We start from the raw sequence: 72,089 nt of genomic DNA on the forward strand, positions 1-72,089 counted from the left end.
ATCAATGCAAAGAAACTAAGAACCTTGAAAAAAGATTTGAAAAAAGATTCGAGGAAATGATAACAGGAATGGATACCTTAGAGAGGAATATGAATGAATTAAAGGAGCTGAAAAAAACAAGACAAGAACTTTGCGAAGCATGCACAAGTTTCAACAGCCGAATTGACCAAACAGAAAAAAGAATATCAGAAGTCGAAGATCAGCTCAATGAAATAAAAGGAGAAACCAAGATTAGAGAAAAAACCGCAAAAAGGAATGAACAAAGTCTCCAAGAAATGTGGGACTATGTGAAGAGAACTAACCTACGTTTGATAGGTGTACCAGAAGGGGACGAAGAGAACGAATTCAAGCTGGAAAATATTCTTCAGGATATTATCCAGGAAAATTTCCCCAACCTAGCAAGGCAGGCCAACACTCAAATACAGGAAATACAGAGAACACCACAAAGATATTCCGAAAGAAGAGCAACCCCAAGGCACATAATCGTCAGATTCACCAGGGTTGAAATGAAGGAGAAAATACTAAGGGCAGCCAGAGGGAAAGGTCGGGTCTCCCACAAAGGGAAGCCCATCAGACTCACAGCAGATCTCTCAGCAGAAATCCTACAAGCAAGAAGAGAGTGAGGGCCAATATTCAACATTCTTAAAGAAAAGAACTTTCAACCCAGAATTACATATCCAGCCAAACGGAGCTTCATAAGTGAAGGAAAGATAAAATCCTTTGCGAACAAGCAAGTACTCAGAGATTTTGTCACCACCAGGCCTGCTTTACAAGAGCTCCTGAAAGAGGCACTACACATAGAAATGAACACCAAAGAGGGAATCCTTCCCAAATCATTTTATGAGAGCAACATCATCCTGATACCAAAACCCGGCAGAGACCCAACGAGAAAAGAAAACTTCAGGCCAATATCCATGATGAACATAGATGCAAAAATCTTCAATAAAATATTGGCAAGCCGGTTGCAACAGCAAATCAAAAAACTTATTCATCATGATCAAGTAGGATTCATCCCGGGGATGCAAGGCTGGTTCAACATACGCAAGTCTATCAACGTAATTCACCACATAAACAGAACCAAAAACAAAAACCACATGACTATCTCAATTGACGCAGAGAAGGCATTTGACAAAATTCAACAGCCCTTTATGCTAAAAACCCTCAATAAACTCGGTATCGATGGAACGTATCTCAAAGTAATAAAAGCTATTTATGAAAAACCAACAGCCAATATCATACTGAATGGGCAAAAACTGGAAGCATTCCCTTTAAAATCTGGCACTAGACAAGGATGCCCTCTCTCACCACTCCTATTCAATATAGTACTGGAAGTTCTAGCCAGAGCAATCAGGCAAGAAAAAGAAATAAAGGGTATTCAAATAGGAAAGGTGGAAGCCAAATTGTCTCTATTTGTAGACGACATGATAGCATACCTAAAAGACCCCATTGCCTCAGCCCAAAAACTCCTGAAACTGATAAGCAACTTCAGCAAAGTCTCAGGATATAAAATCAATGTGCAAAAATCACAAGCATTCGTCTACACCAACAACAGACTTAAAGAAAACCAAATCAAGAGCGAACTGCCATTCGCAATTGGTACAAAAAGAATAAAATACCTTGGAATACAACTCACAAGGAACGTAAGAGACCTCTTCAACGAGAACTACAAACCACTGCTCAACGAAATCAGAGAGGACACAAACAGATGGAGAAACATTCCATGTTCATGGTTAGGAAGAATTAATATCGTGAAAATGGCTATACTGCCTAAAGTAATTTACAGAATCAACGCCATCCCCATCAAGCTACCACTGACTTTCTTCACAGAACTGGAAAAAACCACCATGAACTTCATATGGAACCAAAAGAGAGCCCGCACAGCCAAGTCAATTCTAAGCAAAAAGAACACAGCGGGGGGCATCACACTACCGGATTTCAAACTATACTACAAGGCTACAGTAATCAAAACAGCATGGTACTGGTACCAAAACAGAGATATAGACCAATGGAACAAAACAGAGGCACCGGAGGCAACACAACATACATACAACTATACAATCTTTGATAAACCTGACAAAAACAAGCAATGGGGAAAGGATTCCATGTTTAACAAATGGTGTTGGGAAAACTGGCTAGCCATGTGCAGAAAGCAGAAACTGGACCCCTTCCTGACACCTTACACTAAAATTAACTCCGGATGGATTAAAGACTTAAACATAAGACCTGGCACCATAAAAACCCTAGAAGGAAATCTAGGCAAAACTATCCAGAACATAGGAGTAGGCAAGGACTTCATGAACACAACACCAAAAGCATTGGCAACAAAAGCCAAAATAGACAAATGGGACCTAATCAAACTCCACAGCTTCTGCACGGCAAAAGAAACAGTCACTAGAGTGGATCGGCAACCAACAGAATGGGAAAAAATTTTCCCAGTCTACCCATCTGACAAAGGGCTGATATCCAGAATTTATAAAGAACTCAAACAGATTTACAGGAAAAAAACAAACAAGCCCATTCAAAAGTGGGCAAAGGATATGAACAGACACTTTACGAAGGAAGACATATATGAGGCCAACAATCATATGAAAAAATGCTCATCGTCACTGGTCATCAGAGAGATGCAAATCAAAACCACATTGAGATACCATCTCACGCCAGTTAGAATGGCGATCATTAAAAAATCTGGAGACAACAGATGCTGGAGAGGATGTGGAGAAAAAGGAACACTTTTACACTGTTGGTGGGAGTGTAAATTAGTTCAACCATTGTGGAAGACAGTGTGGCGATTCCTCAAGGCCTTAGAAATAGAAATTCCATTTGACCCAGCAATCCCATTACTGGGTATATATCCAAAAGACTATAAATCGTTCTACTATAAGGACACGTGTACACGAATGTTCATTGCAGCACTGTTTACAATAGCAAAGACCTGGAATCAACCCAAATGCCCATTGATAATAGACTGGATTGGAAAAATGTGGCACATATACACCATGGAATATTATGCAGCAATCAGAAATGATGAGTTTGTTTCGTTTGTAGGGATATGGATGAATCTGGAGAACATCATCCTCAGCAAACTGACACAAGAACAGAAAATGAAAAACACCGCATATTCTCACTCATAGGCGGGTGATAAAAAATGAGAACACATGGACACAGAAAGGGGAGTACTAAACACAGGGGTCTATTGGGGGGGAAAGGGGAGGGCCAGTGGGAGGGGGAGGTGGGGAGGGATAGCCTGGGGAGAAATGCCAAATGTGGGTGAAGGGGAGAAGAAAAGCAAAGCACACTGCCATGTGTGTATCTACGCAACTGCCTTGCATGCTCTGCTCATGTACCCCAAAATCTAAAATCCAATAAAAAATTTAAAAAAAATCGCCTGCATTTCTGAGATGCTAGCTGTCGTTTCAGTGCTTCACAGGAAGATAAATGGGCTTTCTGTCTTCAGATGCCTGAATGGAGTGCTTTAAGCTCAGTGGTATGCAACCTCCCTCCATTCCCAGGGCCCTCTGTGAGTCTGGGCTCCCTGGTAGGCACTGGAACCTCCCTGGATGTTTCCTTTTGTGCCAGCACCACTGCAACATATAGACCCAAGTGTAATTTATCCTGGGTTGGTGTGTATGCTTTTCATTGTGTAAAATTGCTGTACTTTTGACAATTCAAGAGACTGTTTTGTTTACGATAACTTTGAAAACAAAAATTGTAATAACAACATTCTAATCACCGTGCTATGGTTCCAGACTTTATTACCAGCATATTTACACCTAATTTCCCCCTCATTTTCAGGAGCTGTTTGACTGCTCCTCCCCTAATAACTTGCAGTCTTTCCTATGTCATAACAAAGCTACGTTTTCTTCTGAAAATTGGCAGGTTCTCCCTTCCAAACACAGACTGAAAGAGAGGGTGGCAGGAGGGAGAAGAGCAGCCAGGACAGACCGGCCTGAATGGGGACATCCCTGGTCCAAGTCAGTGGCCAGAGCTGCAGCCCAGCTTTGTGCCCAAAGTCTTGCCTGGGTGTCAGGAAGGCCACACACTCACATCTTATCCTTCTCCGTGACTGGCTCACTATTCGTTGACCCTTGTTCCTTCTTTTTTGAGGAGGAAGGTGTCATCATCTAGGACTCTGTCCTTGGGTGTATGTGAAAGTCACCTGAGGCCCTTGACATGAAGGAATCCTTGCCAGGCTTGGATTGCAAGACCCAGGCTCTGGTATAGCAATGTGCGTTTGGTAGTGATTGGAGAGTCGCAAATGGAAAGAAATAGTATAATCAGTGGAGAGAAAATGTGCACAGCTATTCTAGTGCACGGTTCTGTGATAGATCACAAGGCCAGGGTGGACCTCTATGACAGCATCTCCCAGCCACCCCCATACTTCCCCTGCCCTCAATGGGTCACGATTCTCCTTCTTAACCTCATCTTTGACTCTGAAGCCTCTGAGTTCTGAATAGTTCTGCCCCCTCTTTTTTCAGATGCCTCTGTGGCAAACCTTTGTGGCAAGTTATTTGATTTTCTTCACATGGAAACACCAAGAACACCAGAGAGTGCCCCGGGTTTCAGACTTAGTCCAGTGTCTTCACATTAAATAGAACCATTGTTGTGTTCCCCTGGGGGAAGCTTCAGTCTGCCTGGGTCCTAAGGCCTTCCAACCAGCAAAGCTCTGTTTCTCCAGGACGGGAATAGGAAAACTTTGTGACTGAGAGATGAAGTGTAATACTGAACACTGTCCACTTTCACACGTTGACTCTCAGACCTGTACCTTCTGGCTGTGAGGGAGTCAGCACCATCTACTGGTTTCCAACAGAAAGGATAAAATTCAGCATAACTGAGTGATTGTAAGCCCACTTGCTTCCAGGCGGTGGGTGATGTAGTGAGAACAGTTAGTTCCTTGGTCTGGGGTTACTGCTGCATGTCCCTCACTGTGAATGAAATGACCTGGTCAAAAGCAATGCCATGTGGGCTGCCATCATGGTGACAGAAAGGATGGGCAAGGCAAGTCTGTATCCAGGTAGGGGCTCCCTGCAGTGAAGGCTGATCTCAGCCTCCTCCACAGTGTGGCATCCTACCCACAGGCGGCCAGCTGGTCCTCCTGGGAAATAGCGCCAGCCCAGGAATTGACATCAAGTCTCTCATCAGCAGATGGGGCACTTGGCAGTGGTGTTGGCCTGGCTAGCCTTGGTCAGGCCACATGCAGCATGCTGAGCCTCTCATGTCCCAAGCCTGCCTGATGGCCACTTTGTCCCCAACATAATGTGGTGGCCAGGGAAAGGAGCTGATTCCATCCACCTGGCATGCCATTTTGCCCACCTTTGATCAAGAGCATCCTCTGTAGGGAATCTCTTTGGTGGGAACAATGGAAATGTGGATGAAACTACCTTCCTGGTCTCGGCTGCTGAGGCACCTCTGCCCTCTGGGAAGCCCGGCTGGAAGGCGCTTGGCAGTGGTGCCTGCTGTGGCTGCAGCAGTGGCTAGGCTTCAGGACAATTCCCCTAGCATTCAGAAGGGGAATGCTGTGGCAGGCAGGGCCTCAAAGCTTCCAGGTGGCGTGTTGGCATAGCAGACCAGGGTACTCAGAGCACTGCTGAGCCAAGCTCTGGGGTGCAGAGTGCCCACATGGTAGTGATGGCATCAGGAAGAGGCAGCAGTGTTCACAGCTGTTGACCCCTGTGCCAGCCACCCATATCATCACTGCACAGGTGCAGCGTCTCTGGGCTGGCTTGCCCAGATTCTCTGATGTGAATCCTCGCAGCACCCAGGGCTCACAGTGCCCTGGTCCCCTGCGTGGTCACCTGGGGACCCGCTGTGCCCCTCTCGACCCAGGACCTGGGCTGAAGCCAGGTCCCTCTTGGCCTGAAACTTGGGCCCTGGGGGAGAGGCTCTGACCCACGGGTGGGGTCAGAGGTCCCAGGGCATGCTGCTGGCTGGCTGGGGCTGCGAGAACCCCACACTCAGCCTTCCCTCCAGAGGCCTTGATGGGGCCAGGTTCCTCACGGAGCGGTATTTCCCAAGGCCCAGAAGCCAAAAACATAAAATAAAAATAAAAGGGCAGTAGAAAACAAGGTCCAGCAGCCATCTGGGTCTTCGAGGCAGCTGGGCAGAGGAAAACTTTGGAGCTGGGCTCCTCCCATGCCATGTTGTTCTTCTACCGAGGGGAGTTGCAGGCAGGGGAAACCTTGTTGCTGGGGTTTCTCTTGAAGTGCCTCCTCTCTGTCAAGCCCAGGCAGGACCTGGTGTCAGGGTCCCACTGGGCTCGCTGGGCGGGGTCTGTCTTGTAGTTCCAGGGCTGTTCACAGAAGATTTAGAAGTGACAGAGTCCCAGGAGCCATGTTGGAAATGGCAGTGTAGGAAACACGGGTCCCCAGCAGGCAGGTCTGTGTGGAGAACTGCCCTCCTCTGTGGCATGGAGCTCCCAGATGAGTGTTTCTGTGGAATGCAAAGCCTGGCATCAGTGGGGGACAGGTGGCCCTCATCTTGAGCCTCTGGGCCCTTCAGAGTGCAGTGTGCAGCCCTAGGTCCTGGAGAAGCCCCCACAGAGTCCCTAAAGCAATGTTGGAAATAGCAGTGCAGAAAACATGGGTCCATGACTGGCAGTTGTGGGTGGAGCAGTGGCACGAAACTCCTGGACAGGCATTTCCATGGAATGCAAAGCCTGACCTCACCGGGGGACAGGGCCTCCGGCTCTGGGTTTTTGGGAAGCCCCCTTGTGCTGATGGGCCTCAACCTTGGCCTTAGGGACAGCCTTGTCTGGCCAGGCTGGGGGAGGACCAGGCTTTTGTTGCAGGTGGGCTGATGGCATGAGCTCCTGGAGCTGAGCTGGAGGGGTGGGCAGGGCCAGTCTGTCCCCCTCACAGAGAGTCCAAATGCCAGAGGATACTCTTGAGGACACTCGCTCGAGCTCAGCTGAAAAAAAGAAACAGACATGGTCAGCATCCTCACCACCGTCTGTTCTCCTCAGGGCTATGCCCCACAGGCCTGGTTCTCTGGAGTCCTCAAGGTCCCCATGTGGCCCCCTAGCCTGACACTGAGGAGGCCCCTGAAGTCAGCTGATCCCAGGGCAAGGGCTATGTGCAGTCTGGGGTGGGGGAGCTTTCAAGGAACCTCAGGTCACTCCTGGAATGGGGACCTGGAGCTGCAGCCCACCTGGGGGTGGCAGGTCCCAGTGTGTCCTTGTGAGTTCCTTCATGAAGGCTTGAAGGCTCCTGAGGATGGTGTTCCAGGAAATCTTCATGAGGTGTTCTAGGGACAGGGTGGGCATCAGGCCAGGAGGGTTCCCTGGGAGGGGTCGGTGCCCACACCCTGTTTCCACCAGGCCCACCTCCCACTGGGTAGTGCCGGGTCCTTTTTGGCCACCCCAGGTAGAGCTGTGCACAGGAGGCCACAGCTGGGGAAGTCCGTGCAGGGAAGTGCACCACACTCCTGACTTTTGTCTCGGTCACGTTGGGGGTGGACTCAGTGTCATCATACCTTGTCTAGCCCACCAGGCCAGATCCCCCGCCCCCCTGATGGAGCAGGCAGTGTAAGGACACTTCCCTCAGGCCAGCCAGGATCTGTCCCGTGTGTTCCGCCAGGCACCCTCAGGCATGTGTGACTTACTCCTGTGTATTTTGAATGATGCATGCACCATGGCCACCAGTACCCGCTCGCCCTCCAAGCTGAGCACATCCCACAGTCGCAGGGTGACCTTGTGGATCTCTGTAGGGACAGCAGGTGTGGGAGGACTTGGCCTTTCCAGGCTGGGGCTGGTGGCCTGAGTGGGGCCTACTGGGGTTTCAGTCTGCTGGAATGCTGGGGACCCCTCTCCATGGGATGAGACTCGCAATGAGGCTGGGTCAGACAAGGTCCTGCAGCTCCTCATGGGGGACTCATTTCATCAGCACTGTGGCTTCTGAGAAGGGGCTTCCTGAGGACTTGGGGCTTCCCTGGGCCCTCCCCAGCCAGGTCCTCACCCAGTCTGCCCACAAGGCTGGGCCTGAGCCCTGGCCTCTGTCATGAAATCTCCCCTCTCAGGCAGGGCCTGGCTTGTGTGCCCTGCAGGGACCTGCCTGTGCCTTCTGCAGGCTGGAAGTGAGCCGGGTCCTCCTGGGGGAGCCAGACCCCTGGGCTGAGGGAGCCAGACACTGCGGGGCAGGAGGGTCCCTGGGCTGGGGTCTCCCTGTGCCTCCTTACCCCGTCAACGAAACATGGGAGGAGCCTCGTCAGCATGGAACCCTCAATGCACAGCCCTTCCTTGCCATGAAGAAAGAAGCAGAGGTGCTCAGGGCCCCCTGGGTTTCCCTAAAATCCTCCCACTTCCAGACCCTTCCCCAAGGGACAGAACCCAGGGCAGTGGCCAGAGCTCCAACACCTGCCCCATGTATGGATGCCCAGTGGACACACTTCCCTCAGCCCTGCTCAGCTGTGGCTTGGCCCTGGTCCCAGTGCCTCTGCCTCCACCTGGGCAGAAAAAGGAAACCTAACTGAACCCATGGAGAATGCCCATCTCTGGTCAGGCCGTGGCTGGGACTTGGCCTCTTGCCAGCCCCATGTGGAGCTTGGGCCTCCCCTGGCCCAGGGACCCAGGGCCTCTGGAAAGGAGCGGAGGGCGTCATCCACTCACCAGGTGTCTCATGATCTTGGGGAAGGACTTGTGCAACACCTGCTCCTGGTGTGATAGGAGCTTCTGCAGTGGGGCTGTATTTGGGCTGTAGAATGCTGAGAAGCCCCCAGCCATTACTCCATCAGAGCCCACTCCCAAGATGTGGAGGCATCAGCTGGAAAAGCTGGGCAGGGCAGGGGACACTGGACCCTGAGGCCTCCCTCCTTCCCTTCTGGTGACCCCTCATGCGGCCTTAGCCCTAGGGAGATGGGTCCTGGCTGGAGGTGCTGCCCAGTGGCATCCTGGGTCCAGGTGCTAGGAGGGCAGGCCTGCCTTTGACACCATGAGGCAGATGCCAGCAGGGAGAACAGGGTGGGAGCTCAGGGCTATGTGGGCATCTCTTGGATGTGAGGTCAGGTTGGAGGACATGGGACAGGCAGACAGTGGCATCTTGGCTTTGTTGGCCCATCCATGGGGAGGGAAGGTGGCTGGGAGCACAGCCAGCTGGGAGGCAGGAGGACACTCAGGGAGGTGAGCAACACCTGCAAAAAGTTGGGGCTGGCTTTGGGTGACAGAGGGTGGCCACGGGGAGGTATTGATGTCCTCTACTGTTGGGGATGAAAGGCATCAGACTTGAGGTCAGAGGGTCCCTGTCTAGACCCAGGATGCTGCGGGACCTCAGCAGGGATGTCCTGGAGTCTGCAAATGAGCTGGCATGCAAGGAAGGTGCCTTGCCTGGAAGTCGGGCTCATTGGCCAGGGTGGTTGTCCCCTGGCATGGCCGTGTCCAGGGACAGATGTCCACCTACCTTGCAGGGAGTGCCCCTCACTGGCCAGCAGCTGGGTCAGCACCCAGAATGCATCCTCCTTGGGCAGATACAGGAGGAGGATTGCAGTGATGCGGCTCAGGTCCCTGTGGTAGCACATCTCCTGCAAGAGCCAGAGTCACTGTAGAAGGATGTCACCTGGGAGGGCTCGCGTCACCAGAGATGGCAGAGGTCCTCAGGGACACCTGCCTCAGGCCCCAGGGGATTTGAGGTGCAGCCTCTGCACCCCTTCCCCTGGCCCTGGGCATGAGGACAGAGCAGGTCAAACATAACTCGGTGGACAAGGAGCCTGGGGGAACTCCTGCTGTGAGCGTTCAAGCTCACATGGCCCAAAAGGGCACAGGCAGGGATTGTTCATGCCTCTCCCCTGGGCCAGGCTGGAGAGGCCACTGTACCAGACCTGGGGCAGCACCTATGAACTGCACCTGCCACGAGGGCAGGCGGCAGGGCGCTGACCACCCAACAAAGGTCCCACAACAACAGTCCAGGGGCTGCCTGCCAGGCACAGGAGGGTGGCTGGGTCCAGACCCTGTGTGGGCAGCCCGTGAAGTCAGCTCAGCTGCTCTCCCTGCCTGGAATGGTCTGGAAAGTGGGGGCCAAGCAGGTGTAACCACCTGGGTGACCCCCTCCCCTATCTGCTGTGCTCCTATGGGGTTTGGGCAAAAGGGAAATTGTATCCTTTCCAGGTTTCCAGTGAAGAAGAGCCTTCCTCAGGATGCAGACTCATTTCATGACAAGAGCCTGGCCCATCAGGCACCTCAGCAACTTGTCAAACCAGTCTCCTGTGAGGGCCATCCTGCGTGGGACCCTGCCAAGCTCCCAAGCTTTGGGGCAAGACCAGGAGGGGAAGGTCATTTCTTCATCTGAGACATGGTGGTTGGGTCCACATGACACCAGGAGTTTGGGCCTCAACCCTTTTCTGCCAGTAGTGAGCTTGAGTCCCGCCTACTACATTCTGGTGGGTCACAAACACTGAATTTTCAAGAAGTGCCGACACTCCCGAGAGAAACCCATGCCTGTGAATATGGGAATATGGCCCAGGAGTATCACTGCCCGGGAATACTCACAGGGTTATAGGCAGAGTAGGCCACGAGAATGGCACATAATTCCTGCTGCCTGGAAAAGAGGGAAAAGAGAGTTTTGTTTGTTTTGTGCAGATGCTGTCAGTTTCATTTTGTCTACAAACCCAGACCACAAACACAATTCTGGGTTCGGGTGATCCCCCAAATAAGCAGAGAGCTCTTCCGGACACCTGAGTTTTTAGGAATTGTTTCAGTAGAATCCACATGCCTTGCAACGCAAATATCGCAGTGTACGGTTGGATCAGTGATCATTTTCACTCTGGTTGATTTTTTTCTTCCTTCTTTTCTCGGTTTGCACACACAGAAGTCCAGTCTTTGGGAAGTGAAGTTCCACGGTTCTGAACTAATGTGCAGGGCCTCCTGTCCACCACTGCAGCCCCTCCCGGAGCAGCTCCTTCATCCTCCAAGTCCCCAGCATGCTCCCTTTGCAGCCGACCTCTCCCAGCTCTGTCAGGCCCTGGCCGTCCTGATCTGTTCTCTGTCTCTGTGGTCTTTGAATATGGTCTAGACCCTTTTCCAAATGGCCTAGGGAATGGAATCCTGCTGTGGTGTGGCCTGCTGGGTCTGGCTTCATTCCCTCAGCAAGACACATCTAAGTTCCAGCCATGTTCCTGTGGGCATCAGGGGTTCGTTCCTTGTCCTCACTGAGTTGTCTCTGTCTGAAGAGTGGAACCCCCTTCCTCCCCAGTTCCCATGTTGAAGATCACCTTGGTAACCTCCGGATGTGAGTGACAATCAATTATGCAGTGAACGTGGCATGCGGGTTTTACTTGGACGTTAGTTTGAAATCAGTGTGGTCAATATCTGTGACACTCTGGGGACATGTGGTATGAGGCCACTGAGCTTTGTGAGCCATGGCCTATGTGACTTCCAAAGTGGCTGTGCCCTGTCGAGTTCCCACCAGCCATGGATGAGTTTCCCGGGCCCTGCACCCTCCCTGGTACTGTGGGCTGTTAGTGTTGCCCAGGAAGGCTCCCAAGCCCCACCATCCTGCCACCTTCCTGTGGGACCCTGCCCTAGGTAATTGTGGGCCATGGAGAGCACTTTTCACCATTCTGTATGATTTTTTTTTTTTTTTTTTGCTGCCTTCCGTCTCCTTGGGAGCCACCTGGATTCTGGCCTCACATGTCCCAGCCTGGCCCAGGGCTTAGAGCCCTGGAGGTGTTCAGTCCATGGTGCCGGCTGCTCCCTGGGGCTGGAGAGCCCTTGGTGGTTCTGTCACCCCTCCTGGGTGACCCTGGCCTCTGCCCTGGGGAAGCCCCCATTCCTCTGGATTGCTCCATCTTCCCTGGCACCCCTGCAGCCCCCATAGGTCTTGCTTGACCCCGAATCTTTCTATGAACATCTCGTGGTTCTGGAGGGTGTGGTTGACATCTAGCTTGATGTGGCCGATGATCCTGGAGGAACTCTTGCCCTTCTCCTTCATGACCTGTAGGGCAAGGCCAAGAGGAGGAAGCAGCCTCAGAACAGACAAAAGACTCCCTGCCCCAAACAGCAGCCATCCCACAGTCAGCACTTCTGGAAGGAAAGGAAGGTTTCCTTCTGCAGAAAGCTCCTTTTTGTCTTGTTTCTGAAGTGAGGGAGGGTCAGCAGAGCCCAGCGCACCTGTGGTGCCTGAGTCACCATCTGTGCCTGGATGTGCATCTGACCAGAACCCCCGCTCCCAACCTGGGCTCCACATTCCCTCCAGCTGGAGTCCTGGGTTCCTGACATGGCCTGGCCTGTTTGCCCTGCCCTGGATGAGTGTGGGAGAGCCTTACCCTATATTTCCCCAGGTTCTCAGCCTTGACTTTGTCCATGTCTAGCAAGAGTGACCGTGCCTGGGCCCGTACCTCCAGGGGAATGCCTTTCTACACTCTTTGAGACAGCTACTGACAGAAGAAGACTCCAGTGAGACAGGGCATGGGGCAGCCCCAGCAAGGAAAGCTGGTGAACAGGGCTGCTGTCCTATGGTGAGGATGGGTGCCACCCACCCACTGAGAGGCAGGTGGTGCCAGGTCACAGCCATGGGCACCTGTCTCCTGGCTCTGCAGAGAGCAGTCATGGGGGCCACTCCCTCCCTGTGGTACCTTCTCGCTGTTCCTGTATTTTGGTCAGTCTCTGAGCATCTTCAGCCACTTCTTAATTTGTGTTATTTCCTGACGTCTTTGCTGGGAAATGGGCCATGATGGAGTTAGCAGAGCTGTCAGGCTTCTGGTAGCGGCACATGGATGCTGAGTCCTGGGCCTCAGGGCCCGGAAGGGACCCAACCGGAAGGAGCCAGGAAAGGGCAGACCCCAGGGGCTGAGACCCTCTGAACTAACTGGAGCTGGCAGTCTGGACTGGTGATGCCAGGACACACCATCTTCAGGCCACAGAAGCCCTGAGTTTTGATCAGTCCCAGGCTCCAGCTTGGGACTTGGTACAAACAGGCAGTGACTTCTGGGCCAGCAGTTCTTGGGTTTTGGTGAAACCCTCAGGGGACAGGGTCTGGCAGGAATGGCTGCCCCTCCCAGTGACAGCTGTGGCCCATTAACCACCTGGGCCCGTGGGCCCCCCCTGCTGTCTCACTACCCGATTCCCTGTCCCTGGACCAGCCTCCCACACAGCAGGCCCAGGCTCTTACCTTTACCTCCAGGACACTGAAGTGGCACAGTTCTGTCACTGTAAGGCAACCCAGGCAGAGCTGAGAGCCTGCCCAGGCCAGGATCCATCCCCCTCCCAGAGAGAACCCCAGGGAGGACCATCCCCATCCCTATCCACCCTAAGTCTCAGCCCAGAAGAAGGCACAGGGAAGGAAGGCAAGAGCCTCCCTGTGGAGCTGACTGCCCGGGAGGCACTGGGACCTGAAAGAAGAGGTAGCTCGAGGCTGGTCTGGGGGGGCACTTGGGGCCCATGGAGTGCCTCGGGCTGCACAATGGGGCTGCCCCTCCTGGGCTGGAGGCAACACCCTCTGTGGGAGCTGAGCAAGTCCAGTTCTGATACAGGATGGGTGCCACCCAGGGTGGTGGCTGAGCCCTGACTGACAGCAGTGCCTTGGGAGTGACCACATCATCCACCAGAGTCCAGGGAGCCTGGCCTGAGAGCTGCCCAGGGCCCTGAGGACGCACTTGGAGCCCGTCCCACCTGACAGTCTCCATGGGCCTTGCAGGGTCTGACTTCCCAGGGTTCACCTGCCCCTCCCTGCACCCTGGCCACTGACCCTGCCTGTTACCTGTCTTCCCCTTCCTGCCTGGCCCAGAGACTGTGAGACTGTGACCTCTCCAGCCAACCTGGTCCTTCTGTGACCCTCTTCCTGTCAGAGCCTAAGAATGAGACCCCCAGGTTTCCCGGTGGGCTGCCCAGCTATGCTGGGGAGTAGCCTGGGGTGACAAGGTGACCACAGGCCCTGCAGGCATGGGGCTGGCCCCACCATCTGCATCCAGCCTCAGCTAGCTCTCAAAGCAGTCGGCCTTCAGCCCTCAGCCTCCTTCCAGCCACAACAGCAGCAGCCAGGATATGGGGTGCTGGCAGTCTTCCCCCTACTGTCTTGCCTGCTCCAACTTGGCCCCCCCATCCACCCTCTGCAGTGCTGACTGAGCCAGCAGGAAGCAGAGACTCTGGAGAGCCATACAGAGCCTTGGGGACTGACCAATTTCCCCCACTGAGGGGTCCCAAGTGACTCACCAGACACAACCTAGGAAGTAACTAAGGGACCAGATACAACCTAGGAAGTAACAAAGGTCGGCAGAGACAAAGAAATTAAGAAACAAGAGTAAGAGTGCATCAAGGTGGGCTCCCAGGGGGCGGAAGCGAGCAGTGGGAAGGCTCCGAGCACTGGAGACCCACACTATTTATTGAGTGTTTAAACAAAGAAGCATGTGCTCAGGGATGGGGGGTGAAAAGGGAAGCATGAAGCATGTGACCTGTAGCTGTGGCAGTGTGGCATTTCCTCTGAAGGTACAGAGCATGCTCTACTCTAGATACAATAGGTAAACAGAGGGGAAGAGGCTGTGGCTGGAGCCAGCAAGTCTGACCACATTCTGGTGCTTCCGAGAGGTCTTCCTTGCTTTGAGCAGGGAGCATGGTCTTCCATTAACTCCCATCCTGTGCCAGATAAGCAGGTCATGCGTCAGCCCTTTTACCAGCCACTGTTCCCTGCCCACGCCATCTGTTGTCTTTCCCAGACTGTCAGCTCCACTCTGGGCTGGCTTGGTTCAGGTGCGTCCCAGAAGGGGCAGGTCTCAGGGTTCACCTTGTCCCCCTCCCCCAGGCTCCTCCTCTCTTTATCCTGTGAGTCCTGAGGGGTTGGCTTCAGGCTGGGCTCCCCTTCCCAGGCCCAGAACCCTTCCCAGCACCACTCCTGGGCCTTCAGCTGCACTCTCTGTTGCCCCCCCGGCCTCACCATTGAGATGCCCAGGCCAGGCCCTGTCCTTCTCCCCCAGCCTCCCACCGTCACAGTCCTTAATGTCCCAATGCCACTCCCTATTGGGTGTCTCAGCTGGGCTCCCCGAGCTTTCAGAGGGGCACAACTGTCCACAGGCCCAGCCAGGTGTCCCCTAGTCCTGTAGCCACCACCCTCAGATCTCACCAGGGCAGACCTAAGGGGACAGGGCCAGACCCTCAGGCTGCCCTCTCTCTCCTGCTGATGTGGAGCCCCTAGTGCTGAGAGCTCAGGGGCCTGACCCAGCCCTCTCTGTCACACCTGCTCTCCCGAGCTCCCTAAATGGGTCTTGAGGCTCTTCCCTAACCCTGACCATGGACTGGGCCTGCAGGAGAGGCAGGGAGGAGTTTTGAACCTGGAGAAAAGGTTAGTGTGAGCCAGGGAAACATGTCCCATCTCAGAGAAGCCTTTCTAAAAACAAACACGTCCTTGAGGTGAGACTGGTGGGTGGGGTGACAGAGGACTCATGCCACAATCCAGAGGTGATTGGTGAATTTCCAGATGTCAACACACTCATGATTCATGTCCGTGGCTCCACATCCCTGTGACCTAGAGGGGGCCAGGGAGAGGGGTGCAAGGTACAGGCTTGGGGGCATGAAGGCATGAGGATATGGATAGCCTGTCCCGGTCCTGTGATCTTAGGGAGCCCTGGACCCTCTGACCAGGACACAGTGGGTGAGGTGAGGCCCCACCTCCCTCAAGGAAGCAGCCTGACCTGTGCCTGCTCCTACTTGTCAAAAATGTCCCCTTATCCATGGACATGCAGGGTATCGATGACCTCATTCATCACCATCCCGCGAGACAAAGTCATCCAACAGTTCTGCTGTATCTGAGCGCTCCAGAAAACACCCAAACCACTCTTGCTGTACCCCAGACACCCTCCGACCCGATGAGCCCCATTCTGCCACCTCTTCCAGGTGACATGGGGCCAGACCCAGTGACCTCACTCCTGCTCCAGTCTCTGGAGTCCTTGCCTCCAACCTAAGGTGGGCTCCTCCCTGAGGACTTGAGCACAGGGTAACCTGGGAAGAGAGGCCTATTGTCCTCAAATGCTCCAAGATGGACATACACCTGCACTGGCAGGGCAACTGGACCCCACCTGCTGAGGGTGAAGGGCTCACAATGAGCTGCTCCAGGAACCTGGAGGCAGATGTGGTCAGGGACTGGACATCTCTATAGGATCGATCTCCATGAAGATACCCAGTTTTCTGTAGGAAGCGAGACATCTGGTGACTGCTCTGTTCTATTTCAATTCTCACTCATTCTGGATAGGGAAGCCATTTTAGGAATAATGCCAGCCAAGCCAGGAGGATGTTTGGTTTGGGGGAAAAATGATCTATTGAATCCAGAGCAGCCTCTGTGCTCATGGGAACCGCGCCTCAGGTGGAGGGACAGCAGACTCCACAATTCCCAGCTGTCAATACAGGAGGGGGCTTCATTTTCCCGGATCACCAAGAAACAACAAGAGAACTCTGGGGCCTTGGTCCCAGAGAACACCCAGGGGGGCCATCCCTCCCAGGAATACTTGGGGCAAAAGAAGGACAAGGCATCCAGAGGATCAGACGGAGAAAAGGATGCTCGGGGAAGGTCCCAGTCCCCAAGCTGTTTTGACCGTGAGGGACAGTCGTCACCCTCCAGGCAGCCCTCCAGAGCTTCTTCATTTTCCACAACTGACTGAGGGCAAAGGGCTCCCTACCCCACTCCTAGACGAAGGACCCCATGTGTCCAGTGGGTCCCACAGCAACCATCAGTGACTGCACCTGAAGTCTGAGTTGGTGAGACCTCCTTCCAGCTTAAGGCACAAAATTGGACTGAGAACCCCCACCTCCCCACCACCCATAGGGGCTCTATTTTAGTGGCTCTTCCAGGACCAGGCTCTGCCCCACTGAAATCCAGAACTCCAGGAAGATTTGAAATCCAGGACAGGGAGGCCACAAAGTTCAGGGCTTGAGCCCAGCACAGCACATGGCAGGCCTGAGAGCACATCCCAGGGTCACATCTGGGTCCCCGGGCCAGGATCTGCTTCTCTGACTCTAGACAGCTCATTTGTCAAATGGGTACATTTGTGGGCAGCACCCACCCCACCAAGTTGCTGTGAGGATGAAGGAAAAACTGTCCACACAGTTAGTGCAGAATGGGCACCCGGTGAGTGCTCAGGGATGACTCTCCTCAGCTCCTGCCTAGAGGCCAGCATTGCCCACCAGGTCACGACTGTCCCAGGTCAGCAGGGAGGGAACAGAGCAGGTCACACTCATCTGAGTCTGCTGATCCAGCTGTGCCTCTCACTTAGGAAAAACCCCCTCTGTGCAGAACCACACACCGCTGTGTGTCTTGTCTCCAAGAGCTCCAGACAGAGAGGGCAAGCAGGTAGGTACCCAGCACCAGTGACACTGTGGGTCATGGCACCCGTTACAGTGGGCCCCTGCCTAGGTCAGCAGGGCCCAGAGTCAGCACCCTCCAGCCCCTGAAGTGTCAACATGCATGTATTCGGTGTGTTTGTGCAGGTGACTGTGCGCATCTATGAGAGTGCCCTGATGTGTACATGCATGTGTCACTGCTCTGGCCAGGCCTGGCTGCCCCACTCACATGTGCACCCAGGTCCTTGTCACTGTCTCCACTCCTGGGACCCATAGCCAGCATCAGCACATCTGTGTGTGCTCCCCAATCTCAGATCTCCCCATCTGGGCCAGTCCTGGGGATGCAGACAGGGAGATGAGAAGCTGATAGTCGAAGGTTGAGGGTTGAGGGCAGATGGCCTCGGTGCCCTTCCTTAGCAGGGACTCAGCTAGGGTGTAACAGGGTAGGTCTGTGCAGCAGAGCCAGATCCCATACACATCCTCACTCCTCCTCCCAGTAACCCTCTGGGGTGCCACGACTCCTCCCTGCTATGGACGGAGGAAAGGAGGCTCCAAGGACAAACCCCTGTCTAAGGTCACCTAGTGGCCAGCTGGCCAGGCCCCTCTAGCCAGGCCTCCACTGACCAGATTTGCTGTGTCTGAGCCCCAGAGTTCAACCCTTTGTGGACCAGACCCCCACTGATCAGACCCCTGAGGCATGGTGCTCAAAGTCCCCTACCAATGGCCCCCTCAGTCCACAGACCCTTCCCTCCCTCATCAGGACCCACGGGCATTTGAGAGTCTTCTCAGGAATGGACCCCCACTCCAGGACACAGGGAGAGGCAGTTGGTCCCAGGCTCTGGTTCCTAGCTTCACGCTCATCCCACAAGTTCCTCTGGACCCATCACAAAAGGGGCAGTGATGTGGCCTGGCACACCTGGACACACTGTCTGGGCCTATTCCTGAGCCACACAGCCAGAGGAACAGGAGGACATTTGTCAGGCCAGGCACCCCACTGTGCTGGGTCTCCCAGGGTCCTTCCCAAGGAGGCTGGATCCAGAGACACAGCACAGAGGCCCCAGGGTGACCAGCCTAGAACTCTAGAGACTGGATGGGGGACCACACAAGGGCTGTCCCTAGACAGCCAGAAGACCCTTTGCTAGTTTGTTGGTACCTCACTTCTCACCAGCCACCCTACCCCACCAGGAATCCCCTTCATGCGGAGTCAATGAGAAGAGGAAGATGGTCACAGGATCCAAGGGGGAAGAGTTGGGAGTGTAGCATTGTAAGTTTCCTACACTATGCATGTTATTTGAGGGTTGGCTGTGATCAATTAAAGGTATATCTTGTAGACAACCCCCCCACACATGTGCACACACACACACATACACACAGGAGCAGAGAAAGAGACAGGGTCTTACTCTGTCACCGGGGCTGAAGTACAGTGGCCTAATCACAGCTCACTGTAGCCCTGACTTCCCAGGCTCAAGCAATTCTCCCACTTCAGCCTCCTGAGTAGCTGGGACTACATGTGTGGGCCCCCATGCCTGGTTGCTTTTGAAATGGTTTCTTGTAGACAAGGGATCTTGCTAGGCCAGGAGGTCCAGGCTGGTCTGGACCTCCTGGCCCCAAGCAATCCTCCAGCCTCAGCCTCTTAGTGTTAGGATTACAGGCATAAGCCACTGCACTTGGCTTACACGTGTTTTTAAGAAGCATAGATACTAAGGTCAGTGTTGCCATGAAGTCAGGCAGGGGATGGGAAACTATAGCCCACAATCCAGAGGCAGCCCCCTCCTTGTGGTGAGTAAAGGTTTATTGGAGCCATAGTTCCTCCCCTGTGTTCATTTCTCGTCTGTGGCTGCCTTGGGGCTGCGGCGGCAGAGCTGAGGGTTTGTCGAGTAAGTGCAACAAAGACTGCAGGGTCCACCAAACCCAAGATGCTTACTACCAGGTTCTTTGCAGAAAAATCTTGCTGAGCCATGGGGAGGGGGCCAGGTGGCAGCGGGGAGGCCAGTGGGGAGGCTGGTTCAGTAACCCAGGTGAGAAATGATGGGAACTCAGATTAAAGAGGTTATGACAAGTGGCTGGAATCAGGATATATTTTGAGGGTAGGACCAATGGTACATGGATAAAGTGGACAGCATTTAGAGTTTCAAATTTTCTTTCTACCAAAGGATCCCTCTCTAGGAAAAAAAGTACAAAAGATCAATTTTAAAAACTGACAAACACCACAAGATTATTTGTGTGGTTGAAGCTGGGGTTATCAAAACAGATAACCTACAAAATACACAAAGCAATCTCCACTGGTGTTGACCCAGGGACATTCGCAGCCAGAAGGGGGGCTGGGACTGGGAGGGAAGCCAAGGCCTAATTCCATCTAAAAAACAAGAAACTGCCTTCCAAAAAGTCGCAGTGTTCTACATGTCCGTAGCTATGCTTTCCCCTCCCCTGTTATGAACATGGAAAACAGAAAACAGCACCTGTGAAAACACATTTCAGTGGTATTTGTCAGAGATGCGGGCCCGGGCACTCCAGCCCCTGTTCCAGATCAGTGGAGCCTGGGCACCCTGCTTTTAGCACCCTTAACACACCGGCTATTCCAGAGGTACCCTACAGAGCCCCTTCGGTTCAGACAAGCAGATCTTGAAACCACAGATCAGAAGGAATAGAAATCTGCACCTTCTGAGCCACATCTTTGCAGCACACTGACATAGGGCTGCTTTGCCCACAGCCAGCAAGTGTCTGCACCAATGCCAGGGTTTGTGTCCACGTTGTTATAAAAAGGCAACTGTGTGCGTGAGGCATGGCGGTGAGGAAACAATGCCACCTGGTCTCATCATTGGCCATGTGGACTGGCTGGACCAGGGGCCAGATGCATGTCTTGGACAGACACTCTTTAGATGCCAACTTGCCTGTAGACAACAATGACTCAGAGGTGGCCTCGGGGAAGGCCTGTGTGATGGGTTGAGTTTGTACCCTAAAATTCCTGTGTTGATGTCCTAAGCCCCAGTGCTTGAGAATGTGATCTTGAAATAAATTAACAATGAAAAACAAGGTCAGTAGGGGGTGTCCAATTCAATATGACTGGTGTCCTTATGTAAAGGGGAAATTTGGACAGAGAGAAGATACACAGGAAGGCCACCTGCAAGCCCAGAGAGAGGCCTGGAACAGAGCCTTCCTGCACTGCCCTGGAGTGGGACCTTTCCTGCTAACACCTTGATCTTGAACTTACAGCCTCCAGGAGTTTCTGTTGCTGAAGCTGCCCAGTCTGTGATACTTTAAGGCAGCCCCAGTGGACCAACACAGCCTGGTAGCCCACGGATGGTGAAAAGACAGAATGAGTGATGGAGCCCCTGGCTTCCTGTCTACACCTCCTGAAGTGCGATGTGGGATTGTTTGGTGGGTGTAGGTATGCAAGGTAATTTTGGGGGGTGCAGGGTGCATAATTTCATTGTACATTATTATGGATTTATCTTACTGTGAAAATGCTTCTAAGAATAGTTAAAGAACTTAAGGTTAACATGCTACTCAAGATACAGCTAATAAAAAGTAGATGCAAATGAAAACATTCTCTTGCTGTGGTCCAGGGAATTTCAATCTTTTTTGCAGCTTTGAGCTAGAGCTGCCCTCTTCCTGTCCACTGCACACCCCTACAACACACACACTTACATATATACATGCACAGACACACACATGCACACACACACACACACAAATGCATGCACACACCTGCACATACACACACGGTATGCTTCATGCTTTCACTAAGGAGGCACAGAAGGGAATGTGTGTCCATGAGGAAATGAAGACAGCCGAAGCCTCTGGTTCCTTGGTGTTTGCACAGGTGCCCTCTCTGCAGACCATTCTTTGGTCTCTTTCTCCCTCTTAGAGAAAGAGAGAGGCAGAGCCCCAGTGGGTACTTGGCTGCTTAGGGCCTAACCCAAAGTCACAAGCTTCCTCAGGAGCCTGGTGAGATGGGGGCACCACAGGTCCTCCCAAACTGAGGGCGCAGTGTTTGGTGGAGACTTGAGCTCAGGAAGGTGATAGGCAGAATGTCTCCATTCATTAGACACAACCAAAACCCAGTGAGGAAAGGCAGCTGTCACAGGTTTTATTCTCCAGGAGGAGGGGCTCTTGGGGGCAGTGAGCAGCAGCACCAGGACTTTATCACGTGTGGTCAGGTGATGGCGACTTACAGCTGCACTGGAAACTGGGGCCCAGAGCGCCCAGACCTCCTGCTCTATCTTTCTCTCCCTCTCTGCCTCTCTGTCTCTTTCCCTCTCTGCCTCTCTCTCTCTCTCTGTCTCTCTCTCTCTGCCTCCTCTGCCTCTCTCTCCCCAAATCTCTCTCCCTAGCTCTCTCGCCTCTCCTCACCTCTCTTTCTCTCTCCCCCTCCCTCCATCTGTCTCCCTCATCCTTTCCCTTTATGCCCCCCATTTATGCACCCGGGCCCCCCTCCTGGGCAGGCACACACACTATGCCAAGGCGGCTGTCTGGGATACACGGGCAGGGCTGCAGAACTGTGGTCCTGGTGTGGCATCCCCAGCCTCCAGTGCAAGTGGGGTCAGGGGTCTCAGGCATGACCGTGCTCTCCTGGGTGGGCATCCTGCACTCGGGGAAGCAGAAGCTGCAAGTCTCCACTGGCCCGGGGGATGTGCCCATGGTGCTTCTGGCTTCCTTTGCGTGATCTGCAGAGGCGAGAATGGAGGGTGTGGGCCAGGTCTGGCCCTGCACCGGGGTAGGGGTGACGGTGTGGGCAGCCACACTCTCCCTGGCCCAGGAACTGAGGGCAATCACCCACCAGCCTAGGACACCCCTAGGCCAGTGTCAGTGTCCCCCAGTTGCTGGCCAGAACCTGTGCTGGGGCAGGGGTGGGCAGGCAAATCTTGGCTCTCACTTCTGCCCAGCCCCAAGTCTGCCATGCCCACCAAGGGGATGCTCCTCCTGTGCTTAGCCCTGATGGCCCTGCATCCTGAGGACCCGAGGCCCAGGCAAGCCTGAAGGCTGGCACCCCACACCCACCCTTCCTGGGTGCCACCCACCCAGGTATCTGCCTTCCACGATGTCTTAACCTGATCTTATCAAGCTACAGCAGGTAACCGGGATGAGCCCCGGGCCTCTCTGCTTAGAAGCAGGGACAGTGATAGGACTGAGGGGTGGCCCAAGGCTCATCACCCAAGCAGTGAGAAGGGCGAGCATTCCAGTTCCATGCACTCACCCTGGGAAGACTTGGCCGGACTATGACAGGGCCTTGTGCGGGGCTGGCAGGAGCAGGGATCCCCCTTCTTCTTGAGAAAGCAGGCCACCGCCACCAGGAAGCAGCAGATAATGGCGCACAGGCAGAGCCCCAGTGTGCTGTAGACCAGGGCCAGCTGATCTGCACTCAGCTTCTGCCCTTGGAGAGCTGCAAGACAGCAGGAGATCCCTCTGCAGTGCCTTCTCCTCTTCCCCTCATTAGGCTCCCACAATCCACATGTGTCTGACCCACCCTGCTGCTGGCCTGGCTCCCAGAGAGGCTGGCCTCCTCTCCCAACCCTGAGGCTACTGGGGTGCTCTCTGGATCCTGGAGGAAGTTGATCCACTCCTCCATCCTGGCAGCAGCTTCTCAAGACCTTGAAACTGGAAACGTCATCTGGGCCTTCTTGTCTCCACTTGCTAAGGCTGTAACTGGGACAGCACCGGAGATGGGGTGATGGGTGAACAGATGAATGGATGGCACTCCAGGGAGCATGTCCCTGTGCATCCTGAACTGGGCCCTTTCTCCAGGGAGAAGCCTTCCTGGGTGAGGGTTTATAGTCATCCCTTGGTATAGTATCCATGGGGTTTGGTTCTAGGAACTCCCACAGATACCAGAATCCACAGATGCCCAAGTACCTGATATAAGATGGCCTCTAATTTGCATATAACCTATGCACATCCTCCTGTACAATTAGATTCATCTCTAGATTACTTACAATACCAAATACATTATAGATGCCATGTAAATGGGTCTATACTGTGTTGTTTAGGGAATAACAACAAGAAAAAATGGCTACAGAGTCAGAGTAGATGCAACTATCCATTTTCTTTCCTGAGCATTTTCCAGCCACTCTTGGTGGACTGCTGATGAGACAGGGTTTCTGTTTGGTAATAAAAATGGTCTTGGGCTGGGCACGGTGGCTCATGCCTGTAATCCTAGCACTTTGGGAGGCTGAGGCGGGCAGATCACAAGGTCAGGAGATTGAGACCATTCCGGCTAACACAGTGAAACCCTGTCTCTACTAAAAATAATACAGATTAGCCAAGCATGGTGGCAGGCACCTGTAGTCCCAGCTACTTAGGAGACTGGGGTAGGAGAATCTCTTGAACCCAGGAGGCGGAGGTTACAGTTAGCCAAGATCACACCACTGCACTCCAGCCTGGGCAACAGAGTGAGACTCTGTCCCCCCCCACAAAAAAGTTCTCAAATTAGATAGTGGCTGTGGCTGCATAACCTTATGATGTGCTAAAAACCACTGGCGTACACATCAAAATGACAAATTTGATGATATACAAATTCTGCTTCGATTTTTTTAATGGGGTTAATTGTCCTTCATGAGAGCAGCAGGATTAAGGGGGATGCTGTGGAGGAAGTGCCCGACACAAAGTGGGACTCACTGTTCTAGATGCGTTGTCTTAAACCTGGCTCATCTGTCCTTCCACCAAGAGCCTGGAGGATGCCTAACTCCAGGGACAGGGAAGCTTGGGATAAAGAGAACTTCCAAGAGGAGGGCTTTTGCCTGGGCTGAGTCTGTCTCGGGCATCCAAACCTGGAGGTGCAAGTCCTGAGTCACAGGGTGTCCAGGTACCCTGCTGCCCAAGGCCCTCCTGGTTGGCACCTGCTGTTCTGGTCCCATTAGTGTAACATCACCTGTTCTGCTCTCGAACCATAGTGGCCCCTCTGTGTCCATGACACTGCTGTGAACATTCACATCCACGTGTTTGAGTGGACGGACATTTTTAGTTTTCTTGGGTGTATAGCTAGGAGAAAGAATGGCTGAGTCACATGATTGATGAGAACAAAACTTGATGTGTGTGATTAATTATATTGTTTACTGAGAAACGATGGCAAGGAACACTGAGCTGTCCCCAGGTGGAAAACTGCTCAGGGCCTTCTAGAATAAGTAAACAATATATAGATATCATGCAATAGTTAAACTAGTTCTTAAAACACAGGATACATAACCCTGCCCCCGTTGCTCCCTGGCAAAGAATGCTTTCTAGTTTGTTTTTACATAGTAGTGAACAGGCACTAGCTGCCTGCCTAATTTGTCTTTATACTATGAAAATACATAGAATACCTGCTTGTTAAAAATAATCAGTGTTCACACTTGAATAAATTCACAAGTGAGTAAATATGTGTGTTAGAGTCTGCTCTGGGCTCTCAGCTGGGAATGCTGTCAGCCCCTGAGCCCACTTTGCACTATAAACTTGTGTGTGACTCTTAATTCTTTCAGTGCTGCTTGGGTTGGGCCCATGACCATGCTGGTCTCAGTAAGTGGTGCCCAAACGTGGAAATCAAACCCAGGATGAAAGGTTGCCTGAGCGATGGAGAAAAGAGAAGCTAATCTAAGCTGAAGGACACCTGAGAATGCTTGAAAAAACCTCCCAGGTAAATTAGGCGGAGCTTGGAAGCATCAGGGTAACAATGGGACAAGGTTCAAGCAAACGCAAAGCTGACCTTAGCTTGCTTTATCATTTGCTTAGAAGAGGGGGAGTTAAAGTTAGTAGTAGCTGCTTAACACAGCTTTTTAATGCAGTTGAAAGATATTGCCCCTGGTTTCCTAAGCAGGGAACTTTGAATATAGAGGAATGGGAAAAAGTGGGTACTACTCTAAAAAAGGCATGTAAAGGAGGAGCTGAGGATATTCCTATTCCAGTATGGTCAGTTTGGGCAATGGTGCATTCAGAATTAGAGCCATTTCAAACTGATGACGAGGAGGAAGATTCAGTGGAAGAAGGAGAATATAATTGGGATGAGGAAATTAAAGATAACCCAGGTAAAAAAGAAAAAAGAAAAAAAATGAGGAAAAAGAAGAAGTCTGTCAGCTCCTCCTCAGTGTTTAATCAAAGAGTGGCTAGATCCACCTGACATCCTCTGTTAGAGGAATCAGAGGCTGTTTCTAAAGTGACACTTGCTGCTCCGGTGGTAGTATTTATGCCCTCCACAGCAGTAATTGGGAAACTACCCATTGGGCATATATTCCTTTCCCTCCTTCGTTGTGACTTATGACATGGTTAGATCCCCCCCCCTGTGGATTGGGTCTATAGAGGCTGGAGTACGACAGGCCAACATGGATGGAGATTTAGAGGCTTGGCAGTTTCCTGTTACAACACAGCCCCCAAATCAACAAGGACAGTTTCAGGGAACATTTGATCCTTTTCCATGTAAACTTTTAAAAGAATTTAAACAAGCAATTAGCCAATATGGCCCAGGATCTCTGTTTGTTATGGGATGGTTAAAAAATATGGCCACCTCGGGGGGAGGACTCAAGATGGCGGTGTGAGAACAACCCAGGATTGGAGCTCTCCTTGAATCCGCAGAGAGGTGAGTCAGAGCTGCATTTCCAGACTGATCTTTGTTGCCCACAGAACGGGGAAATTCCCAAGTATAAAGGAGACGCGGGACGCCAGGCAGTACTTCTGCCTGGCGAAGCTGGCAGCCGGGGTGGCGGCGGCCGGCCCTACCCAGCGCTCCCCACAGGGCGCACTTGTCCGGGTGCCCTGTTGAACCAGCAACCTGAGACTTGAGAGGGCTGGACATGAGACTGAACGAGACTTGGACAGTGGGCCAGCCCAGGGGATTGCAGGGACAGAACGTTTCGGCTAGCCCAGTGGGACGAACAAAACCGTGATTTCAAATGCTCCCCTTGAAGATGGTCCGAGATGCTCTGTGGGGGAGGGGCGTCCACCATTACCGAGGCAACCTGCCCCAACTGAGATACACGCACACTGCTGACGCAGCCAGCCGTTGCCAAGGTAACCCGTCCCTACTAAGATACACGCCCACTGCTGACACAGCCTGCCATTGCTGAGGCAACCCGCTACAACAGAGAGACTCCGCCGCAGGGCGTGGTGGAGACCACAGCAGAACAGCAGAGCCTGCAGCAACAGGGCAAACCACACAACAGCAGGGCGGAGCCTCGGCAGGCAAACAGTGGCTAGTCTGCATCCTAGCTGGGCAGGACACCTCAACGGACATCCAAAAATCAAGCCCAAAACCCCGAACACAGAGCATTTGAGAAAAAAAGGGGTTTATTAATGAGCTCTGTTGCAGCAGAATCAAACATAGCAGCCTAACAGCCCTGAATGAACAACAGAGCACACAGCTAAGCAATTGAGCTCCTATAAAGTACAGACTGTCTCCTCAAGCAGCTCGCTGACCCCACTATATCCAAAACACTGACATATGGCAGGCATCATCCTGAAACAAAGATAGCAGAAAAAGAAACGAGTAGCATCCCTCACTGTGCCACAGCTGCTAGAGGTGCACCCCAGACAAGCAGGGCCTGGAGTGGACCTCAGCAGTCGGACAGCTAAGGGGCTAGACTGGTAGAAGGAAAACCAAGTAACAGAAATACTTCATCATCAACAATCTGGGTGTCCACTCAGAGACCCAATCGAAAAGTCAGCAACTACGCAGACGACAAGCGGATAAATCCACAAAGATGGGAAGAAACCAGCGAAAAAAGGAAGAAAACACCCAAAACCAGAACACCTCACCTCCTACAAAGGACCAAAACTCACCAGCAAGGGAACAAAGCTGGACGGAGAATGACTGTGATGAAATGACAAAATTAGACTTCAGAAGGTGGAAAATGAGAAATTTTGTGAGCTAAAAGAACATGTATTAAATCAATGCAAAGAAACTAAGAAACTTGAAAAAAGATATGAAAAAAGATTTGAGGAAATGATAACAAGAATGGATAACTTAGAGAGGAATATGAATGAATTAAAGGAGCTGAAAAACACGAGAACTGCGCAACGCATGCACAAGTTTCAATAGCCGAATTGACCAAGCAGAAGAAAGAATATCTGAAGTCGAAGACCAACTCAATGAAATAAAACGAGAAATCAAGATCAGAGAAAAAAGCGCAAAAAGGAATGAACAAAGTCTCCAAGAAATGTGGGACTGTGTGAAAAGACCTAACCTACGTTTCATAGGTGTACCAGAAGGGGACAAAGAGAATGAATCCAAGCTGGAAAATACTCTTCAGGACATCATCCAGGAAAATTTCCCCCACCTAGCAAGACAGGCCAACACTCAAATACAGGAAATACAGAGAACACCACAAAGATATTCCGCAAGAAGAGCAACTCCAAGGCACATAATCGTCAGATTCAATAAGGTTGAAATAAAGGAGAAGATACTAAGGACAGCCAGAGAGAAAGGTCGGGTCACCCACAAAGGGAAGCCCATCAGACTCACAGCAGATCTCTCGGCAGACACTACAAGCCAAAAGAGAGTGGGGGCCAATATTCAACATTCTTTTTTTTTTTTTTTTTAATTTTTTATTGGATTTTAGGTTTTGGGGTACATGAGCAGAGCATGCAAGACAGTTGCGAAGGTACACACATGGCAGTGTGTTTTGCTTTTCTTCTCCCCTTCACCCACATTTGGCATTTCTCCCCAGGCTATCTCTCCCCACCTCCCCCTCCCACTGGCCCTCCCCTTTTCCCCCCAATAGACCCCAGTGTTTAGTACTCCCCTTTCTGTGTCCATGTATTCTCTTTTTTCATCATCCACCTATGAGTGAGAATATGCGGTGTTTCATATTCTGTTCTTGTGTCAGTTTGCTGAGGATGATGTTCTCCAGATTCATCCATGTCCCTACAAACGACACAAACTCATCATTTCTGATTGCTGCATAATATTCCATGGTGTATATGTGCCACATTTTTCCAATCCAGTCTATTATCAATGAGCATTTGCGTTGATTCCAGGTCTTTGCTATTGTAAACAGTGCTGCAATGAACATTCGTGTACATGTGTCCTTATACTAGAACGATTTATAGTCTTTTGGATATATACCCAGTAATGGGATTTCTGGGTCAAATGGAATTTCTATTTCTAAGGCCTTGAGGAATCGCCACACTGTCTTCCACAATGGTTGAACTAATTTACACTCCCACCAACAGTGTAAAAGTGTTCCTTTTTCTCCACATCCTCTCCAGCATCTGTTGTCTCCAGATTTTTTAATGATCGCCATTCTAACTGGCGTGAGATGGTATCTCAATGTGGTTTTGATTTGCATCTCTCTGATGACCAGTGACGATGAGCATTTTTTCATATGATTGTTGGCCTCATATATGTCTTCTTTCGTAAAGTATCTGTTCATATCCTTTGCCCACTTTTGAATGGGCTTGTTTGTTTTTTTCCTGTAAATCTGTTTGAGTTCTTTGTAAATTCTGGATATCAGCCCTTTGTCAGATGGGTAGACTGCGAAAATTTTTTCCCATTCTGTTGGTTGCTGATCCACTCTAGTGACTGTTTCTTTTGCCGTGCAGAAGCTGTGGAGTTTCATTAGGTCCCATTTGTCTATTTTGGCTTTTGTTGCCAATGCTTTTGGTGTTGTGTTCATGAAGTCCTTGCCTACTCCTATGTCCTGGATAGTTTTGCCTAGATTTCCTTCTAGGGTTTTCATGGTGCCAGGTCTTATGTTTAAGTCTTTAATCCATCTGGAGTTAATTCAACATTCTTAAAGAAAAGAATTTTCAACCCAGAATTTCATATCCAGGCAAACTGAGATTCAGAAGTGAAGGAAGAATAAAATCCTTTGCGAACAAGCAAGTACTCAGAGATTTCGTCACCACCAGGCCTGCTTTACAAGAGCTCCTAAAAGAGGCACTACACATAGAAAGAAACAACCAGTACCAGCCATTCCAAAATCACACTAAATGCTAAAGAGCATCAACATAATGAAGAATCTACAACAACTAACAGGCAAAACAGCCACTTAGCATCAAAATGGCAGTATCAAATTCACACATAACAATATTAACCCTAAATGTAAATGGACTAAATGCACCAATCAAAAGACACAGACTGGCAAATTGGATAAAAATCCAAAACCCATCACTGTGCTGTATCCAGGAAACCCATCTCACATGCAAGGATACACAAAGGCTCCAAATAAAGGGATGGAGGAAGATTTATCAGGCAAATGGAGAGCAAAAAGAAGCAGGAGTTGCAATTCTCATCTCTGATAAAATAGACTTTAAAGCAACAAAGATCAAAAGAGACAAAGAAGGCCATTACATAATGGTAAAAGGATCAATACAACAAGAAGAGCTAACGATCCTGAACATATATGGACCCAATACAGGGGCACCCAGATACATAAGGCAAGTTCTTAAGGACTTACAAAGAGACTTAGACTCCCACACAATAATAGTGGGAGACTTTAACACTCCACTGTCAATATTAGACAGATCAACCAGACAGAAAATCAACAAGGATATCCAGGGCTTGAACTCAGACCTGGAGCAAGCAAACCTGATAGACATTTACAGAACTCTCCACCCCAAATCCACAGAATACACATTCTTCTCAGCACCACATCACACCTACTCTAAAATTGACCACATAATTGGAAGTAAAGCACTGCTCAACAAATGCAAAACAACTGAAATCATAACAAACAGCCTCTCAGATCATAGTGCAATCAAGTTAGAACTCAGAATACAGAAACCAACCCAGAACTGCACAGCTTCATGGAAACTGAACAACTGGCTCTTGAATGTTGACTGGGTAAACAATGAAATGAAGACAGAAATAAAAAAGTTCTTCGAAACCAATGAGAACGAAGGCACAACATGCCAGAACCTCTGGGGCACATTTAAAGCAGTCTCTAGAGGAAAGTATATAGCAATAAGTGCCCATATGAGGAGAATGGAGAAATCCAAAATTGACACCCTATCGTCAAAATTGAAAGAGCTAAAGGAGCAAGATCAAAAAAACTCAAAACCCAGCAGAAGACAAGAAACAACTAAGATCAGAGCTGAACTGAAGGAGATTGAGACACGAAAATCCCTTCAAAAAATCAATAAATCCAAGAGCTGGTTTTTTGAAAAGGTCAACAAAATAGACCACTAGCCAGATTGATTAAAAATAAAAGAGAGAACAACCAAATAGATGCAATAAAAAATGATAAAGGGGAAATCACCACAGATTCCACAGAAATTCAAACCATCATCAGAGAATATTACAAACAACTCTATGCACATAAACTAGTAAACCTGGAAGAAATGGATAAATTCCTGGACTCCTGTGTCCTCCCAAGCCTAAACCAGGAGGAAGCTGAAACTATGAATAGACCAATAACAAGGTCAGAAGTCGAGGCAGCAATTAAGAGCCTAACACTCAAAAAAAGCCCAGGTCCAGATGGGTTCACAGCCGAATTCTACCAGACACACAAAGAGGAGCTGGTACCATTTCTTCTAAAACTATTCCAAACAATCCAAAAAGAGGGAATCCTTCCCAAATCATTTTACGAGACCAACATCATTCTGATACCAAAACCCGGCAGAGACCCAACAAGAAAAGAAAACTTCAGGCCAATATCCATGATGAACATAGATGCAAAAATCTTCAATAAAATATTAGCAAGCCGATTGCAACAGCAAATCAAAAAACTTATTCATCATGATCAAGTAGGATTCATCCCAGGGATGCAAGGCTGGTTCAACATACGCAAGTCTATCAACGTAATTCACCACATAAACAGAACCAAAAACAAAAACCACATGATTATCTCAATTGATGCAGAGAAGGCCTTTGACAAAATTCAACAGCCCTTTATGCTAAAAACCCTCAATAAACTCGGTATCGATGGAACGTATCTCAAAGTAATAAAAGCTATTTATGACAAACCAACAGCCAACATCATAATGAATGGGCAAAAACTGGAAGCATTCCCTTTGAAATCTGGCACTAAACAAGGATGCCCTCTCTCACCACTCCTATTCAATATAGTACTGGAAGTTCTAGCCAGAGCAATCAGGCAAGAAAAAGAAATAAAGGGTATTCAAATAGGAAAGGTGGAAGCCAAGTTGTCTCTATTTGCAGATGACATGATAGTATACCTAGAAGACCCCATCGCCTCAGCCCAAAAACTCCTGAAACTGATAAGCAACTTCAGCAAAGTCTCAGGATATAAAATCAATGTGCAAAAATCACAAGCATTCGTCTACACCAATAACAGACTTAAAGAAAGCCAAATCAAGAACGAACTGCCATTCACACTTGCTACAAAAAGAATAAAATACTTTGGAATACAACTCACAAGGAACGTAAGGGACCTCTTCAAGGAGAACTACAAACCACTGCTCAACGAAATCAGAGAGGACACAAACAGATGGAGAAATATTCCATGTTCATGGTTAGGAAGAATTGATATCATGAAATGGCTATACTGCCCAAAGTAATTTACAGAATCAATGCTATCCCCATCAAGCTACCATTGACTTTCTTCACAGAACTGGAAAAAACCACCATGAACTTCATATGGAACCAAAAGAGAGCCCGCATATCCAAGTCAATTCTAAGCAGAAAGAACACAGCGGGGGGCATCACACTACCGGATTTCAAACTATACTACAAGGCTACAGTAATCAAAACAGCATGGTACTGGTACCAAAACAGAGATATAGACCAATGGAACAAAACTGAGGCACCAGAGGCAACACAACATATCTATAACTATATAATCTTTGATAAACCTGACAAAAACAAGCAATGGGGAAAGGATTCCCTGTTTAAGAAATGGTGTTGGAAAAACTGGCTAGCCATGTGCAGAAAGCAGAAACTGGACCCCTTCCTGACACCTTACACTAAAATTAACTCCAGATGGATTAAAGACTTAAACATAAGACCTAGCATGATAAAAACCCTAGAAGGAAATCTAGGCAAAACTATCCAGGACATAGGAGTAGGCAAGGACTTCATGAATGAAACACCAAAAGCATTGGCAACAAAAGCCAAAATAGACAAATGGGACCTAATCAAACTCCACAGCTTCTGCATGGCAAAAGAAACAGTCACTAGAGTGAATCGGCAACCAACAGAATGGGAAAAAATGTTTGCAGTTTACCCATCTGACAAAGGGCTGATATCCAGAATTTACAAAGAACTCAAACAGATTTACAGGAAAAAAACAAACAAGCCCATTTAAAAGTGGGCAAAGGATATGAACAGACACTTTACGAAAGAAGACATATATGAGGCCAACAATCATATGAAAAAATGCTCATCATCACTGGTCATCAGAGAGATGCAAATCAAAACCACATTGAGATACCATCTCACGCCAGTTAGAATGGCGATCATTAAAAAATCTGGAGAAAACAGATGCTGGAGAGGATGTGGAGAAAAAGGAACACTTTTACACTGTTGGTGGGAGTGTAAATTAGTTCAACCATTGTGGAAGACAGTGTGGTGATTCCTCAAGGACCTAGAAATAGAAATTCCATTTGACCCAGAAATCCCATTACTGGGTATATATCCAAAAGACTATAAATCGTTCTACTATAAGGACACATGTACACGAATATTCATTGCAGCACTGTTTACAATAGCAAAGACCTGGAATCAACCCAAATGCCCATCGATAATAGACTGGATTGGAAAAATGTGGCACATATACACCATGGAATATTATGCAGCAATCAGAAATGATGAGTTTGTGTCATTTGTAGGGACATGGATGAATCTGGAGAACATCATCCTCAGCAAACTGACACAAGAACAGAAAATGAAACACCGCATATTCTCACTCATTGGCGGGTGATGAAAAATGAGAACACATGGACACAGAAAGGGGAGTACTAAACACTGGGGTCTATTGAGGGGGAAAGGGGAGGGCCAGTGGGAGGGGGAGGTGCGGAGGGATAGCCTGGGGAGAAATGCCCAATGTGGGTGAAGGGGAGAAGGAAAACAAAGCACACTGCTATGTGTGTACCTACGCAACTGTCTTGCATGCTCTGCTCATGTACCCCAAAACCTAAAATCTAATAAAAATTTTAAAAGACAAAATGTGACCACCTCTAATAGATTAATTTCTGCTGACTGAGATACTTAAACTTGAGCTTGCCTATTTCCTTCTCAATTCCTACAGCTTAGGACCTGGTGGGCTGACAAGGCTAATATTCAAGCTAAGCTGAATGCCAATGCTCAGCCTCCAATGAATATTTCTGCAGAAACAGCTCACAGGAATTGGTGCACGGGCTCCTTACATTTACAGGCTCCTATGGCTGGGGCCCATAGAGCAGGTTAGGAAGGTGTTTAAGAGCTTGGAAAAAGATTACAACGGGAGGTAAAAAATTTCCATTTTTTAGTACAGTGAGACAACGGCCAAAGGAGCTGAATGCAGACTTCATAGCTAGACTACAAGAAGCAGTGAGAAAGGCAATTGCAGACACACAAGCTCAGGACATAGTGCCATAGTTTCGAGCACTTGACAACACAAATGCAGAATGTCAGGCTGCCATATAACCTATTAAAGGAAAGGCTCATTTGATGGAGTACCTTAAAGCTTGTGATGGTATTGGAGGAAATTTACACAAATCTATTTTATTACAACAAGTCATGGCAGGTTTAAAAATAAACGAAGGAGGTATGCCTTTCCCTGGAGCTTGTTTTAACTGTGGAAAAAGGGGACATATAGAAAAGGATTGCAGACAAAATATAAGAGCAGGGCAGCCTGTTACTATAAGTAATTTGATGGTAGCTATGATGGCGGTTATCACCACTGCAGTGGGAATTCCTGGAGTTGGGGCAGAAGTGAAAGAAAATTTTACATATTGGGCATATATTCCTTTCCCTCCTTTGTTGTGATCTGTGACATGGTTAGATCCCCCCTTAGATGTATACACTAATGAGAGCTTGTGGATGCTGGAGCCAATAGATAATTGGGCCCATCTCATCCTCAAGAAGAAGCTGCTTTGATGAATATCTCAGCTTTGAACATCTACCTATATGCGTAGGAGCAGCTGAATGATGTTTAAAAGCAAAAATTTAAGTATGGCTAGCCATAATATCTGGAAAAAGTCACACTTGAGCTCAGTTACATATGATCTCTGGCTTTAGTATTTTTTATAATAATTCAGGAAATAAAAGTTACATTTTTGCCCCCCAAAACCTATATGCAGACAAAATAAAGAGTGGTCCTCTAGCCGGGTGTGGTGGCTCACACCAGTAATCCCAGCACTTTGGAGGCTGTGGTGGGTGGATCATGAGGTCAAGTGATCGAGACCATCCTGGCCAACATGGTGAAACCCTGTCTCTACTAAAAATACAAAAATTAGCTGGGTGTGGTGGCATTGCAGTTACTTGGGAGGCTAAGGCAGAAGAATTGCTTGAATCTGGGAGGCAGAGGTTGCAGTGAGCTTTGATTGTGTCACTGCACTCCAGCCTGGTGCCTGGCAATACAGCAAGACTCTGTCTCAAAAGAAAAAAAAAAAAGAATGGTCCTCTAAGTTAAAAATATTAATCTGGGAAGATTGTGTTTTGGCAGAGGCTGAGCTGCTGTACAATGATTTCCATGGAATTGTTATTGATTGGTCCACTAAGGGGATAGTTAGCATTAATTGCACCTGTCAGCCCTCTTGTTGTGACATGGAATCACTTTGGTGGCAGGTAAAAAATAATAACTGTTCCGAGTCATTACGTACTGAGACAAATGCTCCTATTATTTGGAGAAATGGGGGCAGGGCAGGACCACAATCAAGAATGATTTGGCCAAGATTGGGAACTGAACAAAATGAGCATTGGAAGATGTTTATGGCTTTAAAACCAATGAAGGTCTGGGAAGGAAAGTATAGTAGAGGATTGGGTTCTAATTCTTATCCCTTGGAGTTTTTAAGAAACAAAACTATATGGATTGGGAGCTGTGTTAAACTTCCTTACCTGGTAGTAGTAAGAGAGTTACAAATTAACTTTCTTAACTCCAAATCGGCATGTCAAAATTGTAGATTGTTTTCTTGCATTAATCCTTCTATGTTCAACTCTCATCAATCTATATATATTGTTAGTTAGAGCCCGAGAGGGAATCTGGCTACCTGTAAATTTGTCTCATCTCTGGGAAGCATCTCCCTAAGTGCACATTCTTACTGACATTTTACAAAATATTTTAAAATGAACCTGAAGATTTATTGCAATTTTAAGTTTAGTTAGTATAGGTCTGATTGCAGTCATGGCCACAGCAGCTGTGGCCGGAGTAGTCTTGCACTCCTCCAGAGATTGTCAACAATTGGCAAAGGAACTCCACTTTGCTGTGGAATTCTCAAACAAAAATAGATTGGAATCTAGCTAATCAGATTAATGATCTTAGGCAAGCAGTCCTCTGATTAGGGGACAGAGTAGTTAGTCTAGAATATAGAATTCTATTACACTGTTATAGGAATATTTCTGATTATTGTATTACTCCTCATCCGTATAATGAGACAGCATACCTGGGAAAAAATAAAGTGTCAACTTGAAGGGCATGCTGGAAATTTATCTATGGATAATTTTAAATTAAAAGAACAAGATTTTCAGGCTTCTGAAGCACATTTAACTTTAATTCCAGGAACGGAAGTGCTTGAGGGAGCTGCTGATGGATGGGCACCCCCTGCATCCAGTGACCTGGGTAGAAACACTTGGAGGATCTATGGTGGCTGTTATGACTGTGTTATTAATTTGTCTGATTTCTCTTTGTGTAGTCTGCAGATCCTGAATCCTTCGAGAAATAGCTCACTAAGATAAAGCTGTGTTTGCCTACCTAGCTTTGCAGAAAAAGAAAGGGAAACATGATGAGAACGAATCTTGTGTGTGATGGGTTATATAGTTTACTGAGAAACAATGGCAAGGAACACCTAGCCGTCCCCAGGTGGAAAACTGCTCAGGGCATTCTAGAATAAGTAAACTATAGATAGATGTCATGGTATAGTTAAACCAGTTCTTAAAACACAGGATACTTGACCCTGCCCCCAGTGCTCCCTCGTAAAGGACGCTTTCTAGTTTATCTTTAATTAGTAGTCAACAGCTACTAGCTGCCTGCCTAGTTTATCTTCATTCTATGAAAAAACAGAGAACACCTGCTTGCTAAAAATAATCACTTGTTCACAAAGAATAAATAAGTGGTCAGAGTCTTCTCTGGGCTCTCAGCTGGGAATGCTGTCAGCCCCCTGAACCCACTTTGCACTGTAAACTTGTGTCTGACTCAATTCCTTCAGCACCACCTGGGTTGGGGTCTCCATGACTGAGTTGGTCTCGGCACATGATAACTGTTTCATTTTTGAGGACCTGCTGGACTGCTCTGCACAGCATCCCACCATTCACACTCCTTTTTACAGATGACAAAACTGAGTCTCTACAATATTGTTCCCAGTCTCAGACCTGCGCCCAGGAGCCAGTCTGACCAACTCCCAGGCTGGTGCTCCAAGCCAGCAGACCGCATAGGGGCCCCAGGGCTGGCACTGTTCCTCTTCCTCACACACTCAGATTCAGGAATCTCATAAGGTGACAAAGCTGCCAGGATTCTTAGGGACCATAAGTGTCACTCTGACATTTACAGCGGGGGAAGGGAACTCAGGGTGATCTAGTGTCATTCCAGCAGCCTGTGGCTGGCCTGCATGACTGGTGTCCAGAGCTCAGAGAGGCCTAAAGGAGGAAAGCAAAGTCCCCAGGACCTGCACACTTGGTGCCACACATTCCAAATCAATGCAAACAGTGCCCTGGAGGCATCAGCAGGGGAGACACTGGCAGCCCTCAGACCACAGACAGAATGCCTAGCTATAAGATGTTACTAGGTGGAAATGAACAGCATTGATTCAAGGAGGAAGACCAAACATTCATGCATATTTCAATGTTTCAGCATGAGATTCTGAAATCTGAGTATTCAGAGACCATGCCCAGAGCACAGTCACCTGATGCCATGCCCTTGTGGACTATCTGGGCTGGGCCTCATTCTATCCAGGAGAGTGCCACGGGGGCGAGGCTATGTCACTCTGGGCATCTGCCTCAAGAAGGCCTGACGGCCTCAGAGTTTGCTCACTTGAGCCATCACTGGAGAAGTCCAGCTGGAGAGGCCCCATGGAGAGGGGCAGGCCCTGAGATCAACTGGAGGAGAAGCAAGGCCCAAACATCCCAGCATCAGAGCTGAGCCTCCAATGGCTCTATCCCAGCACCAACTGCAGGAGACACCCCAAGCAAGAGCACCAGAAGACCCGCCCAGCTGAGCCCCACCTCCCCACAGAGCCAGGCAAAGTCACGACATGAAGATAAGGATCTGGAAATGAGATCATCCTGGATTAAGGTGGGCTCCAGATCTAGTGGCAAGTGTCCTTCTACAAGAAGAGAAGGTAGGAGACAAGGCACGGGAGAGAAGCCACATGAAGACAGAGGCAGAGATGGGAGCCCAGGAGGCCTGGGGCAGCTGCCAGGAGCTGGAGGAGGCTGGGAAGAATCCTCCCCTGGAGTTTTCAGAGAGAGCAGGGTCCTGCTGATGCTTGGATCTGACTTCTGGCCTCCAAACCAAAGACAGAGGATCAGTTTTGTTTGTCTGTCTGTTTGTTTGTTTGTTTGTTTGTTTGTTTGTTTGTTTATACAGAGTCTTACTCTGTCTGGCTGGAGTGTAGTGGCATGATCTTGGCTCACTGCAACTTTTGCTTCCCAGGTTCAAGTGATTCTCCTGCTTCAGGCTCCCAAGTAGCTTGGACTACAGGTGCATGCTACCATGCCCAGCTAGTTTTTGTATTTTTAGTAGAGACAGGGTTTCACCATATTGGCCAGGCTGGTCTTGAACTCCTGACCTCGTGATTTGTACACCTTGGCTCCTCAGAGTGCTAGGATTACAGATGTGAGCCACTGCGCCCAGCCAGTTTGTGTTGTTTTAAGCATCCAGCATGTGCACACTGTCACAGCAGCCCCGGGAAGCAAATACAGCCTATCCAAGGACAGCACCCACCCAGCCAGGTCTTCAGTCCTGGGCAGGGCTCTGCACACTTGGCAAACCCCAAGTCACTGAGGCTCCACAAGAGCCCTGTGACATCAGAGCCGTTATGATCATTATAGGTGGGGACAGCAAGGCATGAGTAGCCCAGATGCACCTAGGTTAATTCTGATGTTGAAGAACGTTCAATATTCAGATCTCAGCATCAGTGGTTTTTCTAACCTCATGCGCTTTGATGCATTCCAGACCCTTATTCCCAGAAGAGGTCATGGGCACCCCTAGTGTCTGCCACACACAGAGGCTGAGCAGCTCCATGGCCATCGCCACTCCCTCCAGTTCCAATCTCATGCCAATGCGCTGTCCCTCTGTCCCCCTCCCAGGTCCTTGTCATCTCTGGTTCCCTTTATTGCCAGAAATAGCCTCTCACAGGGCCCCTGCTGCCATCAGCACCCTTCAGGGACAGCAGGGCACTCTCCCCACAGCCATGCTCTGACCCCTCCTCCCGTGGCTGCCCCTGCCCCCAGCAGGACATTGGCCTCCCAGCCTGGCACATGGGGCCTGCTGTCACCTGCTATCTGGTCCCTCCTGTTGCCATTTCCAGCTGCCCCTGAATGCTTGCTCTTCCCAACTCAATCCTCTGCAGCCCCCACATGGGGGACATTGTCCTGCCCTTGGTGCTCCTCCTCCTCCTCTGCCCAGACCAATGAGCACTCCACCCACTGGGGCAGGATCCCTGGGCCACCTGCTCCCCTCTGGGAGAGACAGACACTCCCTGTACCTGCCCCAGGGCCCAGACAGGGAGCTCCTCACGTCAGCCTGGAGTCGTCGAAACAGAACCCATGCCAGTCTCCTCTGCTGCTTTCATCTCAAGCTGTTTTCAGTCCAGCTTGGGAGCCTGTGCTGCTCCCCCCACAAAGCCCCACGTGGAGCAGCAGGGCTTGCCCTTTCCTCTTGGTGAGCATGAGGAGCCATCGGCTTCCACCTTCAAAGCAGATCTGGGATGGGGTCCCTCCTCCTTCTGTGCAGTGACCACCACACTCCCGCAGGCTGGGAGCCCCTGAGAAGGGGTTTAGCCCAGCCTCCAACACAGAGCCCCTCATGGCCTTCCCTGCCCCTAGCAGCACCTGTACATGCTGCTGCCTCTGCCAGGACCCCTGTTCCCACTGTGTGGCTTCAACATGGAGAGCACCTACTCCCCCAAAATGTATCCTCCCAAATCATCTGCATGGTGACTCTATGAAGGCGAACAACAGCCTCACAGAAGCAAGGCTCAGAGAGGGTCAGTAGCTCGCTCCAGACCACACAGCTTTTGAGGGACATAACTAGGGGTCTGGCTACACACTCCACACCTCTGCCCCAGCCTGCACTAAAGCTCCTCCTCGGTGAAGCCCTCCTTGTCTCTGTCTCCCCTGAGGCTTGGTTACATGGCCCCTGTGCAGTAAGAGGAATGTGTCATCTGCCTGGCCTGTCCACTGCCTGACCTTTCACAGGACAGTGAGCTCCATGGGTCTGAGTCAAGACCTGCCTCATTCACTCCTCTCCCCACATACAGCAAGCCTGCCACAGTCCTGGGTCCCACTAAGGAGTGACAGTTCTGAATGGGATGCAAAAGAAACCTGGAGGTGGGGTGAGGTGGGGTCTGGCTGGGCTGGAGATGGGGCAGCAGAATTCAGGGAGCCCACGAAGCAGGCAGAGGACAGGTCAGCCCTTCCACTGTATGCAGCTGGACAACTTGGTTACATGGTGTCCTCTGCTCCCTGTCCTCAAATAGGTCCACCTCTGGGTCCCTCCCCTGGCCGTGTAGCTCTGTACTTCCTGTTTGCAGTCTACAGCAAGCTCCCCTCCTGCCTCACCAGCCCATGCAGGCATCAGAGGACAGAGCAAAACAGACCTTAGCCCTGGGCCCCTGGAGAGATGCAGGGCAGGGCAGTGCACAGTGACAGTCAGGGAGCCACAGAAAGCTGCACCATGGCAGAAGTGTGGCAGCTGAGGTGGGGTGAGGCGTGGTAATGCCCACCCCAGTGGCACCAACACGTCCTCACATGGCCTCCAATGCTCACAGCCTGGGCTCCATCCCTGGAGCCAAGATGAGGCTCCGAGGTTCTGCCCAGTGCCCTCTGGGAAGGGGGCTTGGCTGGTGGTCACACCTCGTCCCATGGGTGATAGTTCACCCCTCAAGGAGCAATAGTCCTGTGGACACTACTCTGGGTCATTTTGCTGTTGCAGAGGGGGCAAACTTTGGAACCCCCAGACTGTGCTCAAATCCCAGCTCAGCCACGCACTGGCCGTGTGATTCTCAGCAAGTCACTCCAAATTTGAGACTGCCTCTCCATCTGGGAGGTGGGTAAAAACGACGCAAAGGAGCATCTATTGTATCGGAGGTGGGCAAGGTTCCAGTTTGGTGGGAAGTTTCAAATGCCTCACTGGATGCAGGGAAAGCATGAGGATGGCCAGACAGCAGGGTGGCAGGCATGGCCACTCACCTCTGTGGCTGAGCTTGTCAGCTCCTCTGTATCCACACCCCCTCCATGTGAATCTGTGCTTTCACTCAGGAGAGGCTGTGTTAGAGTAAAAACAGCCTTGGAATTCACCATATCTATGATTTCCCCCCTTCCCCATGCTTGCTCCAGCCACCAAGAGGTGGCATCTGCTTCCCCTCCCCTGGATCCTCTGGCACTGTGACTGAAAAGAGATGCAGCAGAGCTGATGAAATCCAAGTTCCCAGCCTGGGTGGGAGAGGCTGTGTGCTCCTGTCTGCTGCACTCTTGTATCGTCATGAGACGGACACACCTGGCCAGCCCACTGGTCCCAGGAGGATGAGAGGCACATGGAGCAGAGCCAGCTGAGTACAGCTGAGCCCAGCCAAGCCCCCGACTCAGGAGGAAGCACACCCCCCCACATTTGGGGGTGGCTTGTTACACAGCAGCAGCTAACTGGCTGTGGAGCAGGAGATGCCAGGCTAAGCAGGGACAGTGGGATGCTGGGCAACCTCATCATCAGGCACATAGGCTCAGTCCTTGGGACCTGGGCCCTGGGGCCTGGCCTTATGGAAACAACATTATCACAGGAAAGTCGCTACAAAGGAAAGGAACCCATCAGCCCCTGAGAAGAGCAGGTCTGCTGTCTCTCCTGCACTGGCTGAGAGCAGGGCAAATGCCATCACTAGTGTTTATGCATCCACACGGCATCCCCTCCCATCCTTTCCGATGGCACAGAGCAGGGCAGGTGCACCAAGAGGTGTTTGCTGGGAGGATTAATTAGACCCTCTCCAATGCCTGACACTTAGCAGATGCCCAGCTCAACAGGAAACTTCTTCCCATGTCTGAAGTGGCCATCTCCAGCCATAAGTTTTTTCATTTTCTTTATTTATGTTTTATTCTTTTTAATTTTTATTTTTTTGAGACAGTCTTACTCTGTCCTCAGGCTGGAGTACAGTGGCATGATCTCGGCTCACTGCAACCTCCACCTCTTAAGTTCAAACAATTTTCCTGCCTTAGCCTCCCAAGTAGCTGGAACTACAGGTGCGCACCATCATGTCTGGCTAACTTTTGTATTTTTGGTACAGGTGGGGTCTTCCCTTGTTGATCAGGCTGATCTTGGATTCCTGACCTCAAGTGATTGGCCCACCTCGGCCTCCTGAAGTGCTGGGATTACAGGTGTGAGCCACTGTGCCAGGTCTTTTCTTTTTACAATATGTTTTTCCTCTGGCAATGTCTAATGAACCACATAAACTTTTTTAGTAATACCTTTGCCTTCTCATTCTTAGGAAGCCTCCCCTCCCTTGCCTCTAAATGAAATCTGATGGATTCACAGCCAGAGTCCACCAGATGCACAAAGAAGAGCTGGTACCAATTCTACTGAAACTATTCCAATAAATCAAGGAGTAGGGACTCCTCTTTAACTCATTCTGCAAAGCCAGCTTCACTCTGGTACCAAAACCTGGCAAAGACACAACAAAAAAGAAAACTACAGGATGACATCCCTGAGGAACATACATGCAAGATGGATTCAAGATTTAAATGAAGACCCTAAACTATGGGAGTCCTCGAGAAATCCTAGAAAACGCCATTCTGGATATTGATCCTGGGAAAGAATTTATGACTAAGTCCTCAAGGGCAACTGCAACAAAAACAACAATTGACAAGTGGGACCTAATTAAACTAAAGAGCTTCTGCACCACAACACAAACTATCAATGGTGTAAACAGGCAACCTACAGAATGAGAGAAAATACGTACCCAGTGAAGGTCTAATATCCTTAATATATGAGGAAGTTAATTCAAAAGGCAAAAACCAAATAACCATATTAAAAAGTGGGTAGAAGACATGAACAGACACTTTTCAAAATAAGACATGCAAGCAGCCAACAAACGTGAGAAAATGCTCAACATCACTGATCATCAGAGAAACGCAAATCAAAACCACACTGAGGGGCCATTTCATACCAGTAAGAATGGCTATTGCTGGTGAGGCTACAGAGAAAAGAGAAGGCTTATACACTGTTGGTTGAATGTAAATTAGTTCATCCACTGTAGAAAGCAGTTTGGAGATTCCCCAGAGAATTTAAAACAGAGTTACCATTCAGCACAGCAATCCCATTACTGGGTATGTATCCCAAGGGGAAAAAAACAAAAAAAACACACACGCATGTTGATCACAGCACTAATCACAATAGCAAAGACATGGAATCAACCTAGGTGCCCATCAATGGTGGAATGGATAAAGAAAATGTGGTACATATACACCATGGAATACTATATAGCCATACAAAGAAAAAATCATGTTCTTTGCAGCAACATGGATGCAGCTGGAGGCCATTATCCAAAGTGAACAGAAAATACCAAACGTTCTCACTTTTCTCACTTATAAGTGGAATGCTAAGCATTGCATGCAGATGGACATCAAGATAGGGACAACAGACACCATGGCCTACTAGAGGGGGAAGGAAGAGGGGGACAAGGGCCGAAAAACTATCGGGTACTATGTCCACTACCTGGGTGACAAGACCATTTGTACCCCAGACTTCATCAAGCAACATACCCATGTAACAAGCCTACACGTGCACTCCCAGATCTAAAATAAAAGTTGAAATTATAAACAAAATAAGAATAGAAATAAATGGAGCCTGCAGCATGGGCAGAGGGCAGGCAGTGGCTATTACTCAGGTGCTCACACAGGTGGGTCTGCTGCTTACCTGTGCCTGTGCTTTGAGAACTCACACAGCCTCAGCATCCTCCAGTACAAGGCTCTTCCTCACATGTCAGGTCCTTTCTCCTGCTTTCTTCTTGCCCACAGACTTCTGGAAACATTGCCTACATTTGTTTTTTTTATCCTAGGATGACATCCCTGGCTTCTGGCCATTTGCTTGGACTCTGGGCTTCATGCCTTGTGGACTCTCTGTTCTAGGCCTGGCATCAGGCTTGCCATTCTTTCTGACCCTGTGTTTCTCTATGCAGGTTTGCCTCAGATAGCTTACCTGGACTTGCTTCTGAGCCTCTGTGCTCTGATCCTTGGTCTGAATTGTTTTCAACTTCTCCATTACGCTGTCTCCTGAGCTCTGGTGGGAGGTTCACTGGGCTCCTGAGCTTGTTCTCACAGAAGAATGCACATTGCTTAGGGTGCTGTCCGCAGATGGAAGCACAGCTGACACAGCGCCTCAGGAGATGGTCATAGAACCTGCCTTGTTCCTTGCGGCAGCTGAGTAACCCTGGGAGACAGAAATGTGTGATACTCCTGGGTAACACAGATGAGCAGGAGCTCTAGGTTTGGCTACAAAGAACATCAAAGTTAAAAAAAATCATGGTAAAATTCCAGAAAGCAATCCAAGAGTAAGCCAGGTACTTTTACAATATACAAATTGAAGACTATGCATTGTCCTCTAAGTACTATTTTAGCTGCATTGCATTTTGATGTGTGGTATTTTTCCTCTATCTCGTTCAAAATGTACTTATTTTTCATTTTTATTTCTTCCTTGACCTATGGATTATTTACAAGTGCATTTCTTAGTTTCCAAACATACGAAGAATTTCAGTTATTATTTAAATTTGAGGTCTAGATTACATTGTTACATAAGACCGTTACTTGCATTTTTCAAGCCTTATCAGGGAGAAATATATTTCAAACTAGCATAAGGAATGAAAAGGAAAAACCAGAATCCTCTTTGGCAAGTTGGAGGAGGGAGCTGGAAGGAAAGTAGAAAAGTTCATATGAATAATATTTCTTCTCTCTGAAGACTAAATAAGAATTAGAGCAGCTTACACAGGTGTCAGTGCCAAGGAACAGAAGCCAAGGAAACTAAAGCCCAATCACACCTGCCTTAAGAGAGCACAGTGGACCCAACTTTGAAAGTGTAAAGAAATCTGTTTGGAACAATCAATTATCTAAAGGCTCAGAATATTTCTTTTTAAATATTTTTTTTGAAAGGGAGTTTCACTCTTGTCACCCAGGCTGGAGTGCAATGGTGTGATCTCGGCTCACTGCAACCTCTGCCTCCCAGGTTCAAGCAATTCCCCTGCCTCAGCCTCCTGAATAGCTGGGATTACAGGTGCCCACCATGAGATGCAGCTAATTTTTGTATTTTTAGTAGAGGTGGGGTTTTGTCATGTTGGCCAGGGTGGTCACAAACTTCTGACCTCAGGTGATCCATCTGCCGTGGCCACCTGAAGTGCTGGGATTACAGGTGTGACTACTGTGCCCAGCCTAGCCTCAGAATATTTCTACATGAAAGTTTTTACATGAAAAAGGCAAGTTTTCTTTGTCTTTAGAATAAGGTGTTTATGTGAAAACGTGGCTCACACAGATATGTGAAGGACACATTTCAGAGGTAGTGCAGGATGGTGGATAAGAACCCAAATTTCAGAACCATATTTCCATTGGAGCCATTCCAGCTGTACCACTTGCAGACAGCGTGGTCTTAGCCTTTCCATGACTCTGTTTCCTCATGTCCAGTATAGGGAAAATAACTGCACTGACTTCTTCTTAGGGTTGTTGGCAGAGTTGTAGTGCCTGGCACATACTAAATGCTCACTTAATGGAAGGCTTGAGTAGAATATTCATTTGAGCCTCTTCGCAAAGCCAATACACACCCCTCCTTGTGCCTTTGACAGAGTAAAGGAAGGACCTAAAAGATCATGGAATTGGAGACTTAGGGAAAACTCAGATGGCCCACATGGGGCCAGTGATCTCCCCTGCTCTGGCCCTCCCCTATCCCCAGGGCTCCACTGAACAGCACAGAAACTGACACCTCCACTCTGTGTCACACAGGGTTGGCCCACCAGTGGTGTCCTTGGGGCTTTCTGTGACCTCCTCCCCTGTTGGAGGTGGCACTTTTGCAGGTGGTGCCTGAGTGCTCCAGACCAGGCCCCTCCTGCCTGACCTCATACCCTGCCCAGCCCCCACCCAGGACTCGGTCCTCCGCACTGCATTTCCCACCTCTGCACCTCCGCTCATGCTGCCCTTTCTTCTAGGCACCCTCCCCACATCTGATTTCTGCATTCTGTGGCCTCTTAACAATCTGCCTCTGATGATGCTTCCTCCCTGCTCCCCTGCCCATCAGCTGAAGGTGGCCTCTCCCAACTGTGTCCTTCTACCATGACACATAGTCATTTCTCCCATTAGGTGACACTGTCCCTGAAGGGCCATGCCAGATTCCTGTTTCTGTTGGGCTGGAGCACGCCATCTGTTTGTGAAATGAACCAATGAATGTTCTAATTTATTAATGGATGGTGGTTCAGGCCATGATTTAAGAGTCAGAGTCCTGGGTTCAAACCGGGATGCCACTGTGACATCTCCACTTTTCCACTGTGTGATCTTGGGTAAGTTGCTCAGCCTCTCTGAGTTCCTGTCAACAAGTATTCATGAAGGACTTACTATGTGTCAGGCACTCACCAGTTTTCAATGTCTCAAACATGCCACATTCTTTCCTGCCTCAGGTGCTTTGCACATGCTATTCTCACTGCTTGGAATGCATTCCCTCTATAATCTTCGCTCGGCTCCCTCCTATCTAATCTTCAGATCTCAGCCCAAATGTCAGGGGTCTCCTCTGACCATCCAGTAGAACTAGGCCCTCCCTTCTCACTGTCTGTTGTTTCTTTCTTTTGAAATTTTTATTACAGAACTTATCACACATGTACGTAAAGAGGACAGCACAATGATGCCCTCTGCACCAATCATCAGCTTCACAAATTGTTTAAATTCTGCCTTATACTTTTCTAAACATTTTTGGGGGGGCTTGTATATTTTAAAGCACAGCCAAGATCTCATATAATTTTTTTTGAGACAGAGTTTCACTCTTGTTGCACAAGCTGGAGTGCAGTGGTGCTATCTCGGCTCACCGCAACCTCCACCTCCCCGGTTCAAGCGATTCTCCTACCTCAGCCTCCCGAGTAGCTGGGACTAGAGGTTTGTGCCACTGCACTTGGCTAATTTTGTATTTTTAGTAGAGACAGGGTTTCTCCATGTTGGTCAGGCTGATCTGGAACTCCCAACCTTGGGTGATTGTGTGAACCTCAGGAGGTTGTGTGACCAGAGCAGAAAGGTAGAGAGGTAAGAGATGCCACACTGTACACCTTCTCCTATCACCCATTCCTCAGCCGCCTGACTGTGGGGCCAGAGGGTGCTCTGCAGGGAAAGGACGGGGGTGAGCCCACTGTCTCCTGGGCTCAGGCCCCAGAAGTCACTGCAGAAGGCTGCACAGGTGTGCTGGCTCTGACAGTTGAAAATGGCTTTGCAGGAAATGCAGGTGCTCAGCAGGGGATCCCAGTACTGCTCTTCAGGGCAGGATCCCATAGCCAGCCCTGTCCACAGGTCCTGTGGAGCTGAGAGACCAACAGTGTGAGCACAGCTGGTAGGCGGCCACAGCCTGGCCTCTTGCTCCTGATGAAAACCCAGACAACCTCTCCCGCTCACAATCCCACAGACATCCTTTCTGTCTCAGGAGCAGAGAAGGCAGGCAAAGCTGGCTTCCAACCACCACTGAACTTACTGGGGGCCTGGGGCAGCCACCTCCACTCTCCAGCCTCAGTTTCCTCATCTGCACAAGTTGTTTTCAGGCCCCCTGCTCTCTCACATTAGCAGTGCCCTGCTGGGCCTCGTTCCCTGCCCTCCTTAACATGCCATGCCTCTCCCTGGCTCAGTCTTTGCACACGTTGTTCCCTTGTGTGATGTGCCCTTCTCCCCAGCACTCCCCCTCACCTGCTTATTCCTCCTCAGCCTGAGACCTCTGTCTAAACCTGATCTCTCAGGGAAGCATTTCTGACTCACCCCCTAGACTAGGACACAGTCCTTCTACACACTCGCACTGCCCTTCACTCGTCATTGTGGTCAAGGAAACTTCCATGCATGTGGTTATTTGACACTGGCTCCAAAACTAACTGTGAGTGCCATCTGGCAGGGACTGTGCCTAATTTTTTTTTTGTTCATTGTTGAGTCCTCAGAACCTAGAAAGTACTTAGGCATAGTAGGTGCTCATGAAATGAATGAATTTTTAAGAGCAGACCAAGTCAGGGTCTAGCACACAGCAAGAAACAAGACAAGTCAATTTCCTTCTGATTTTCTCTTCTTTTCTTTCTTTCTTTCTTTTTTTTTTTTTTTACTGAAGTATAAAACAGCCACAACGATGTGTGTAAGGTGCACAAAAAGCTGAAGAATACAGCTTGGTGGAATTTAATGTATGTATGCATCTGTGTCATTAAAGCCCACAATGAGATGCAGAACGTTTCCTGCTCCCCTGAAGACTCCCTGGGGTTTCCTCCCACCTGGTGCTTACTCCTAGGGGTGGCTACTGTTCTGTTGTAACCCCCATAGGTTAATATTGCCCCTTCTGGAACTTCCATGTCTGGTTTTGTCTCTCCACATGGGGCCTGACACTCATCCATGTGGGTGTTCTCTGTGTGTCTGGTTTTGTGTTACTGTAAGTCTTCCACTATGTCCATGCATTAATTCTGTTTTTCTGATTTCATGACCTTTGCTTTCACCAATAACTTCTCCTTAAAAATGTTTAAAAGCATTTTGCAAAGCATGTGTTTATTCTTTAATGAAAGCAAGCTGAGGGAAGACCAGAGGTGGCTGGGCACCATGGCCCATGCCTGTAATCCCAGCACTTTGGAAGGTTGAGGTGGGAAGATTCCTTGAGGCCAGGAGTTCAAAACCAGCCTGAGAAACATAGTGAGCCCCTGTCTCTACAAAAAGATTAAAAAATTAGCTAGGTGCTGCAGTCCCAGCTATTCAGGAGGCTGAGACAGGGATATGACTTGAACCTGGGAGTTCAAGGCTGAGATGAGCCATGATCACATCACTGCATTCCAGCCTGGATAACAGAGTGAGATCCACTCTAAAAAAGAAAAAGAAAAAAGATCAGGGGCCCCCCACTTAACACGGCAGCTTAAACACAGGGGTTTATCTTCCTTCCCTCCCAAAACCATGCTAAGTTGACAGTCAAGTGCAATTGTCTTCAGAGATCAAGGGAATGGCAGAGGTTTCTACAGCAAGGAACGCATGTCTCTAGCATTCTGGGAGTTGGAAGGACTGGAGTGCCTGACTGCCTTTGAGGATTTTATCATCGATGCCTACAGGGGAAGGAAGTTTCTCTGAGTCACAGAACTCAAGGCAGTCTCCAGAATTGGAGGCACCAAGTCTCTCTGACAGCAGGGGCTGGGTGGGAGGTGGGAAGCTCTGAAAGAGGATTGGCTGGAAACTTACATTACATAAAGAGGGTGTGACCCCAGCACATTCCCATTCCAAGGCTGAGGCCAGCCCCTCACCTACCCAGGCATGACTGGGGTCTTCTTGGACACAGCTGAGGGTAGAAACATGGTCTTTCCTGGCAACGGGGAAATCGTGAGAATCTTCTTCCTGGACACTCAGTCTCTCCTCTCTTTATCCACCCCAGTTTCTATCTAAAGAGTGCAGCAACCAGGTTTTTAAAGATGCCTCCTTCCCTACCCTGCAACTGGCAGGAAATCAGAAGTCTCTGCTCTGGGAAAACAGACCCAAAGGAAAAGAGCCAGAGGCACTGACGGTGGGAGATTCTCTCAGGAAAATATCGAAGTCCCTGCCTGATCCCACTGGAGCAAAGCTTCTACATCAAACAGCCCATTTTATGGGCTCCAGGCAGCGGTGAGTACCTTTCTGACTTCTGAACTAACAGCCAAAGGTCACCTGATATGGGAGCACCGCCTCTAGCACGAAAGTAAACTCAAACCAAACAGAAGACAAACACCTGGAGCCTAGGAAGACATGCAGGAAACCGAAGAACATTTTACAATAGCAGCAGCAGCAGCAGCAGCTGAGATCCCCAGAAATATGAGAGGACTGTGTATCTATGGAACAAAACGGTGGACTATTTGTAAAGGACATTCATAGGACAAATGAGAATTGTTAGAATTATAATTTATAGCCAGAATAAAAACATTTAGTAGAAGGGCTGGAAGATGTAATCAAATAAATTATCTGGAAAATAGGAGACAAGATATACAATTATGGAATCATTTCAGGAGCTCCAAAGGCTGACTAATGATTTGAGGGACACTGGCTCCAGATTGGAAGAGCCAATCAAGCATCAGTGCAGTATGGTCACACAAACTAGGATACATTATCATGCAATGTAGGAGCACTAGCGATTCTGAGCTGATTTCAAAACCTTCCTGATAACAAGCAGGTTACCCATAAAACTGTCAGTTGTGAAGTCAGAACACCTCGAAAGCAATCCTGGGATGTGAGGAGTGACATGGAGGAAAGCAGTGGAGTAGCAGGCTCTGGGAATCTGTGCCTCCTGCTCAACAGCTATGGAGCCAGCAGCCACTGCAAGAAGTCACTATTTGTGAGCTCTGGAGTTGTCAAGAGGAGAGCTTGATGGTAAATTTTAGGAATTTCAGCCTATGACATGGCAGTGGCTACTATTCCACAGCAGTGCCACTGGCTGGAGCCAGGATGAGTAAGAAGGACCCTTGTCCTCCAAATCCTGGGGCTGTGGGTTCTGATTGCTGATGGCTTCCTGTGACCACTGAGGAGTCAGCATGAGGACATTGTTTCAACCCCCAAGGGCTCAAGTGGCTTCCAGGGGATTTAAAGAGACAGTATCCTTCTCTGGCCTGGGAGCCAAGCACTTAAGGAAGTCCTTTTCAGGTCACTGGTTGACTGCAGAGATAAAGAACAGAAACATCAGTGACTACATGCAACAAGGAATATATGCTGTGCAAAAAAATTAAAGTTGGGAAAAGAAGAAAGCTTAAAACTAAAACTTTGGAAAAGTCACAAACAGATGGCTTCTGCCCTTAACAGGCAAGGTTCAGCAATCCCTAAGGAGTGGTGAGGTTAGATTTCCAGTCACCACAATATAACCCCTGAAAACGTCCAGGTCTCAAAAACATTACAAAGCATACAAAGCAGCAGCAGCTTTGCCACATTTACAGGAAATACAGACTATGATGGAAACAATTTCCAGGAAAGTCTACAGATTGGAATTACTAGTCAAAGGTGTTAAATCAAGATTTAGCTTAAATATGTTAATGAGCTTAAGGAAATCATAGACAAAGAACCATATGAATCATTTCAAGTCCGTAGTTGACATTGGGGTTCACACTCATATTGTACCTGGGTTTGAACAGGAAAATGTTGTATGAACACAATGAGCACATAGTAAAAAGAAAGAAGTGGCAAAAAAGTAACAAAAACTTGGAAGGAACCAAAACGTCCCTCAGTAGGTAAATGTATAAATAAAGTGGGGGGGAGGACTCAAGATGGCGCGGTGAGAACAACCCAGGATTGGAGCTCTCGTTGAATCCGTGGAGAGGTGAGTCGGAGCTGCATTTCCAGACTGATCTTTGTTGCCCACAGAACGGGGAAATTCCCAAGTATAAAGGAGACGCGGGATGCCAGGCAGCACTTCTGCCTGGCAAAGCCAGCAGCTGGGGTGGCGGTGGCCGGCCCTACCGAGCGCTCCCCACAGGGCACGCTTGTTCGGGTGCCCTGTTGAACCGGCAACCTGAGACTTGAGGGGGCTGGACTTGAGACTGAATGAGACTTGGACAGTGGGCCAGTCCAGGGGATTGCAGGGACAGAGCGTCTGGGGTAGCCCAGTGGGACGAACAAAACCGCGATTTCAAACACTCCCCGTGCAGATTGTCCGAGACGCTCTGTGGGGGAGTGGCGTCCAACATTACCGAGGCAACCCATCCCAACAGAGATACACGCCCACTGCTGACGCAGCCTGCCATTGCCGAGGCAACCCACTACAACAGAGAGACTCCACCGCAGGGCGTGGCGGAGACCACAGCAGAACAGCAGAGCCTGCAGCAACAGGGCGAATCACACAACAGCAGGGCGGAGCCTCGGAAGGCAAACAGTGGCTAGTCTACCTCCTAGCTGGGCAGGACACCTCAACGGACATCCAAAAATCAAGCCCGAACCCCCCAAACCAGAGCATTTGAGAAAAAAAGGGGTTTTTTAATGAGCTCTGTTGCAGCAGAATCAAACATAGCAGCCTAACAGCCCTGAATGAACAACAGAGCTCACAGCTCAGCAACGGAGCTCCTATAAAGTACAGGCTGTCCCTCAAGCAGCTTCCTGACCCCTCTATATCCAAAAGACTGATATTTGGCAGGCATCATCCTGGGACAGAGATAGCATAAAAAGAAACTGGTAGCATCCCTCACTGTGCCACAGCTGCTAGAGGTGCACCCCAGACAAGCAGGGCCTGGAGTGGACCTCAGCAGTCATACAGCGAAGGGGCTAGACTGGTAGAAGGAAAACCAAGTAACAGAAATACTTCATCATCAACAATCTGGGTGTCCACTCAGAGACCCAATCGAAAAGTCAGCAATTACACAGACGACAAGCGGATATATCCACAAAGATGGGAAGAAACCAGCGAAAAAAGAAGGAAAACACCCAAAACCAGAACATCTCGCCTCCTAGAAAGGACCAAAACTCCTCACCAGCAAGGGAACAAAGCTGGACGGAGAATGACTGTGACGAAATGACGGAATTAGACTTCAGAAGGTGGATAATGAGAAACTTCTGTGAGCTAAAAGAACATGTATTAAATCAATGCAAAGAAACTAAGAACCTTGAAAAAAGATATGAAAAAAAGATTTGAGGAAATGATAACAAGAATGGATAACTTAGAGAGGAATATGAATGAATTAAAGAAGCTGAAAAACACAATAAAAAAACTTCACAAAGCCTGCACAAGTTTCAATAGCCGAATTGACCAAGCAGAAGAAAGAATATCTGAAGTCGAAGACCAACTCAATGAAATAAAACGAGAAACCAAGATTAGAGAAAAAAGTGCAAAAAGGAATGAACAAAGTCTCCAAGAAATGTGGGACTATGTGAAAAGACCTAACCTACGTTTGATAGGTGTATCATAATGTGACAAAGAGAATGACACCAAGCTGGAAAATACTCTTCAGGACAATATCCAGGAAAATTTCCCCCACCTAGCAAGACAGGCCAACACTCAAATGCAGAAAATAGAGAGAACACCACAAAGATATTCTGCAAGAAGAGCAACCCCAAGGCACATAATCGTCAGATTCAACAAGGGTGAAATAAAGGAAAAAATACTAAGGGCAGCCAGAGAGAAAGATCGGGTCACCCACAAAGGGAAGCCCATCAGACTCACAGCAGATCTCTCGGCAGAAACACTACAAGCCAGAAGAGAGTGGGGGCCAATATTCAACATTCTTAAAGAAAAGAACTTTCAACCCAGAATTTCATATCCAGCCAAACTGAGCTTCAGAAGTGAAGGAAAAATAAAATCCTTTGCAACCAAGCACATACTCAGAGATATTGTCACCACCAGGCCTGATTTACAAGAGCTCCTAAAAGAGGCACTACACATAGAAAGGAACAACCAGTACCAGCCATTCCAAAATCACACTGAATGCTAAAGAGCATCAACATAATGAAGAATCTCCAACAACTAACAGGCAAAACAGCCACTTAGCATCAAAATGGCAGTATCAAATTCACACATAACAATATTAACCCTAAATGTAAATGGACTAAATGCACCAATCAAAAGACACAGACTGGCAAATTGGATAAAAATCCAAAACCCATCAGTGTGCTTGCTGTATCCAGGAAACCCATCTCACATGCAAGGATACACAAAGGCTCAAAATAAAGAAATGGAGGAAGATTTACCAAGAAAATGGAGAGCAAAACAAAGCAGGAGTTGCAATTCTCATCTCTGATGAAATAGACTTTAAAGCAACAAAGATCAAAAGAGACAAAGAAGGACATTACATAATGGTAAAAGGATCGATACAACAAGAAGAGCTAACGATCCTGAACATATATGGACCCAATGCAGGAGCACCCAGATACATAAGGCAAGTTCTTAATGACTTACAAAGAGACTTAGACTCCCACACAATAATAGTGGGAGACTTTAACACTCCACTGTCAATACTAGACAGATCTACCAGACAAAATATCAACAAGGATATCCAGGGCTTGAACTCAGACCTGGAGCAAGCAAACCTGATAGACATTTACAGAACTCTCCACCCCAAATCCACAGAATACACATTCTTCTCAGCACCACATCACACCTACTCTAAAATTGACCACATAATTGGAAGTAAAGCACTGCTCAACAAATGCAAAACAACTGAAATCATAACAAACAGTCTCTCAGACCATAGTGCAATCAAGTTAGAACTCAGAATACAGAAACCAACCCAGAACCGCACAGCTTCATGGAAACTGAACAACTGGCTCTTGAATGTTGACTGGGTAAACAATGAAACGAAGTCAGAAATAAAGAAGTTCTTCGAAACCAATGAGAACGAAGACACAACGTGCCAGAACCTCTGGGACACATTTAAAGCAGTCTCTAGAGGAAAGTATATAGCAATAAGTGCCCATATGAGGAGAATGGAGAAATCCAAAATTGACACCCTATCGTCAAAACTGAAAGAGCTAGAGGAGCAAGATCAAAAAACTCAAAACCCAGCAGAAGACAAGAAATGACTAAGATCAGAGCTGAGCTGAAGGAGATTGAGACACGAAAAATCCTTCAAAAAATTAATAAATCCAAGAGCTGGTTTTTTGAAAAGATCAACAAAATAGACAGACCACTAGCCAGATTGATTAAAAATAAAAGAGAGAACAACCAAATAGATGCAATAAAAAATGATAAAGGGGAAATCATCACAGATTCCACAGAAATTCAAACCATCATCAGAGAATATTACAAACAACTCTATGAACATAAACTAGTAAACCTGGAAGAAATGGATAAATTCCTGGACTCCTGTGTCCTCCCAAGCCTAAACCAGGAGGAAGCTGAAACTATGAATAGACCAATAACAAGGTCAGAAGTCGAGGCAGCAATTAAGAGCCTAGCACACAAAAACAGCCCAGGTCCAGACGGGTTCACAGCCGAATTCTACCAGACACACAAAGAGGAGCTGGTACCATTCCTTCTAAAACTATTCCAAACAATCCAAAAAGAGGGAATCCTTCCCAAATCATTTTACAAGACCAACATCATTCTGATACCAAAACCCGGCAGAGACCCAACAAGAAAAGAAAACTTCAGGCCAATATCCATGATGAACATAGATGCAAAAGTCTTCAATAAAATATTGGCAAGCCGATTGCAACAGCAAATCAAAAAACTTATTCATCATGATCAAGTAGGATTCATCCCGGGGATGCAAGGCTGGTTCAACATACGCAAGTCTATCAACGTAATTCACCACATAAACAGAACCAAAAACAAAAACCACATGATTATCTCAATTGATGCAGAGAAGGCATTCAACAAAATTCAACAGCCCTTTATGCTAAAAACCCTCAATAAACTCGGTATCGATGGAACGTATCTCAAAGCAATAAAAGCTATTTATGACAAACCAATAGCCAATATCATACTGAATGGGCAAAAACTGGAAGCATTCCCTTTGAAATCCGGCACTAGACAAGGATGCCCTCTTTCACCACTCCTATTCAATATAGTACTGGAAGTTCTAGCCATAGCAATCAGGCAAGAAAAAGAAATAAAGAGTATTCAAATAGGAAAGGTGAAAGCCAAACTGTCTCTATTTGCAAACGACATGATAGTATACCTAGAAGACCCCATTGCCTCAGCCCAAAAACTCCTGAAACTGATAAGCAACTTCAGCAAAGTCTCAGGATATAAAATCAATGTGCAAAAATCATAAGCATTCCTCTACACCAATAACAGACTTAAAGAAAGCCAAATCAAGAACGAACTGCCATTCACACTTGCTACAAAAAGAATAAAATACCTTGGAATACAACTCACAAGGAACGTAAGGGACCTCTTCAAGGAGAACTACAAACCACTGCTCAACGAAATCAGAGAGGACACAAACAGATGGAGAAACATTCCATGTTCATGGTTAGGAAGAATTAATATCGTGAAAATGGCTATACTGCCCAAAGGAATTTACAGAATCAACGCTATCCCCATCAAGCTACCATTGACTTTCTTCACAGAACTGGAAAAAACCACCATGAACTTCATATGGAACCAAAAGTGAGTCCGCATAGCCAAGTCAATTCTAAGCAAAAAGAACACAGCGGGGGGCATCACACTACCGGATTTCAAACTATACTACAAGGCTACAGTAATCAAAACAGCATGGTACTTGTACCAAAACAGAGATATAGACCAATGGAACAGAACAGAGGCACTGGAGGCAACACAACATATCTATAACTATATAATCTTTGATGAACCTGACAAAAACAAGCAATGGGGAAAGGATTCCCTGTTTAACAAATGGTGTTGGGAAACCTGGCTAGTCACGTGCAGGAAGCAGAAACTGGACCCCTTCCTGACGCCTTACACTAAAATTAACTCCAGATGGATTAAAGACTTAAACATAAGACCTGGCACCATAAAAACCCTAGAAGAAAATCTAGGCAAAACTATCCAGGATATAGGAGTAGGCAAGGACTTCATGAACACAACACCAAAAGCATTGGCAACAAAAGCCAAAATAGACAAATGGGACCTAATGAAACTCCACAGCTTCTGCACGGCAAAAGAAACAGTCACTAGAGTGGATCGGCAACCAACAGAATGGGAAAAAATTTTCGCAGTCTACCCATCTGACAAAGGGCTGATATCCAGAATTTACAAAGAACTCAAACAGATTTACAGAAAAAAACAAGCCCATTCAAAAATGGGCAAAGGATATGAACAGACACTTTACAAAAGAAGACATATATGAGGCCAAAAATTATATGAAAAAATGCTCATCGTCACTGGTCATCAGAGGATGCAAACCAAAACCACATTGAGATACCATCTCACGCCAGTTAGAATGGCGATCATTAAAAAATCTGGAGACAACAGATGCTGGAGAGGATGTGGAGAAAAAGGAACACTTTTACACTGTTGGTGGGAGTGTAAATTAGTTCAACCATTGTGGAAGACACTGTGGCAATTCCTAAAGGCCTTAGAAATAGAAATTCCATTTGACCCAGCAATCCCATTACTGGGTATATATCCAAAGGACTATAAATCGTTCTACTATAAGCACACATGCACACGAATGTTCATTGCAGCACTGTTTACAATAGCAAAGACCTGGAACCAACCCAAATGCCCATCGATGATAGACTGGATTGGGAGAATGTGGCACATATACACCATGGAATATTATGCAGCAATCAGAAATGATGAGTTTGTGTCGTTTGTAGGGACATGGATGAATCTGGAGCACATCATTCTCAGCAAACTGACACAAGAACAGAAAATGAAACACCGCATATTCTCACTCATAGGTGGGTGATGAAAAATGAGAACACATGGACACAGGGAGGGGAGTACTAAACACTGGGGTCTATTGGGGGGAAAACGGGAGGGCCAGCGGGGGGGGGAGCTGGAGAGGGATAGCCTGGGGAGAAATACCAAATGTGGGTGAAGGGGAGAAAGGAAGCAAAACACACTGCCACGTGTGTACCTATGCAACTGTCTTGCATGTTCTGCACATGTACCCCAAAACCTAAAATGCAATAAAAAATAAAAAATTAAAATAAATAAATAAATTAAAAGAACCATACAGACGTTCTGGAATGGAAAAGTCCAAAAAGTGAAATACAAACCTTAATGGGAGGGGTTTACCAGCAAATTTAAAGAAGCAGAAGAAGGGATGGGTAAAATTAAAGACAAGACAATTAAAATAATCGTCCATGTAGCAAAAATGAAAAAAGATTGAGGAAAATTGAACAGAGCCAAATGTACTAACATTGGTCACAAAAGTAACAGAAGGAGAAGAGACTAAATGGAAGAAAAGGTATTTGAAGGGATAATGTCTCCAAACTTCCCAAATCTGAGAAAACGTGAATATACTCATTTGGGAATCTCAAGAAATAAGATGCAGAAAAACCTCAAAGAAATTCACATTAACACGTATTACAAAAAACTGAGGAAACCCAAGGACAGAGAGAATGGTGAAATAAATCAGCAAGAGAGAAGCAATTTCTTGTGTACAAAAGAGCCTCAATATAGTAACAGCTGATTTCTCCTAAGAAACTGTGGCAGCCAGAAGGTAGTGGAATGATATATTCAAAATCCTAAAAAAATAATAATAATAAGCTGTCAACCAGGAATTGTATGTACTTTTAAATAACCTTTCAATAATGAGGGCAAAATTAAGACATTTCCAGATAAATGAAACCTGAGAATGCATTATCAGCAGATTGCCCTACAGGAAATGCTAAAGGGAGTCTTTCACACTGACATGAAAGTACTCTAGTCAGTACCTTGAAGCCATAAGAAAAATAAAAAACAGTGGTAGAGATAGCTAAGAAAGTAAATATAAAAGCCAGAATTATTTTACTTTTTTGTGGTTTGTAACTCCTATTTTTTTCCTATGTGATTTATTAGGCAACGAGTAAAACAGTGATTATAAACCTATGTTAGCGGTCAGAGTGTGCGAAGGTGCAATATGTGACAATAACAATAGAAAGGAAAAGGCAGGGACAAACAGGAACAAAGCTCTATGTCCTACTGAAACTAAGTTGGTATTATTCAAACTAGGGTGTCATAAGTTTAAGGTATTAATTATAATCCCCAAGAAAATAACGAAAATATATACAGAAAAAGAAAGGAAATGGGACTCAAAATGGCCCACTACAAAAAAATTAACAAAATACAAAAATGGAGAAAATGGAGTAACTGAAGAAAGCAAACCACGTGACATACAGAAAACAAGTAAATAAATGGCTGAAGTAAATCTTTATCAATAATCATATTAAATGTAAATGAACTAAGCTCTGCTAGTTAAAAACTTGGGAGATTGGATTTAAAAACCCACAGGCTTCATGTATATTCTGTGTATAAGAGACTTACTTTAGATAAAAAATATAAAGAGGGTGAAAGCAAAAGGATGGAAATAGGTATTTCATGCAAATAGTAACCAAAAGAGAGTTGGGGCAGCTGTATTATTGTCAGACAAAATAGACTTTAAGTCACAAAAAAGATTACAAAAGACAAAGAAGGACAATATATATTAATAAAGGAGATACAGCATGAAGATGTAACAATTATAAATATGTACACACCTAATGACAGGGCCCCAAAAGGAATGAAAAAAAATTGACAGAAGTGATGGGCGAAATAGATAGTCCTACATGAATACTGGGATATTTCAGTACCTCACTTTCAATAATAAGACTGAACAACCAGACAGATAAATAAGAAAAAAGAGGACTTACATAGCAGACATATAGACCACACTCAAGGCAACAACAGTGGAACACACATTCTTTTCAAGTGCACGTGCAACATTCTCCAGGATAAATTATCAGCCACAAAATAAGGCTAAAATTTTAAATGTTTTAATTTTTAAAAATTAAAATTATTCAAAATTTCTTTTCTGATCATAATGGTATAAAACTACACATCAATAACAGAAAGAAAACTGGAAAATTCACAAGCATGTAGAAATTAAACAACACACTCTTTAACAACAAATTGGTTGAAGAAGAAATGACAAGGGAAATTATAAAATATTTTGAGACAAATTAAGAAATACAACAAAAGCAATGCAAAGAGGGAGATTTATGTAAATGCATACACTGAGAAAGAAGAGTCATATCTGATCATAACTAAATCATAATCTATTATACACCTTGAGGAAATAAAAATAGAAGAGCAAACCAAATCCAAAAATAGCAGAAGGGAAGAAATAACGAAGACTAGAGCAGAGATCAATAACACAGAGAATGAAAAAACAATAGAGAAAATCACCAAAACCAAAAGCCGGCTCTTTGAAAAGATCAACAAAATTGACAAACCTTTAGGTGAACTGACTATAAAAAAGAGAGATGACTCTTATTATTAAAATCAGAAATGACATTGAGAACATTATTACTTATTTTACAGAAATAAAAAGGGTTATAAAATAATACTAACAACAATGATACACCAATACATTGGATAGCTTAGGTAAAATGGACATATTCTTAGAAACACACAATCTACCAAAACTGACAAATGGAGAAATAGAAAATTTGAATACTCCTATAACTAGTGAGGAGACTGAGTCAGTAAGCAGAAGCCTATCAGTGACAAGCTCAGGACAAGATTGCTTTACTAGTGAATTCTACCAAAACATTTAAAAAACAATGAACACTAATTCTTCTGAAACTCTTCCCAAAAATCAAAGAGGAAGGAACAGTTCCTAACTCATTCATGAAGTCAGCATTACACTAATACCAAATCACTATAAGGATGTCACAAAGAAAGAAAATTACACACCAATATGCCATATGTATACAAATTGAACCCAGTGGCACCTTAAAGCTTTACTCACCATAACCAAGTGGGATTTATTTTTGGAGTGCAATGGTAGTTCAACATACATTTTATCAACCAGTAAAATGCACCACATTAAATGAATGAATACCAAAACTAAATGATCATCTCAATTGATGCAGAAAAGGCACTTTACTAAATCCAACTTTTTTTTAATGATAAAAACACTCAAGAAACTAGGGATACAGAGTAACTTCCCTATCAGGATAAAGGCCATATTTGAGAATTCCATGGCTAACAATATTCTCAATGGTGAAAGTGAAAGCTTTCCCCAAAGATCAGGAACAAAACCAGGACGCACATATTTGCCACTTCTCTTCAACATAGCATTGGGAGTACTAGCCAGAGCACTTACACAAGAAAAAGAAAGAAAATTATACACAGTGGAAAGGAGAGCATAAGATTATCTCTGTTCACAGACAACATCTTATATGTAGAAATCTTATATGTAGAAAACACTAACAATTCCATTAAATGGGGAAAAGGACAGTCTCTTCAACAAATGATGCTGGGAAAACTGGATATTCACATGCAAGAGAATGAAGCTGAACCCTTACCTAACACCATATACAAAAATTAACTCAAAATGGACCAAGGGCTAAAATTATAAAACTTTTAGAAGAAAAGATAGAGGGAAATCTTCATGTGCTATACCTTACATATGGCACCAAAGGCATAGGCAGTGAAAGGAAAAAATTAGATAAAAAGGACTTCATCAAAATGTAAAACCTTTGTGCACCAAAGTACACTATTGAGAGACTGAAAAGACAACTCACAGAATGGGAGAAAATATATGAAAATCATATATCTGATAAGGGATTAATATCCAGAATATACAAAGAACTCCTAAAACTCAACAACAAAAAAGGCAAACAACTCAAGTCAAAACTGAGCAAAAGGCTTGAATCAGCATTTCTTCAAATAAAGCATTTAAGTGGTCAATAAGCACATGAAGAGATGCTCAATCTCATCAGGCATTAGGGAAATGCAAATCAAAATGACAGTGAGATATCATTTCACACCCATTAGGATGGCTTTTATAACAAAATGGAAAATAACCGGTGTTGGAGATGTGAAGAATGGATTTGGAGGCACTGCTCATGGGAATGTGTAACAGTGCAACAGCTGTGGAAAAGCCTGGCAGTTCCTCAAAAAGTCAAACATAAAACTGCCACATGGCCCAGTAATTCCACATCTGAGTAAATATCCAAAAGAAATGAAACACTGATGTAAACAGATACATTTGCCTCAGCACTCAGAGCAGAATATTCACAATAGCCAAAGGTGGAAATGGCCCAATTGTTTATCAGCACATGAATGAACAAACAAAATGTGTTATAGGTACACAGCAGATACTATGATATTATTGAAATGCATGGAATACTTATACATGCTACAATGTGGATAAACTTTGAAGATACTATGCTAAGTGAAATAAGACAGTCATATAGAGACAAATATTGTACAATTCTGCTTCCATGAGAGAAGTAGAAAAGGCAAATTCATAGAGTTGGAGAGTAGAATAGAGGTTAGCCCAGGCAGGAGTTATTGATTAATGGGTACAGAATTTCTGTCAGGGTCTATAAAAAAAGTTTTGAGTATAGATAGTTGTGCTTGTGCATGTACATAATGCCACTTAATTGAACAAGTCATAATGATTAAAATGGTAAAAGTTCTATTATATATATTTTACCAGCAAAATGTGGAAGTAGAAAGCAGAAAGGAAGCAGAAAATGAAGGAGTGCCTTAAAGTTTATGATCAATAGAAAGTGATTTTCAGTCTAGAACATTATTATCTATCAAGTATGAGGGAGAATAAAGACTTTCTCAGACATGAATGGCCTTCCAAGCTACTGGAGGACATGCTCCATTGAATACGGAAAGTGAACAAAGAAAGCCAGGGGTGGTGAAGAACAGGACTCCTCTCACAGCAGAGAAGGGAAGGTGGACCTTCTCAGCATGATGGTGAAGGATGTCCCAGGTGACAGCTACTTGGAGGTCTAGAGGGTACTCTACCCCAGCTAAGATGGAAGAAAAGGGAATGCCACCAGTGAAAACAGAAGTGTTGGATAAGTGAGAATATCTGACCAACTGACAAGGTGGATCTGTCTCAGAGCTGGAGATGAATTACATGCATAGAAAACAGAGGAGTTATCAACTGCAGGAAACAAAACACATCACTAAGAAAAGAAAGGTAGGCAAGCAACAAAGATCAAAAGAGACAAAGAAGGCCATTACATAATGGTAAAAGGATCGATACAACAAGAAGAGCTAACGATCCTAAACATATAGGGACCCAATGCAGGAGCACCCAGATACATAAGGCAAGTTCTTAAGGACTTACAAAAGGACTTAGACTCCCACACAATAATAGTGGGAGACTTTAACACTCCACTGTCAATACTAGACAGATCTACCAGACAAAAAATCAACAAGGATATCCAGGGCTTGAACTCAGACCTGGAGCAAGCAAACCTGATAGACATTTACAGAACTCTCCACCCCAAATCCACAGAATACACATTCTTCTCAGCACCACATCACACCTACTCTAAAATTGACCACATAATTGGAAGTAAAGCACTGCTCAACAAATGCAAAACAACTGAAATCATAACAAACAGCCTCTCAGACCATAGTGCAATCAAGTTGGAACTCAGAATTCAGAAACAGACCCAGAACCGCACAGCTTCATGGAAACTGAACAACTGGCTCTTGAATGTTGACTGGGTAAACAACGAAATGAAGGCAGAAATAAAGAAGTTCTTCGAAACCAATGAGAATGAAGACACAACGTGCCAGAACCTCTGGGACACATTTAAAGCAGTCTCTAGAGGAAAGTATATAGCAATAAGTGCCCATATGAGGAGAATGGAGAGATCCAAAATTGACACCCTATCGTCAAAATTGAAAGAGCTAGAGGAGCAAGATCAAAAAAACTCAAAACCCAGCAGAAGACAAGAAATAACTAAGATCAGAGCTGAGCTGAAGGAGATTGAGACACGAAAAACCCTTCAAAAAATCAATAAATCCAAGAGCTGGTTTTTTGAAAAGATCAACAAAATAGACAGACCACTAGCCAGATTGATTAAAAATAAAAGAGAGAACAACCAAATAGATGCAATAAAAAATGATAAAGGGGAAATCACCACAGATTTCACAGAAATTCAAACCATCATCAGAGAATATTACAAACAACTCTATGCGCATAAACTAGTAAACCTGGAAGAAATGGACAAATTCCTGGATTCCTGTGTCCTCCCAAGCCTAAACCAGGAGGAAGCTGAAACTATGAATACACCAATAACAAGGTCTGAAGTTGAGGCAGCAATTAAGAGCCTACCACACAAAAAAAGCCCAGGTCCAGATGGGTTCACAGCCGAATTCTACCAGACACACAAGGAAGAGCTAGCACCATTTCTTCTAAAACTATTTCAAACAATCCAAAAAGAGGGAATCCTTCCCAAATCATTTTACGAGACCAACATCATTCTGATACCAAAACCCGGCAGAGACCCAACGAGAAAAGAAAACTTCAGGCCAATATCCATGATGAACATAGATGCAAAAATCTTCAATAAAATATTGGCAAGCCAATTGCAACAGCAAATCAAAAAACTTATTCATCATGATCAAGTAGGATTCATCCCGGGGATGCAAGGCTGGTTCAACATACGCAAGTCTATAAATGTAATTCACCACATAAACAGAACCAAAAACAAAAACCACATGATTATCTCAATTGACGCAGAGAAGGCATTTGACAAAATTCAACAGCTCTTTATGCTAAAAATCCTCAATAAACTCGGTATCAATGGAACGTACCTCAAAGTAATAAAAGCTATTTATGACAAACCAACAGCCAATATCATACTGAATGGGCAAAAACTGGAAGCATTCCCTTTGAAATCTGGCACTAGACAAGGATGCCCTCTTTCACCACTCCTATTCAATATAATACTGGAAGTTCTAGCCAGAGCAATCAGGCAAGAAAAAGAAATAAAGAGTATTCAAATAGGAAAGGTGGAAGCCAAATTGTCTCTATTTGCAGACGACATGATAGTATACCTAGAAGACCCCATCGCCTCAGCCCAAAAACTCCTGAAACTGATAAGCAACTTCAGCAAAGTCTCAGGATATAAAATCAATGTGCAAAAATCACAAGCATTCGTCTACACCAATAACAGACTTAAAGAAAGCCAAATCAAGAGCGAACTGCCATTCGCAATTGCTACAAAAAGAATAAAATACCTTGGAATACAACTCACAAGGAACGTAAGAGACCTCTTCAACGAGAACTACAAACCACTGCTCAACGAAATCAGAGAGGACACAAACAGATGGAGAAACATTCCACGTTCATGGTTAGGAAGAATTAATATCGTGAAAATGGCTATACTGCCCAAAGGAATTTACAGAATCAACGCCATCCCCATCAAGCTACCATCGACTTTCTTCACAGAACTGGAAAAAACCACCATGAACTTCATATGGAACCAAAAGAGAGCCCGCATAGCCAAGTCAATTCTAAGCAAAAAGAACACAGCGGGGGGCATCACACTACCGGATTTCAAACTATACTACAAGGCTACAGTAATCAAAACAGCATGGTACTGGTACCAAAACAGAGATATAGACCAATGGAACAAAACAGAGGCACCGGAGGCAACACAACATACATACAACTATACAATCTTTGATAAACCTGACAAAAACAAGCAATGGGGAAAGGATTCCATGTTTAACAAATGGTGTTGGGAAAACTGGCTAGCCATGTGCAGAAAGCAGAAACTGGACCCCTTCCTGACACCTTACACTAAAATTAACTCCATATGGATTAAAGACTTAAACATAAGACCTGGCACCATAAAAACCCTAGAAGGAAATCTAGGCAAAACTATCTAGGACATAGGAGTAGGCAAGGACTTCATGAACACAACACCAAAAGCATTGGCAACAAAAGCCAAAATAGACAAATGGGACCTAATGAAACTCCACAGCTTCTGCACGGCAAAAGAAACAGTCACTAGAGTGGATCGGCAACCAACAGAATGGGAAAAAATTTTTGCAGTCTACCCATCTGACAAAGGGCTGATATCCAGAATTTACAAAGAACTCAAACAGATTTACAGGAAAAAAACAAACAAGCCCATTCAAAAGTGGGCAAAGGATATGAACAGATACTTTACGAAAGAAGACATATATGAGGCCAACAATCATATGAAAAAATGCTCATCATCACTGGTCATCAGAGAGATGCAAATCAAAACCACATTGAGATACCATCTCACGCCAGTTAGAATGGCGATCATTAAAAAATCTGGAGACAACAGATGCTGGAGAGGATGTGGAGAAAAAGGAACACTTTTACACTGTTGGTGGGAGTGTAAATTAGTTCAACCATTGTGGAAGACGGTGTGGCGATTGCTCAAGGCCTTAGAAATAGAAATTCCATTTGACCCAGCAATCCCATTACTGGGTATATATCCAAAAGACTATAAATCGTTCTACTATAAGGTCACATGTACACGAATGTTCATTGCAGCACTGTTTACAATAGCAAAGACCTGGAATCAACCCAAATGCCCATTGATAATAGACTGGATTGGAAAAATGTGGCACATATACACCATGGAATATTATGCAGCAATCAGAAATGATGAGTTTGTGTCATTGGTAGGGACATGGATGAATCTGGAAAACATCATCCTCAGCAAACTGACACAAGAATAGAAAATGAAACACCGCATATTCTCACTCATAGGTGGGTGATGAAAAATGAGAACACATGGACACAGAAAGGGGAGTACTAAACACTGGGGTCTATTGGGGGGAAAAGGGGAGGGCCAGTGGGAGGGGGAGGTGGGGAGGGATAGCCTGGGGAGAAATGCCAAATGTGGGTGAAGGGGAGAAGAAAAGAAAGCACACTGCCATGTGTGTACCTACGCAACTGTCTTGCATGCTCTGCTCATGTACCCCAAAACCTATAATCCAATAAAAAATAAAAAAAAAAAAGAAAGGTAGGCTAGGTGTGGTGGCTCATGCCTGTAATCCAAGCACTTTGAGATACTGAGGCAGGTGGATCATTTGAGGTCAGGAGTTCGAGACCAGCCTGGCCAACATGGTGAAACCTTGTCTTTCCTGAAAATACAAAAATTACCTGGGTGCTGTGGTGCATGCCTGTAATCTCAGCTACTTGAGAGGCTGAGGCAGGAGAATTGCTTGAAACCAGGAGACAGAGGTTGCAGTGAGCCAAGATCTTGCCACTGCACTCTGGCTTGGGACACAGAGTGAGACTCTGTCTCAAAAAAAAAGAGGAAACGATCCAAGATGGCCGATCGCTAACATCCCGGGATTGCAGCTCTCAGGGAAGGCGCGGAGAACTAAAGGACACCACACTTTCAGACAAATTCTGGTCGCTCACGGAGCAGGAGATCCCCCAGTGGAGGAAACACACGGGTGGCCAGCGCGACACTCATGGCCGGTGCAGCGGTTCTGCCGGCACCTTGGCGCAGCAGCTCTCGGAGCAAAGTAAACAGGTTTGGAGGACCTACACGGGTCCCCAGCAGGACACCAGAGCCCGGCGCAGCCGCTGTGACAGCACCTCGGCACAGGAGCGCTCGGTGCAGAGTAAACAGGACCGGTTTCCCTTCTGACCGAGGTTTGGAGCCCCGGAAAGGCAGAGTCGCCTACTAGGGACACAAGAAGGAAGCCAGACAGGAGAATCCTGGGCAGAAAAGCACCATCAGTTTTAACGCCGCTGCTCTGGCCCTGGGAACTAACAACCTGGACGTCCACTCAAGAGACCTAATCTGAAAGTTGGTAATTTCAAAGACGACAGGAGGATAAATTTACAATGACGGGAAGAAACCAGCGTAAAAAAGCTGAGAATACTCAAAATCAGAACGCCTCTCCCTCTAAAGATGATCACAGTTCCACATCAACAATGGAACAAGGCTTGATGGAGAACGAGCGCATCCTGAAGACAGAATCACTCTTCAAGGAATGGATAATAACAAACTTCGGTGAGTTAAAAGACCATGTTGTAGCCCAACGTAAAGAAACTAGGAACTTTGAAAAAAGGTTTGATGAAATCCTATTGAGAATAGACAACTTAGAGAGGAGTATGAGTGAATTAATGGAACTAAAGAATACAATACAGGAACTCCGAGAAGTATGCACAGGTTTAAACACTCGAATTGTTCAAGCAGAAGAAGGGATATCAGAGGTCAAAGTCCAACTTAATGAAATAAAACGTGAAGAAAAGTTTAGAGAAAAAAAGGATAAAAAGGAGTGAGCAAAGTCTTCAAGAAATGTGGGACTATGTGAAAAGACCAAATTTACATTTGATAGGTGTACCTGAATGCGACGGAGAGAATGAATCCAAGCTGGAAAATACCCTTCAGGATATTATTCAGGAAAATTTTCCTAAAATAGCAAAGCAGGTCAACATTCAACCCCAGGTAATACAAAGAACACCACAAAGATATTCCTCAAGAAGAGCAACCCCAAGGCACATAATGCTTAGATTCACCAGGGTTGAAACGAAGGAGAAAATACTAAGGGCAGCCAGAGAGAAAGGTCATGTTACCCACAAAGGCAAGCTTATCAGACTTACAGCAGATCTCTCAGCAGAAACTCTACAAGCCAGAAGAGAGTGGGGGCCAATATTCAACATTCTCAAAGAACAGAACCTTCAGCCCAGAATTTCATATCCAGCCAAACTAAACTTGACAACTGAAGGAAAAATAAAATCTATTATGAACAAGTAAGAACTCAGAGATTTTATTACCACCAGGCCTGCTTTACAAGAGCTTCTGAAAGAAGCATTACACACAGAAAGAAACAACCAGTATTAGCCTTTCTAAAAATACACCAAAAAGTAAAGAGCACCAACATAAAGAAGAATTTACACCAACGAATGGGTAAAACAGCCAGTCAACATCAAATGGCAGTAACCCTAAATTTAAATTGACTAAATCCCCCAATCAAAAGACACAGCCAAAACCCAATGGCATGTTACATCCAGACCTGTTTCACATGCAAGGATACACAAAGACTCAAAACAAAGGGATGGAGAAAGATTTACCAACCAAATGGAGAGCAAAAATAAATAATAAATAAATAAAAAGCAGGAGTTGCAATTCTCGTATCAGAGAAAATAGATTTTAAAGCAACAAAGATATAGTGGTAAAAGGATTAATGCAACAAGAGCTAACGATCCTAACACCCAGATACGAGACTTAGATTCAATGAGACAGAAAATTAATAAGGATATCAAGGACTCAAACTCAGATCCGGAACAAGTAAACTTAATAAATATTCATAGAGCTCTCCACTTCAAATACACAAAATATACATTCTTGTCAATACCACATCACACCTACCCATAAGTTTAAATGAAACATTGATTGGCCATTATTAATACTCAATTTTTTTCAAAATAAAGCAACATTTCCATTTACTCTCCCTCTTCCTCTTCCTCTTTATTCCTCTCCTTTACTTATTTTTTTTTTCTTTCCTTCTCTCAAAAAAAAAGAAATCAACTTGTAAACCTCTAGATCCAGGTCGGCAATGTCTCTCTCATTGTTTGATTTCCTTCCTTCCCTTCCCTCCCTCCCTCCCTCCCCGCTTCCTCCATTCCTTCCTTCCTTCCTTCATCCCTTCCTTCCTCCCTACCGTCCTTCTTCCCTCCCTTCCTGCCTTCCTCCCCCCCCCAAAAAAAAGGAAAAGAAAAGAAAGGTAATCACAGGACCTGTACAGCTCAGCTGTGGGGAATATTTACAGTGTCTTAAATAAGTGAGCCCTCCTAGTCAATGGGTAAGGTGGAGATGTGGGATTATTCCTTCTGTAAAACAGTTTACTCACTGTGAGAGCCATTAGACCATTGTCAGAGAACAAAGGCAAAAACAGGCTTTCTAGGAGATAGGAAGAAGACAGAAGAGAGCAAAACTGCAGAGGAGTTGACATTCTGGGACAGAGCTGGCAGCCAGCAGGTATCTATCTTGGCTCTAACTGAGCCTCCTGGGAAGGGGAGGCTGCGTGCATTCAGATAGCGACGTCAGAGTTATGTTCTCACCTTAGAAAGTGGGAAATCAATCCAGAGCATCTAAAATGGACAAGCCAAGGACCAGGAGGGGGAATGGACCGCTTAGGAGCCTCTTTGGGGATGACCTGGGGAAAGCCACAGGGCAGCCCTGCATGGAAACCCTGGACTGTGTGCTTCACAGGACCGGTACTCCTCTCTGCGTAACTCTGGACACGACTTCCCCTCTTCGAGAGCCAGCATCCTCCCCTGTAAACGTGGAAGCTGTTGCTTATGCACAGGGTCATTGAGAGCAGCATATGCATGGCAGGTGCCTAGTGTGGTACTGAGCACATTAGTAAAGGCTTAACCCCCTGCGCTGCTGCCGTTATTAATATTGGCACTTCCTGCCATATGGAGTGCTGTGCTGGACAAGACCTACACCTGAATGAAGAAAAAAACATTTTTTAAGGGCCAATTCCTGTTGGCATGAGCCAACTTCATCTTTTCCTCCTTGGGGAGAGGCATCTTTGCAGGAGTAAAGGAGCAGGGCTGTGGGGAGAGGTTGACTTTTCATTCTTGTCCTTTGCAGTCACACCAAGGAAACCTGTAGATGTGACTGGAAAAGGAGGAACAGTAGCTTGGTAATAGAAGGAATTTCTCATTCAATCATTTAAGCAAACACTGATTGCAAACTTGGGCTGGGCACTGATCTGAGCTCACCAGTGGGGTGAGGGCAGGAGAAGATTCCAGTGTGTAGAGACAGGGGTGTGCCTGGATGAGGCTGGAGCTGAGACCTGGGGAACGTGCATGAAAATGGAATGTGACCTTACAACCTGGCTTCTGCTAATCAGGAAGGAGGAGGAGGAGGAACTGGAGGAGGAAAAGTAGGATACAGAGGAGGAGGAGGCAGAAGAGGAGAAGAAGGGTAAAAGAGAAAGACAGATGAGGAAGACAGGAAAGAGAAGGGAGGAGAAAGAAGGAGGAGAAGGAAAAGATGGCTTCAGGTTTCTGTGAGCTGTGTATGCTTTTTCTCCAGGCTATTTTGAAATACTGAAAATGGTTCTAACACCCCCCTGCCTGCTCCCACTTCCACTCAGAATGAAACTTCAGAGATTTTCAGGGTTGAAAGTCAACCAACCCCATCTGGTTCTTTTATTTTTTTTTTTCTAGATGGAGTGTCACTTTGTCACCCAGGCTGGAGTGCAGTGGTGTGGTCTCAGCTCACTGCAACCTCTGCTTCCCAGGTTCAAGTGATTCTCCTGCCTCAGCCTCCCAAGTAGCTGGGATTACAGGTGTGGGCTACCATACCAGGATAATTTTCGTATTTTTACTAGAGATAGATAGGGTTTGGCTACGTTGGCCAGGCTGGTCTCAAACTCCTGACCTCATGTAATCTGCCCACCTTGGCCTCCCAAAGTGCTGGGATTATAGATGTGAGACACCGCACCCGGCCTCCCATGCTGGTTCTAAAGAAAGAAGAACTTAGTTAGGTCCTGGGAGAACTGGTCAAGTTACCTTCTCAGTTTTTGTTTGTGAAACACCCATCATAATTTTTACCTCCTGTCAGCTCATGTTGAAAATGGATTCACCATGGTTCAGTGACCATGCGCAGGAGTGAAGTGCCCATGGTGGGGAAAGCAGGGCTGAGTCAACTTGGGAAGGACTTGGGCTGTGCACAACCTCAGTTTTCCTGTAAAATGGGGATTCTAGACTTTCTTTTGTAGATCTTCTCAAGGGTGTGTACACAACAAGCATATAACAGCCCAAGACATGGCTGCTCCTACTGGTAGTTATTATTGTAATATAAATAGTATGAAATATAATGGGCTAATAGTTATCATTTTATAATAATATAAAATAATTTTAATATTAGTGATAATTAAATTTCCTTTTGTAGAGACAGGGTCTTGCTCTGTCCCTACAAAATTGCAGTGGTGCAGTCGTAGCTCACTGCAGCCTTGAACTCCCAGGTTCAAGTGATTCTCCTTACTCAGCCTCCCAAGTAACTAAGACAACAGGGTCAGCCCCTGTGCCCAGCCAGTGATAATCATTAATAGTGACAGTAGCATAAAATTAGTGCCCTGCGGGGAGTTGGGGGGGGAAACTACCCCCAGAACCTGAACTCCTAGTACCCACTGTTCAGTGACATTTCTTGTTGGTAATGTGACATTTCAGGGTGTAGCCATTCTGCCTCCTCCTACTGTCTCATTCGTCTCTGCATCCAGTGCCTTCCATGACAGCAGGCACACATGACAGCAGGTGCTGGATAAATGCTTTTCGGTGACTGGATTCCTTGTACATAGTTGTCCTCAGTAAAGACTTGTGGAAGGAAAAGCAAGCCGCATTCCTGCACTGTGTTGATGGACAGCTGGGCAGGTATCATATTGAGTTTCCTGAGCAGCTCCTTCCCTGCCTGCAACTCCATCCAGGGAGGATGCAGGGAGAGGTGCCCTGGTGAGGAAGGGGGAAGTCCTGGCTCTTGTTTTCAACAATTTGGAGAAAGGATTCTTGGCACAAAGTGACTTGACCAGAAATGAGCACAGGAAGCAATTTCCCTGAGATCAAAAAGCAACCCAATAACATACTTTAATGGGAAAGGAATAAAAATACATACATTTAGTAGAGAAGAAACCATTTGATAATTTTTACATCATCAAAGTGTGAAAGGCCTTTCTAGCTATGACCCAAAATCCATAAAAGAAAAGATGCATAACATAGAATCCACAAAACAACAAGCAAACAAATAAAACTTTTTTGTGGCTGGACACGGTGGCTCACACCTGTAATCCCAGCAGTTTAAGAGGCTGAGGCAGGTGGATCACTTGAGGTCAGGAGTTCAAGACCAGCCTAACTAATATGGTGAAATCTCATCTCTACTAAAAATACAAAAATTAGCCTGACATCCTGGCATGTGCCTGTAGTCCCAGCTACTCAGGAGGCTGAGGCAGGAGAATTGCTTGAACCCAGGATGGGGAAGTTGCAGTGAGCTGAAATAGCACCACTGCACTCCAGCCTAGGCAGCAGATCGAGACTCTGTCTCAAAAACAAACAAACAAACAAGAACAACAACAACAAAAACCCAAAA

At 46.8% G+C, this 72,089-nt stretch overlaps 1 protein-coding gene and 1 pseudogene across 1 annotated transcript; both read right to left on the bottom strand.

The window, feature by feature from the left end:
* Positions 1-8,607: 8,607 nt before the first annotated feature.
* Positions 8,608-13,605, bottom strand: LOC100390975 (TBC1 domain family member 26-like; annotated as a pseudogene).
* Positions 13,606-21,145: 7,540 nt separating this feature from the next.
* LOC100391326 (tumor necrosis factor receptor superfamily member 13B-like) lies at positions 21,146-47,487 on the bottom strand. The gene is made up of 5 exons (XM_054255016.2): positions 47,433-47,487; positions 46,850-46,987; positions 43,648-43,878; positions 22,443-22,628; positions 21,146-21,912 (listed from the first exon to the last, which is right to left on the bottom strand). Exons 1-5 carry the CDS (start codon positions 47,485-47,487, stop codon positions 21,662-21,664), a joined length of 861 nt encoding a protein of 286 aa, XP_054110991.1. The 3' UTR covers positions 21,146-21,661.
* Positions 47,488-72,089: the final 24,602 nt, after the last annotated feature.

This window comes from Callithrix jacchus, chromosome 5, assembly GCF_049354715.1.
Source record: "Callithrix jacchus isolate 240 chromosome 5, calJac240_pri, whole genome shotgun sequence".
In the NCBI taxonomy this organism is placed as follows: Eukaryota; Metazoa; Chordata; class Mammalia; order Primates; family Cebidae; genus Callithrix; species Callithrix jacchus.

Bases quoted from the DNA above. Each gene is read 5' to 3' on its own strand.
- LOC100391326 (XM_054255016.2), bottom strand. From the start codon at position 47,487: ATGACGAGTGAAGGGCAGTGCGAGTGTGTAGAAGGACTGTGTCCTAGT. The intron at 22,629-43,647 runs GTAAGCTATCTG...GCTGTCTTGCAG, and splicing joins AGGCTCAGAAGCAAGTCCAG to CTCTCCAAGGGCAGAAGCTG. The intron at 21,913-22,442 runs GTGAGTGCATGG...TCGCCTCTGCAG, and splicing joins TCCGGCCAAGTCTTCCCAGG to ATCACGCAAAGGAAGCCAGA.